Raw genomic sequence first — 72,089 nt, forward strand, 5'->3', positions numbered from 1 at the left:
GCAGCTGTTGGCCAGAATTTTCTACATTAATGGAAGCTGTAAAGTGTATGTGCTCACAGAAGACCTTCTCTCCTGTTTTGTTTTTTTTTCTTACCATCTCATATGACTGATGGGCAAATATTTAACAAGCAGTGTCTACTCCACAAATGTACAGATATTAATAATGCACGAAGGTATTTTAGAACAACTAATTTCCTGTAAGTATATGGGAGATTAAATGGCAAAATCTTGAAGTCCTTATGTAGGATTTCTTTAATGGTTCGCTCTATGGCTGACGTCTACATGGATAATATCTCATTTTAGATTTGACCAATATGCAAAGGTGCAGCCAGCCCCATCCAAGGGTAAAATACTTTCATATCAAAGCTCGTTTGTGATGGATCAGTGATTCAGGAAGCAAAGAATCCAGCTTCCTACCTCCCTGAAGCAGCCTGTGCTGTACCACTTGTCACATGCCATGAATCCATGTAGCACTGTGGCAGTCCAGCAGGCTCCATGCCTCAGGCGTCCTCTTCTTCACTGGCAACATGGATCTAATAAAGAGATGAAACAAACACTACCACACTCACTTGTCAGTAGCCAACAAATGCACAGGTTACACCCCTGATGGAGTGCCTGTACCACGAACAGGGACTGCTAAAGATAAGACGATTGGAGCTGGATTTTCTTCCTTGCCTGATGCCCATTTAAAAAGGTGATGTCAGCTCATCCTTTTTGCAAACATCCAGCACTTGAAACCAGCTCTCTGATGGACATGAAAAGTTGCTGCACAGGAAGCTGGGCCATTTCCACAAGTGGGCTGGAGCTTTACCCCATGTAAATTATTACTAGGAGAGGTTAGGGGCAGGAAAGTCTGTATTTTTTCCTGCCTCCCAGTCATCAGACTCAGCTCTCCAGGTGACAGACAACAAACACACCAGTAACAAACCAAAGAACTTTCCAAATGGGCAATTTTGGCATAGAAACTCCCCCAGAGTTTTTTGGTTGGTTTTGTTTATTTTATTCTTTTTTTTTGTTTTGTTTGTTTGGGGTTTTTTTGGGCGGTGATGTGATGGTGGGTTTTTTTTTGCATTGGGCGGTTCCAGCCCTACGTGGAGTTAGATGAAACTGCTTCAGGTGCTTCAGCTACCAAAGACCATTCTATGTGCAATTATACATGCCAAACTGATGCAAAGGAAATGAAGAGACCATAGTTAATTAGCAGATCAACAGCTCTCAGGCATTGCCCTGAATTGTGTGTTTACCTGCTGTCATTTACAGGACAAGTCCCTTACCTGCTGTTTCTGGCTTCTTCTAAAACACATGAGAAAAAGTGATTCTGTAAAGGCTTCTGGAAGCCCTAACAGTACTTGTCTGAAGCTGACTCACATTTTAGAGGTGACATTTATTTATCTGAGCCAGCATCTGCCTTTCTTTTCTATCACAGTGATGCTGATAAAAAGCTACATGGAGTTCACATCAGTTGTTCTGAGCCAGCTGTTCTAGCAAGAATGTTTTTGCATTAATTAGAAAATGTGTTTTTCCTTCATAAAACCATTGGTCACTCAGGCCAGCTAACTGAAGATAACCATGAATCTCAGTGTTAAAGGTGGATCCCTGCTCAGTTCGTAAATGGGAAAGGGTGACAAAGTTTATAGAACGTGTAAAAAAAGGCCAAAGGATGAAAATCTGTAGACTGAAAGAAAATATCCGTTCATTCACTGATGCTGCTAGTTATTTTCTAAAATTTATGAAATACTAAACCAGGTTTATGTATGAAGAGTATTTTGTTAAAAAATAAAAGAGAAATAGAGACCAAGCACTGTTAATTTAAATTTGTTTTAATACATTTTTAAGGAGAAAATAAACAGGTGTGGATCAAAAATCATCCGGAAAAAATCTGCATAAAGTGTAAGTATAGATTGCACATTTACTATGGAAATGCTTAATTTTCTTTCTTTTTATAAAGTGCATTATGCCAGAACTGTAAGACCATATATAGCCAAATTAAAAAATTACAAAATCTTCAAAATCCTATCCTGCATGTGTTAGGAAGTGTACACCTGACTAGAAGGCCATGTTGTAAGGGTAAGTGTGAGAAAATATGTCAAACACATTACTGTGCAGGTGTGAAACAGTAATTGCTACTTTTAAAAAACTATAACCTTTATCACAAATTATGGCATTTTGGTAAATGTTTACCCTTATTCTTCCATCCAGATACTGAACAGGACGATGCATCAACCAGTTTTAGCCATTATTATTGCATTTGGCTGGGGATAAAGAAGTAGTTAAATTCAACACAGTGACTGTTATTAAATGAAATTCCAAACAGTACAAAACAATATACATGGGAAACAGCCAAAATGAAGGGAAATCTACATTAAAATGTTCTTATTAAGCATTGTGTCACTCAGTAGATTAAAGAGCTTTTTGATAAAAGCCTGAACTTATTCACATTTAACTCAATGACAACACATATGAAATTTAATAGGAGTAGAACTTTCATTTAAAATATCCATGCTATGAAATGAAATGTGTATTACTTTTACAGTAACAGAGTCATGGGATAATTGGCTATTACATCATGCCCACTGACAACCTCACTGGGTTTTTGATGAATCCTTGGAAGCAAAGACAGGCCATGTGGATCTAACAGATACTTAATGGAAAATGGAAAATAAAAAGATTAGGTGAACAAGAGAAAGTAATCCTGTGAAAATTAAACTATAAAACCTATTATCTTCAATATGCCAAATACTCAGTTTAGAGTTGATCATTTAATCCAGTTATTCAGCACACAGAGTGGCTTCTTAGTCATTGTGGACTTTGCCTATAAATCAATCAAAGCTTAAATACAGCAGAAACCTCCCAGCACAAATGCACTGATGAAGATGGGGCCAAGAAAAGGAACGGCTCTAGATCATTCAGAAGGCAAATGTCACAAGGTTAAGCCATGTGAAAACAAAACTTAATTACTATACCTCCAAGCATCTTTATGCTTAAATTACCTCATATAAATGAGGAACACTTCACAGTGCTTGTAATAATTAGCACTTACCAAGCACCTTTCAGAAGTGCTTTGCAAACATTAAATAAGGTCAGAAATCTCGTTGCTCTTTCATTAGAATACCCATAAATATGATGAGGAGAGCTTCCTCATCTATTCAGAGGAAGAACTGCAGGGCTCAACCCAGGGACCTCCAAAAGGCAGTGAAGATGTTTTTCTAATTGCCATTTTTACAGATTGCAAAAACAGCAGCAGTGAGATCAAACAATTTGTCAAGGGTGACCAAGGAAGTTGACACTGAATTAAAGACTCACAGTTTTGGGCTCTGGTTTTGGTTTTTGTTCGTTTGTTTTTTGTTAGAGAAGAAGGGACAGAGTCCGTGATGAACTGGGGCGCGAAGAGACTGCACCGCAGCTGGAGGGTGTCAGAGTTCTGCCTTACAAGCAGCAATACAACCATACACAGCTACCTTTAGTGCTTTGTACTGGTACTTCTTAAAGTCCTGCTTGACACGAATGGCTTTGAACATTATCTGCTGTTCAACACTGAGTGAGAAAAGACACAGGGGATGAGTAGGACACAAGATTCTCCGGACAGGTTTTCCTTTTCCCCCATCTGGAATGCCAAGTGTATAATTGTTTGCACCCTTGGAGTGACCATCTCCGAAAAGGGATATTTTCACACACTGCATAATGGCATTACTGAGGTCGTGATGCCATTTCCACAGCCCTTGGAAATGATACAAAAATATTGTCATAGCTCTCTGACGCATATATAGAAAAGGAACGTTTACGTGGAAAATTTCACAGATAGGGAATAACCCCATCTCTAGTGTATTCTTTTTCCTCTACAAGAGGAGTTTTTTGAGAGCTCTTGATGCATAACCATTATAAATTAGAAGATCCACAAAGAAATCCAAGCGTATTCTTGAAGATTCTGGGATCTCTCCATGGTTTCTACATGTCCCAACCCTGGCTGTCACATGTCACCCCCTTCTATAAATAGTCATTACATTTTGCTGAGGAAGGTCAAAATGAGTGAGGGGTGTAAATACTGCAGCAGTCATCATTGAGTCATGCCTTGATTTATTCTTGGAAACCCAGGAGCTGTGGAAGTGAGTGCCTTACAGAACTGCAAGTCACAAGTTCCTCAACAGAGTACTACAGTAAAACTTTGGAAACTACAGTCACAGCACTAGCGGGAAGAAATGTCTCAGGTTCGTGGAGAAAATGCAGTGGTGCTGCCTCAGCTCCACTCTCCCTGTGTGTTTTGTAACTTGAGGACTCTCTTCCTTCCACCTTCACTCACTCCTTTTCCCTACTGCTTAAAATAAAGGCTGCACACCTGACAGTCTCCAGGCTGTTAGTACACAGGACAGTTCAAAGCATTATTAGACAGGTCAGCTTTCTCCAGTTTGGCCCCACTGCAGATGTTATCTCAGTTCCTACAATAGGCTTTGTAAGAAATATATTTTAGCTGCTTTCCATTCATTTCAATAGGCCATTAAAAGTAATTATATAAAAATTATAGATAATTGTGTTTGCTTTGCTTTGTGCAGTCAAAAATACCTACCTAACTTTGCTGTATTTTAGAAACTGAAAATATTTATAATTCAGCCAATTTCAGTGCATGGTACCTATCTTAGTACTGCCAACCCAGATATACAGACATTTTAACATTTGAAGTTGAAGAACAAATCCAAGTTTCACAATTCTAAAGTTACCCAGTAGCTACTGGAAAAGGCTTAATACTGGTTTCAGCAAGAAGTAACTCTATATAGGTGTAAAGTACTTCCAAATAGTAACATGGATCAAATTTAAAAAAAAAACTTTCCTTATTTTGTTAGGAATACTTTTTGGACTTTTTTAAAAGATGGCCAACAAGGAGATTTTACACTGAATTTACTGAGAACTTAAAGATAAATAAAATGTTACAATACAGAATATATGTTGTGTTTCTATTCAATTCCTAGAAGATTATGTTTGTTTTAAATAGCATTTCCATTTAAAGAGGGAAGCAGTAAGGGACTGATGAACGCCACGTTGTGCTTCTCATCACTGGAGTTCTTCATTTGTTTAGAACAGCTGGATCATCGACTCTCTTGATTTCCCAACTCCAACCCATTTAACTAGGGAGGAAAACACATCTGTTAGAACAATTACCGAGAGTAAATATTGCAATCAATGAACTGGAATAATTTTCACCTCTCATCATGCTTCACTACAAACTGGACAAATTTAGGAAGGAAGTTTCGTTGTCAAAAATCCCTTTACTTCAGCTGCACTACCAGACTAGAAAGTGCAGTATACTGAAGGTTGAAAGCATGAAATAATTATACCATAAACACAAAGCATTGCAGGTAGAGGGCCTAATGGAAGGTCAGGCACATTTGTTGCAGGTTTAACTGTCCTTGTCTTGAGTGACAGGATGTTTAGCTACACCCCTACAGAGAGGAAGCCAGAATTCTGCCAGACTCTGAAGTTTTTTGTGATGTGGAGCAGGAGATAGTGATACCCATGTGCCATAATATTGATAAATATGAGGCCGCAGTTATAAACGTTATCCAGTGTGAGCAGTAAATTCCATACTGTAACGGCTCCACTACAGTTTTATTGCCCATAGTTACTAAAGAATTGACTGTAGGTAAGTCTCTTTTATCAAACCCACCAAGGCAGCCTGCTTTCACACAGAGAACCAGAGAAATAAAGTAAGGGGAGCTTTATTTACATATCCCTTCACACACATCTGTGTCCTTGACCACACACTGAGTTTCAAGCTCTGCTATCAGATGCTTCCTCATCCATGAACAATACTGGAATCGCCGCAGTTGTAACCAGCCCGTACTGCTCTGAGGCAGACTTTTGAGGTGCTTTATGGAAAACAAAAGCACACCTACCACCTTTCCAAGCTTTCTATTGTGGAAATTCCCCTGCAAACTCCACCATTCATGCCACACCTAGCTCTTGGCACCTCTAGAGCTCTAGAAGAAAACTGGATGGCTTGACCTTTGGAGATTGATGTGTTAAGATTTTCAGTTTTTCCAAAGTGGCAGAACTGGGCTAAACAGTCTCATCTCTGTTATGCAATACCTCTCCTTATATGAGTAAGAATGGAAAAAAAAAGTTCTCTGTTCAGAGAGGGATGCAGTGCAGGACACAGAGAGAAAGGAAGAGATGAGGATGTTAGCCCAAGCACACACTGAAGCATGGTGCACAGACCCCAAAGTTTTCACTGACAGAAGGTGGCAGTTTGCCAAGAACAACACACATTTATCTTTCCCCGGTTAAATCCTTGCCAGCAGCAGCTTGGGGCTCTCTGCAGCACTGCAGACCTGCCTGCTGAACACCCTTTGCTGCTTCCTGGCAAGCTGTCTTTTACCACCATCAGCCCAACCACTGGTACTTCTGTTGCCTCCTGCCCAAACCGAGCGACTTCTGACTAACAGACTGAGAGCTTCCGTGGAGCTGTGCCTGCCTCCTGTGGCATCCTCATATGGACACCTGCAGAAAGGTTTACCTGGCACGCCAACATGGTTTTCCACACAACGGATGTAATTCTGGGCCTTGGGTGGGAGGTCCTCCCATTTTCGTGCTCCAGTTGTGTCCGTCTTCCACCCAGGCATTGTTTCATATTCTACTTCCACTTTCTGTAGTATCTCCTGATTAGCTGTGGGAGAGCAATTTTTGTCACAGTTGATTTTAGCTGCTCCACCTTAACAGAACATACCTATGGTTCTTGACCAAAAAAGTCTTTCGACAACATTTAAAATCTGATATATGAAGAAATAAGTATTTTTACTGTTTTTTTCATTAATTCACTCATTCTTAATTTAGATTTATTTACAACATTTAGGAAGATAAGTCTGAGTTAAGAAGATCCAGAAATCCAGCTTCCTCTTCTAAAAACTGTAGGATGCACTCTATTCTGTCAACATAGAGTCAACAGAAACACCACAGTTTTATTTTTGAGGAAATAGATTTTTTGAGGTTTACAGTAGTTCCTCTTTTTGGTTTAGACTAGCACATAATAAAACAGTAGACAAGGTTTTTATCTTTATGGAATAGGGTTAAATCAGGCTTGTGAAAAACTCAGATGTTTGCAAGCTTTTCCCCCCTGGAATTTTCACTGTGTCCACACCAAGGAAGTACAAGCAGTGGTGGAAAAGCTGGCTGCTGCCAGCCCACCCCATGCCTCCAGAATCCCCCATCTCAACAGAACCAGTCCCTCATCTCGGCACAGACTGTCACAGGGTTCTTGAAAACATAATTAATGTAAAAAAAATTACATATTATTACATCTTAAAAGTTTTAACATGAATCATTATTGAGGGGCAATATATACTTTTATTAAGAACAGTGTTGTTGCTGTTAATTCCAGAAGCAGCTTTATTCTGCTTGTATCCACCTCATATTTGCACAGCTTAAGCACTGCTTTTATTATAACTTTACTTCACTAAAGGCTATTGCCAATGATACGGAGTCACTGACTTGAGTCTTGCTGACTTTCAGATCCCTGGTGTTGCCAGTAAAAAATCTAATGGGACAAGACATAGAAGCCCTAACACAAGATTTTATTTCCTCTGAAGATCTTGCCATTGTACACAGACTCAAGGTAAATGAAAAAGTCAGTGTACTGGTACAGCTGCTTTTACACAGATACTGCAGCTCCACAAATTGCTACAGAAGGTCCAGCGAACAAGAAATCAAGCCTGATTTTGAAAAGCAAACAGTCTTTCCCAACAGGTGTGACTTAACTGGCAAAAAAGATAAAAATGAACACAGATGTTTAACAGCTTACCTGGAAAATATGGAATTCTTTTTCCACCCAATTTGTAGGCAACACCAATTTTAATTTCATCAAGGACATCGAGAATATCCAGTTTTGTTAACGCCAAACTGCACAGAAAAACATCAGTTAAAATTACACATACAATGATCTCCTCTTCAATACTTTCCACCTTTTCTTTTTTCCCTTTCCGAAGTCCAGCTCAGGCAGCCCAGCCAGCAGAAATACATAAATGCATTAAACTATGAACACTGTTAATTCAATTCACGCCTCTGGAATGAATACACGACTGAGTTACTGCAACACATTTCCCAATTCTTGGCTGCTCACACAGGTGCACAGTGTTCAGCTCAGTGCATGAAAATGCACACTAGGTGAAGTGGCACTTGAGGGGCCTGGTTTGGGGGGGGTACAACACTTGACATCATTGACAGTGACTTTTTAGTACTCCTACTGATTCACAACAACTCTATGACAGATTTATTTACTAAGTTACATTTTTATAACAGAGCAAGCACGGTCTGGTTACTAAAACCACGTCTGCAGTTCAGTAGGAAGGATCCCAGCCTGACTTTCAGTGCCTGGGATGTGCTGTCAGTTTAATGAACCTTTTTCATCTTGTGAATAAACCAACTGGTACACAAAAATGGAACCTCGAGAAGACACTGTAGTATTCACTGATCAGAATAAAACTGCATTTTAGCACTACTCAGATTCTCCAGAAACAATACCCTAGACCTTGCTTGGTAAAAATCTGTGTAGTTAAGGATTTAGACAGGTATGTGCATAACAGTCTGTGCTGTATGTGCTCAGTAAGTATGTGATGAATGCAAGGATTAAAGGCAAAGACCTTTTGGGAAAGAAGCACCTATAGACAGTTCTTCAACTTTTCAAATGTTTTTATCTGCTCATGTTTTTTCACTGTCACAGCTATCAGAGATGATGCAGTTTTATTGATAAGAGGACAGTAATTGTATAGAACTGAAATAAAAGGCAACTTAATGACTTCTTAAAGCTATTTCCACATAAACTAGAGATGTGTAAGTTAAAGCAAAATATAAATCCAAGTAAAAAAAAAAACCAAACCAAAACCTAAAAGTCCTTCTGATAAATTAATGAACAAGACCATTGTTCCTTTGTAATATCAGTAGTAGTATAAACAATATTAAATTAAGTCTCAGTTTATAATACACTAAAATTCCCAGAGTCACGTGTTTGCATATATGAACAAGTTTGCCTGAATGCATCAGTAAGTCTACACCTCATATGAACAAAACTGTTATGAAACTTTTGCAACTTTTTCTGAAGATACAGATTGGTAGTTAGTTACAAATTAATGGCTTGTGATAGCTACTAGTATTTTAGCACTAGACATAGGCTAGCTTGAGGGCATTATGGTCATGAACAGCTCCTTTAAACAGCCACTTTTCCTGTAAAATGCCAATCTTATATGTGTTTTGAATTATAAAATATTTTATCAACCAAGTAAGTCACTTCATCCCAAAGAAACAAAACGTCAGCCCATTAAAAGCAGAATTTATAATACAACATTTGACTGTGCCTTTGTAAATAAATGAACTTGGAATGAAAACTGTGCCAGCCACTATATACTTTGGGTCATCCCATTTATTTCACTTATAGAGGCAGTGGTTCCAAATGATGCAGAATTGGTCCTACAAGTAGGATCCACTAGAGGCAACCAAAGCTCAAACCCAGCACAAGACAGTATGAAAGCACTGGATCAAGAACACTAGAGCAAACTGTTAGAAAACTGATACACTGATCCAATCTACACTGGCCATCTGAGGTAAGCAAAGTGAAAACATATACCAAAAAAATCACTGCTATGATGTCGTAAAGTTGCTTAATTAAAAAAAAAAAAAGGAATTAGATTATTATTAGCATTAAGACAATTCTCAGTTGCCCACTGTGAATTAATGTATTGCTTAAAATGTAACACTTTACTGGACTTATATTAATGTTACCTACATATTTATTCTGCGAAGCACAAAATTATCACTTCCAAATGTAGCGCAAAATCTTTGATGCTTACGCAGTGAATCCGTTGATCATATGAGCATATTTCAAAATGACAAGATCTAACCAGCCACAGCGCCTCTTTCTGCCTGTAGTTACTCCCCACTCGTGGCCACGGGACTGTAAAAGATCTCCAATTTCCTAAAATAAGACAGAAAGAATGCTGATGGTATCTCACTGAAAAACTGCATGAACAGCAAGAAGAATATGTTCAATTTCAAGGCTTTTTTTTTTTTAAGCAAAAATGAAAAAAAGGTTAAGTTTTACTAGGATGGGACTAAGGCAGAGAACAAAGTCCCTCATGAACAGGATTTTTGTATTGCAATCATTAGCATTTCAAACCACTTATTTAATATGACTATTTCATGTTCCAAGGAGACACTTTTCTTCCTTCTTCATCTAAAAAGAAAGATTTCCTTGGCAATTCAGCCATCTTTAAAATTGTGTTTGCTTCATCTGGTCTTTTGGCATCTATTGTTTTTACAGACAAGACTGTAAATGCTTGGGACAAGACCAATGCTTGTACAATATCTAGGTCAGACTCCATGTCCATGTCAAGTGATCCCTGGTTCTACCACAGTATGAAACTGTTCCTTTTGGACTGGCAGTGTCTATAATGGGCTAAAAATGAAGAAGGAAGAAACTTCATGTTCATGCTCCATAAGCTTAAAGGATACCACTAACCCATTTGAGTTATTAGAGAAAAGATTTTAGTGACTAAATCCTTAAATTAGATTCGGAACACTGACTTAGAGATTGCCATGTGCATAGCTCATAAACAATACCTAAGCTTTCTAGTTTCTTGCTAATGAAAATACAGTAGACAGTTTAAAGAAATCAAAATCTCTCCCCTTCTTTTTATTGATCAATTTGTGCATGACTGGCTGATGCACATGCCACATTTATTCTATAAATCACACAGAACACAGGCTATTAAGCTCAGAAGTTTTATCCTGTAATTTATGCTCTCCTTTGACGTGCTGACAGTTCCAGTCTACAACAAACTCTCGCCATTGAAATACACCTAAAGATCTTATATAAGATGATGAAATCTGTTTTTACATAATTCACTACAACAGAAGCATGGTCCCTGCAATATAACATCATCACACTGATGAAAAATACCTTAAGTCTGTAATGTAATTCTCCTCTTCACGAGCGCCATTGCTCGGCATTATTATTACAGTGCTTATTTATTCCTGGTATACCCTTACCCCATTCCATCGACTGCTATTTGCTGGCAACTGTATACATCACATTTTGTAACGTTAAACCTACATTAATCTGCTCGGTGGGGAAGGCTCCAATTCCCACCCGAGTGGTGTAGGCCTTCACCACTCCATACACATCACCCACGTGCTGGGGAGGGACACCAAGCCCGGTGCACACACCGCCCACGGTGCAGTTCGACGAGGTCACGAAGGGATACGTGCCTGTCAAAACACAGCAGCACAACCCTGTTTCAGCAACGGTAAGAAACAAAGACTGTTTTTCCTTTATCACTTCAAAGGAGATTTTCACCTCTATGTTCGGCTTTAAAGCTAAACTGAAACAGCAGCCAAAGAGCGGGGAAATTCTTCTTGCTATATGTCATTCATTCTTTGTAACTTTCACGGAGAATGGCCCACAAGGGAGAAGCTGAAAAGCATCTTAATACTACATCCATTAGGCATGGGATCTATTATAAGATGCTGCTGCTGTGTAAAGCTTTTTTCAATGTGTTGTGTATCACAGAAAGTATTTCCACTACATCCATAGAGAGCCTGGTGTAAAGGTCACAGTCCGACATTCCAAATGCTCTACACAAGTGGCTCTGAGTATCTGTCACAAATTGTCTAAGTCTTAAGAGGTTACTCATAATCTCTACACCGTGACTCCTGATTGGAGAATCTCTCAATTCTTCATTTCATTTTCATTGAGAACTAGGTTGTTTAATTAGACTTTTGGTAAGAAAGCAGAGCAGAGGCAAACTGAAGCAGCAAGACTTACAGGTTACTTACTGCATGAGTTTAATCCTCCCTCCACTGCAGAGGAATTATCTCAGCAGCACTGCAATGAGTGCCTGGATTGTCTGGAAATGTGTACACTCATATTTAAAAGTAATAAAGACAATAATGTCTGGAGTGAAATTTCAACTCCACTGGAATAAACTTCTCTAAAAATCAATTTTTAAACCCTAAGCATTTAATCCTGTTAATGATACAATTCCTGTCTTATTTGTGCTTTACTTCTGGGAGATCTGTTCCTATTAAGGAAAGACTATTTTGTTTCCCTATTTTCCAGCTGTTTGCCAAGTCAATATAAACTGAAATCAAAATAAAACAAATCAAAATAAAACTGATCTCTTAGGAGTTAAACTGAGTTTAGAATATGACTTACCAAAGTCAATATCAAGTAATGCTGCATTGGCTCCTTCAACAAGGATCTTCTTTGGAGAGCCATGAAGAGCTTCATACATAAAATACACACCATCTCGAACCATGGGTCTTATTTTTTCAGCATATCCCTGCAAATTGAGTACAAATGTCAGCTTGCCCAGACAATGGCTGGAAGCAGGGAATACTCTGTTCACGTTTGAAGGACAAAACATACAGATGATTCTAAGCTTCCAGCCTCAATAACTGTGTTTTCCTGAAAAATACAACCACTAGTTTATAATTTGAAAACAAATCAATCTATTGAACCACATAAGAAAAAGATGACCTATTATGGCATTAGAATGCCATAATTTCTGTATAATTTCTGTTCACAGAGGTGTGGTATACTTAGCAAATTTTGTTGCCGTAGTCTCTAGACAGTGTGTTGATAGTCTAGACACACTGAGAATGGGACTTAGAAATAGTGCAAGCACCAGAAGAAAAAAAAGATCACTCCTTTTGAATATTAAAAAATATCTTTAGGGTGTCAGCTCTGAACAAATGTGAGATAAAACTTGGGAAAGGTAAGAGATATTTTTCTCATCCTCTTTTCTCACATATTCATGAAAGAAGCTGTTTTATCAGTGTCTCTTCTAAACCTATTTATAAAAAGACAATTTTCTTGTAATACCAGGATCCTGAAAAAGGTTTCCACAAACATTTCTTCAGTAATCACGGAAGTCCATCAGAAAGACTGGAGAATACTAACTGAAATTCTCACCCTGCACTCTCTTGACTACTTTAATACAACAGTCATTTTAAACAACGCAAAAAAGTAAAATATTACAGGAGAATTAAATCATCCACAAAGTTTAAATTAATGCCTACAATAAGAGAAAACATTCTATTACAAAGCATAGTTACTGCTTATTAAAGCTTTTATAACAATGAACGCATGCATTTTTCACATAAATTAGTTAATTAGTTTAATCAGTGGTAGTTCTAGTACACTTTGGTTTTACTTTTTAAATGAAAATAAACATTACAACTGTTAAATCCTTACTTTTAGCTTTTTCAGTTGTCCTTCTGTATCAATTTCCAACGTGGGAAACATTGACTTGTATTGCTGTGCCAGATTTTTAAATCTGAAAAATATTGAAATTGTATCTCTGAGGAACATAGTCACTGTTCACAGAACCTTTGGCAAGAAATCATTTTGTATTATTTGCAGCATATACTGAGAGCTACAGCGAGAAAATACCAGGACCTTGATACCTCAACCAGTGCACTTCCCAATGTACAAAATTACATTTTAAATTATGAGAAAATCTGTGAAGTACACAAAATACACACACACATTCTTTCCAGTTTTCTTGTCCTTCTAGACAATTTATATACAAAATTCAGACATATATTTAAAAACATCCCCTTAAAAGCAAATCTCTCAGCCAAAATACATCACTCTTTAACATAATATTTAGAAATGAAAATAGTTTTACCTTGAAGAAAATTCATCAAAGTCAGAAAGGAGGTCACAAATCCGAAGGCCTGTTCGTGCAGCTTTGGAAGAATATGTTGGTCCAATCCCCTTCTTCGTTGTGCCAATACTAAGTGAAAATAACACCCACCCCACCCCAACATGTATAAATATATGCAAAAATACACTTCATGCCAAGTAATTTTGTTAAAGCTCATCACTATATCACATATTGGGCAGGAGGTCTGAGACATAAAAAGATATTAAAGTTCTATAACAACAAATATATACCAACTTTCAGGCTTTGCATAAATATTGCTAATATTTGTGGTATACAGTAAAGCATGAAGCCTTGAGTCTGGCTGACAGTTTGTTAGTTTGTTCACTAACATAAGTAGAAGCAGAACTGAGTCACAGAATTAGTAATATCAACAAGACTCTTTAGAAATACACTGCACTTCTGTTTTCCAAAATTACACCATTTTTTTTTCAAATTTGCGTAACTATTAATGAAACTAGGGAGTTGAAAATATTTACTTTTTGCCTTCTTGTGCTTGACGCTGCACTTCCTGGAGCCCATCTACTGCCTGGTGAAAGTCAAACACTGCAATGGAAAATCAAATGGATTTAGTGGAAGACCAAAGGAGAAAAACATTCTTTACATCACGGACATCCATAATTTCAAGACAAAGTGCCTTTACTGTCACTGACAGTGCACAGGCCTCCCCAAGAGAAAACAGAGCGAGTATTCCTTAAAGGTTGTGAAAACATGTAAAACATCACTCTTCAGTGGCTACAAATTCCATTATTATCCTTCAGACACACAACACATAAAGAAGCTGTGTTAGATCAAATACATCACTGCTCTGTGGGATAATACTTTAGCATCGTGAGCTAAGCAACCATGTGCAAGGTTTTTTTCCCCCTTCAATCGTCACTTACCTATATGTGCTCTATCTGATATAATCAGTCTTTTCTCCCAATCTTTTAAACCTGTCAGAAGACATAAAGAAAGGTAGGATTTCAGCTGTGCTGATTGGTCAAACTTTGACATTGACTTTCAGTTTTTCTATGCTTTTCTTCAAGTTTATATAGCTTCTTGTTAAGAAGACTCCAGATAAAATCTATAAACCATAAGCAAACATCAAATATAGCAATGTTTCTGTTAACAAACTTTTCTCATTTTTAAATTATCAGCTTTCTCATTTTGGCATGGAAAAAGATACTCACTTCTTAATGCCATAATGCTGTGGCTTACACAGAATTCTTACTTCAAGGAAATCTTGTTTAACTCACTATACCATACATCACTTAAACTCCTTTTGTGCCTCAGAAAATAGAGGATTTCTATATAGAAATATAAAACAATCTAGGTAGTAAGGGACCTTGGAAGGTCATAGGGTCCAAAGCCTCACTCAAAGCAGAATCAACTGAGTTTATATTTGGGTACAGAAACTCTGGGTTAAATCATCTCAGTTTGAGGTCAAAGGGAGCTTACCACACACTTTAGGATTTATTTTCCATCTAGTGTGGTTTCAAATGCCATAGAACTCCCCAAAACACATGAAAAGATTGATTTTGAAAATATGTCTGAAGACTACAACACAATTAAACATTTTAAACACTGTTTTTAAAATCCAGACTGTTATTGCACCAAGTACTTACGGCCAGAAACAACAGCTTACAAAAACCCTCAACCTGGCTGCCAATATAAAGGTAGGTTAAAAATTACTTGATACAAACCTTTCTTTTCATTCTTTTCAGCTTCTTCAAACAGGCCTGGTAAATGTATAACCACTCCATTACCTTTGGGAACATAAATGATTTATTTTAAAGCGAGGAATAAAATACTCACTCTTAGGAAGTAAGGCATTGTAAACACTTGCTGTCTGAAGTTTTATTTAAAAAGCAAAACTAAATTTCTCACAAAGTGATCTTGAGAACTTTTTGGATAAATCCTGATTCTGGGTAAGCAGCTACTAGCCTGCTAAAATCAGGAAAACCAGAGCGGGCTTGTTTCAGGCGTGAACGCCAGGCTGCTGCACAGCCAGCTGAGGTAAGCAGATTCTTGTCTTTGTTTGTGGTGGACTTTGCCCCACGACTTCAGCCTCAATTGTTCACAGGGAGAAGCTCAGAGAAGTCCGTGGCCTTACCACACTGACAACCCCGCGTGAAAATACGTAAATTTTCTTCAATACTCAGGTATTTGTTTTAAACTGAGCTCGAACTTGTGCTGTAATGCATTAGCAATGCTTCACCCCTGCTTTTGAGCACAACATAGAATCCACAAGCAATACAGGGCAGTGCTGGCGAGACGTGGAGGATTAGTGATGCAGTGGGCTGGAAACAGCTGCTGCCTCCTTGGGAACGTCAGAAATACATGCAAGAGCCTGTCTCAGCCTAAATTTAGCAAAACTTAAGTAATAGTCATTACTAATTGACAAGGGAGTAAAACAGAAAGCAAGATAACACAGCATATTTAGCTGAGAGGAAAAATATGTTTAATATATTTCAATCTTTTATTTGGAAATTATCAAATGGAAAAAAACTGAAAGTCCATGACTCACTAAAATTAGACTCATTTCTTGCACAGACTGTACATAATTTCTGTCAGAAAGAATCATAAGTTTGGGCCTTAAATTTGCCTATCATTTAAATATGAGTTTAATGTCCAGTAGGCAATGCAAACCTTTTTATGATGCCATCTGCACCAAATATCTTTATAGCAAAATACAACATCACCCTAAACAGCTGGTGATGTGAACAAAAAGGAGACTGGATGACAACCTTCCAAGCAGAGTCTGGTATCTCGGGGCCTGCTTCTGAAAGAAGAGATGTCAGAGATAAATTATATTATTTATTTAGCCTAAGTCCTGGGGTTTGTGTCCTCAAAGAATAGCACGCAGATTTCTGAAAGTATAAAAGGAGCATACAAGTGGAATTCAAACTTGCACCATAAAGTATAAGAAGGAGTAAAATGATAGGAAGAGGGTGTTCTTGCTCTCAGCTTTCTACCAGCAGAAACTAAACTGACACTGAAAGTAGAAAAATTCTTCATGTTAAAGCAGCAGTGGAATAGAAGTCATACAGCTGAAGCAAATCTGACTGTCACGATTTTCTTTACTTGTTACTAAAACATACAGTTGCAGCTATCCACTATACAATGTTATTTTATATAATAAATTGCATAATTGTCTTACCAATAAAAGAAATTGCCTTTGGATTAATGATGCCACTAGGAAATAGGTGAAAATCATATTCTTTCCCATCAACGACGACAGTATGGCCTGCGTTGTTCCCACCCTGCAACAGAAAGAAACACCTGAAGATTAACTGTCTCGTATCATCACCTGAAACTCTCAATAGATGATTTGACGAGACCATCTTTTTTTATTTTAACATATCTTTGGTCACTGCTTTCTCCACCTTACAGTTTCTTGTGAAAAGGTCTCAGACAGGACAATGAGGAGGCTGAAGGATTTCAGCAAGACTGTGTAGAATTATGAAGCAGAACAATACCATGGAGTCAAGGCAGGGCTGGGGCAGAGCAGGAGTAAACCCAGGAGTGGTGACAGAAGCTAGAAGAGAACTGAAGCTTTCTGGGAACAAAATTGGAATTAATTACCACCCCTGGAGTCTTGTCTATGACATGCCTGCACAAGCCCATCCTTTTTAGGCATCTTCTGTACATGGTCATTTCCTTGGGTTTAAGCCTACAATGCCCAGTATTTCCTCGGGTTTAAGCCTACAATGCCCAGTATTTCCTCTTGAATGGAAGCTCTTCCTGCTGCCCACCTACAAACAGCTACTGCTTCTCTTCGTGTTCAAGACAGAAGGTCTTTGTAAAAGCAGGAGCATGTGTAGTCTTGGCAGCTTCACTGAACGTCCTTGTCAATCATAGAATATCCCGAGTTGGAAGGGACCCACGAGGACCATCAAAGTCCAACTCCTGCCTCTGCACAGGACCACCCCAAGAAATGGTCAAGGGATGATCTTCCCAGCTGTCGCCACCACCACTTTATAGAGTCTGCTACAATCCATGACTTACATGACTATCTACCAGGATTTAGAATAGGAGCTGGTATTTTCCTCAATAAACTGCTTTTTCCCAACAGTTTTAAAAGAGAGTGATGCAACACCACACAAACTTGAAAAGAGGTGAGTAAATCAAGGCCATGAGTTGATTTGACCAGCAGCTTAAAGAGTTTTAAAAATTAAAGGTCCAGTTTTCTCAGCAGGCTTAATGTTTGTTGCTGTTCTGTCTTGATATAACTTCGTCTCCTACTGATAAGGTTGGGAAATCTGACTACTCGTCTGCTCCAGTGCTACAGGCCTTCAGCTTTCCAAAACAATTACAAATCTTCGTGGACTTGAAGTGATGTCTGAATGATGTAAAACTGTCTAGAATGAGGGCATCTGCTGGGAGGAGAACTGAGACTGTCATTGGTGATTTGCAGACAATGAAGAGTGTTGGCTGAATGAATGCAGTTATATGAAAATTCTGAGAAAGGATAGTCATTTATAAAAATGAATACTGTAACACATGTTATTCCAGAGTTTCATTTACCCTTCATTTACTGATTTGCCCTTTTGTTTGTATGTAAAGCACAGGAAAGTGGCAACTGGCAATCCTTTCAAAATGTGGATAAATACTGAACACAAAAATAAGAAAAGAAAAGCTACGGCTTACAAAAAAATAATTTTTTTTTTTTAGCAGTGTGATGGAGGAAAACTAGGAAATATGCCTTCAAATACGACAAAACTAAATTTCATGCTCTGGAAGATGTGAGCTCAACAATGAATTTTAAAGTGATAATCTGCTAAGGGAGAGCTGAGTAGGAGTTATAACACAAATTTCATTTGATTAAAAAACTTCAGGGTAGCTCATCCTTGAGATGGGAAGGATTCCCAAGTATCTTGCTAACACAGAATTATAACTTGTCCAGAGAATCCTGAAGGAAGTTGAACCACCCTGGGTATTTTGTTTGCCTCCCTCCCAGATATAATAAAGCAGTTGTAGGATCCTGGATCTAGTTAAGAGTATTAAATTACCTAAAAGGTTAATAAATCAGGTAGGAGAGTCTTTTACATGGTATTTAAGAGGTCTGACACAGGATGGATTGAACTGGTTGAAACACTGGTTTATTTTATTATACTGGTATCAGGCTGAGAAAGAGGCTAGTAACTTCTGCTGGGACTGCCAGTGTTCCCTTTCTGCTCACCTATTGATGATGGCAAGATGGAAACTTTAAAAGAATTAACTCCCTCATTGAACACAGATTTAATTTCTACAACAAACAACAATTTTCATGTTTCCTTACAAAATGGGGAACCAGGCTGCTTCAAAAGTATTTGTTGTCACTAATGCTCTAGTTATATTTTACTTAATCAACATGAATATGAACAAATGAAGCCAGGCTTGTTATCTCACATTCTGAGATAACAGCACTCCTAAATTATAGTCAAAGGTGTTTTCTCGTATCCTGAAACTTCAGAAGTTGGGATACACCAGTATGAGAATATTTATGAAAGACAGTTTATGCTTTTGGAAAATTTCCTGAACAACTGATACCCAGACAAATGCTGCCTCTTTCTTTAGCAAAGGCTTAAAAGAGACTTTAATCAAGCAGCTGTGAAAGCTGGCATACATAAAAAAATTCTGAAGCACAGAAACACCAGCAGATCTGATATATCCTTCAATGCCCAAAATATCTGAACACACTTTCAGCCTCTCTGGATACATAACATGAATCAAAAATTCAGTGACACACCTTATAAACCAGCATTTTTCTGAATTAAAGCTAGTATTGACAGCTCTGGTACTGCTTTTTGCAGTGGTCATGCTGGTCTGTGTTTTCTGAACAAGTGCCTTCCAAGTATATTTTTACAGCTCAATTAATTACATTTTTGTAAATATAATTAAAAGTGGTAGCAGAGCATTGAATTGCCCAACAGACATGACCACACCTGCAAAACATAACACTGCTCTGATGAGGTACTTTTTATTATCTGGTCATTTGTTTCTCATGTTCAGTTACACAGCTATTCTAACAGCATATGGGCAGTCTAATAGCCCAGATATTGCAGACATTTACTAAAGTTTTTTTACTCAAGTTCTGAGAGTCAATGTAGGGTCTCTGTGAGCCATTGCTTGAAATTGCTCGAAATATAAGGGAACCTAAAAGGTTGTACAGGCTTAATTTGAAGATTACATGTTTAAAAGCGCAGAAAACCTCCTGGTACACTGCAACTGTGTAAGCTCCCTTCTTTCCCTCAAATGGTATTTCAATAAAGTGCTGTGAACACTAATGCAGCAAGTGACAGTGTTCTCTGGACCCTCAGGATGCTTCCTGTTGGACCAACAAACTTTTGGTGCCTCTGCTTGGCCCTCGCTTCAAACACATTTCTGCATAATGAACTTCCATTTAATATCCAGACTCTGGCATGCACCACTGAGCCCACCTGAAATTTATTTATGTTTTACTGTTTGCAATTTCCCAGGTCACTAGAGATGGTATCTGCCGCCTTCTGCAGTTCTTCAAACACATCTCTAACACAGGGAACGTTAAGGCAACAACTTCTGACAGGTTAATCACCAGTGTCACTCTGGCATTATCCGCATTGGGATATGATGGTATGACCAGAAATAACAATTAGCATTCACCTTCAAAGACTTGGAAGCCTGGGCACCCCATTAAACTACTCTGGTGTGGGAATTTCTGTTCCCAAGAAGGCACCAAAAGGCTCAGAGTGCAACTGGGATGACAGCAGTGACTTGAACATTAGTAACCCCTTCAACCCCAAACCTTCCTTACTGGTCCTGCAGTGATTCCAACATGATCAGCAGCACTTGTATATCTTCTGTTCAGCCAGTTTAATCTCTAGTGACTCAATTAAGACTGTGCCACATGCAGGAAACCCTCCAGGTGCACATGACGGGGGCTATCGATTACAGCAAACTGCAGCAGCGAAGCGGGACTTGAGAACTGGGAAGTATTACACACACCACAGGCAAGGGGATAGAGATTACTACTGTAGTAATAAAGAGACCTACATATCATTTCAGAAGCTTGTCTCAAGAGAGCACACAAAAGCACTTCCTTTGAGGCACTACCTAAATGCAGCAATGATTTTTGACTGTGCAGCCACAGCTGGTGTTCTTCGTACCAGCTACGTTCAAGTTTCAGAGCACACAAATGCTTGTTTCTGGCTGTATTTGGTAGGTGTTAAAGTTGTTCCCATTTAAATCAGGCATCTAAGTAAAAAATAATTACTTCACTGAAGTAATTCATAGCTTTATTGGCTTTGCATGGTGAGGTTTTACTAGGGGGGTGGGGGCAGGGGCTACAGGGGTGGCTTCTGTGAGAAGATGTTGGAAGCTTCCACCACGTCCAATAAAGCCAATGTCAGCCAGCTCCAAGAGGGACCCACCGCTGGCCAAGACCAAGCCCAGCAGCAACTGGGATGGCGCCTCTGGGATAATGTACTTAAGAAGGGGAAAAAAACAACCAAAAAACCCGAAACAAAACCCAGCAACTACAACCAGAGAGAGAAGCAAGAATGTGAAACAGCTCTGCAGACTCCAAGGTCAGTGCAGAAGGTGGAGAGAAGGTGCTCCAGGTGCCAGAGCAGAGATTCCCCCGCAGCCTGTGCTACAGATCCTGGTGAGGCAGCTGTGCCCCTGCAGCCCATGGAGCCTATGGAGGAGCAGAGATCCACCTGTAGACACTGCCTAGAGAAGCAGGATGCCCAAAGGAGTCTGCGACACCATGGGAAGTCCATGACAGGGCAGACTCCTGGCAGGGACCTGCAGACCCACGGAGAAAAAAGTCCACTCTGGAGCAGGTTTGCCAACAGGGGACCCCCACTGGAGCAGGCTGTTCCTGAAGGACTGCAACCCATGGAAGCAACTAATGCTGGAGCAGTTAATGAAGAACTGCAACCCTTGGGAAAGGCTCATGTCGGAAAAGTTCATGGAGGACCGTCTCCTGTGGGAGGGACCCCCCCACTGGAACAGGAGAAGAGTGTGGAGTCATTCCCTGGGGAGTAAGGAGCAGCAGAGACAATGTGTGATAAACTGAACACAGCCCCCAACCCCTGTCCCCCAGGCCACTTGGGAGAAAGATAATTTGGGAGAGAGGTTGAGTTTGAGAAGAAAGGAAGGGTCAGGGAAAGATGTTTTTAAGATGTGGTTTTAATTCTCACTATCCTACTCTGATTGGTAATAAGCTGAGTTTTCCCCTACCCCAGTCTGTTCTGTGCATGACTGTAAGTGGTGAGTGATCTCTCTCTGTCCTTGTCCCAACATGCCTTTTGTTATATTTTCTCTCCTCTGCCCACCTGGGGAGAGGAGTGACAGAGTGCCTTTGGTGGGCACCTGGCATCCAGCCAGAGTCAACCCACCACAACAGACTGCAGTGAAAAATTAGTACACAGCCTTTTCAAAGTACCTACATTGCTCAACAAATCAGTTTTTATTAACTTGGAAAGCAGGAGAAGTTGAAGACTCTATTAACAGCAATGAGGTCTGAGTGTTTTTCTTAGATTATTTTTTAAAAAAATTATGAAGTCGTACTTAGATAAAAATTTATATTTTCAAAAATATTATAATCCAAGTGTAAAGTTACATATTGTCCCAGTACCAGAAAGAGCTAGAGAAACTAATCTACCTCATAAAACATCATAAGCATTTTTTTTCAGAACAGCACTTTGTTTAAAAAGAAAATGCATTTCCAAGCTTTTTACGTGCTGATCTACTTGTGATATTGGACTCTTGTACTGATGTACTTTGATTAGTATTTCAGAGTGCTTGAACACCAAAACTGCAACAATACACTAAACTGAGAAGCTATATCTTACCAGTGTTATAAACTATATGCTGGTATAAACACTGTCTTTTAGGGAATTAATAATTATTATGAACAGGTTGGCAGAGTACACAGTCTGTCTCTGTAGTAGAAGTTAAAAAAAACACGAAGAAACAAATCCACTTCCCAAAGTGCTCAACCATTTAAAGGCTCCTGTTTTGTTCTGTATCGCAGCCAAAACATCCCAAGATAAAAAGGGAATTTCTTTTGAGAGCAGCAGTGAGGCTGTTCAGTACCTGCAGCAGGAACACTATTTTCCCAGCTAGCCTTAAGATACATGTTTGAATAGGAATGAAATGCATCCTTATGCTCAGAGGTGTTTCTGCCTGCTCTCGTCAGGTAGGTAGTGTGCAGGAGATGGCATTATGTGTATGTGGGAGATCATCATCCAGATGATCTGCTGTTTGGCACATCCTTCATTTGCTCTGTGCTTCCCACAATGCCCAAATGCAACTTGATTAAGTAGATTGATATGAAAAAAATCATCAGAGCACATATACCTTAGAACATGATGATAGTTTCAAATTATATTTGTGTGAACACAAAACAGGCTTATTACTGCTGGGTCCCACGAGGATCAGTTCTCACCCTCTCCCAGTTGGCAATGCAATGGGGAAACAACAAAAACTGGTTATTGAAGATCTGCAGCCAACACCACCGTGGTATGAGTGACACACCAGGAGTACACAGCAGCTCCTTAGCCCATTGGTACATGCACTGAATGTATAAAATGCCATGACCAGGTTTTGAATAAATGAATTCAAAACAAAAATGTAGGTCAAACTTTGGATGGGAGACATCTGTGCTAGGAAGCACGTGGAGGTATCTGAACACAGTTTCAGTACTGGCTGATACGCCCAAGGCAAACCTCACATGGATAAACGGGAATATTAAGTAGGAGTAGAAAGATTGTATTACCTCTCCTTTTGGCAGTGGTGCAACTGCTACTAGAATACTGTGTCCTTGGTACTAGGACAAGATTACATGATGATCCCCTCTGGCATTATTATAATATATGAATTTATAATCTATGAATTGGAATGCCAGCCACAACCCAGCAGTTTGGGAAGTCTGCATCTGAAAACAAATCCTATGACTCCTGTCTATCTCTCTTCATTATAAGTGTCCCTCCTCTACTAATTCCATCCATCAATGGAGCAAAACATGTTCTGAAATTCAGCTGTATCTGGAGGCCAAACACCTCTCTCATCATACTAACAAAGGGGCTATAAATTACTTCTGCTTTCTTACCTGAACTATTTTTCTTTCACTTTTAGCATTTTATATGTGAATAAACAAGTAGGAGCATTGTTACATAAATAATTTCTTAACAATTTTATTAAAATTGGCTGTCTAACTTACCTCAAAAACTACCTGGAACTAACTTGAGTAAATGTAACTAATTAGTGCTACCAGCACAAGAGACTCTGACATGAACTTTACGATAATATAGATCCATTGACTTTCATGATATTTCTCGCTATTTATACCATTGAAAATCAGGTTTGAACATCATTGGTATAAAAAAAAAAAAATCCAAACAAATGCAATGCATTAAGTGCTTTGAACACTCAGACCCTTCAACACAATGTCACTGAATCACCTGTGTGTGAAAGCTTTAGTCAGGGACTGGAAGTGCTGCACAGTCCAGTGGGGAAGTTGCTGCCACAAGTGCTTTTTATAGTTTCCCCTATTGGAAGTTTTTCTTGCTAATTTTTTTTTCCAGTTTAACTATCACCAAATAACACCCAACTCACCCCAACTCAAGTTTCAAGAAGTGGACCATAATTTATTTATTTATTTATTAAATCAAGCCATTGGGAAGAGCAGGGTTGGCAATAGTCACAGGTATCCTTAGACCAGAAGAACTAAGGGAGAGGTGATGTTTAAAGCTGTGGTGGTGTCAAAGAACTGGAGTGAGCTGCAGGTTTCTCTCCCAACACTAACCACCATCAGCCAAATCTAGTTTATCTGGCTCTTATTCCCAATAATGGTTCCTGCCTCTGTTCAAGTGTGCCCCTTCTCACTGTCTCAATGAACAAAATCCACAGGCTCCCACCTTCCCAATTAAAATAGAGATCTCTTCAAAAACTCCCAAATTCCCATAGAAGGAGATTTGCTAAAGCCTAACAAGATAATTAGCATGATTATAAACACAAATACTCCTACAAAGAACTGACCAAGATTTTTGAACTTTAAAGAAACATGTAAAATTACTTCTAGCACAAATATAAAACTCGAAGCTTATATCATATATTGCACCAATAATGTAGTATATTTCCTTTACTAGAAGAAATGACCCTAATTTATGTGGATACTTTGGTCTTCCTAACTATCTGAAAAATGCAACTGGAAAAGCCAGGTCTAATTCAACTCAGGTTTTAAACAGCAATCAGTGCAGGCAAACTAGACACTCAAATTTCAGTTATTTTCTCTCAAACTGAATTCAAAGTTTTATCAAACCACATAGAAACAATATACCACGACAGACCACTAGAACAAAACACACACTTACTCCAACAAGAGATGCAAAGAAAATAAATGCAAGGAGTATTGATAGAAAATGCTACAGTGGAAAAAACATTCTAGCCAAAGTTTGTAAAATACTAAAATAAAGGAAATCAAACATGAAAAAACTAGTCATGTCTGCTCCTCTTTAGTCCTCTCTTCTGAAGAAGTGTAGTCATAACCCTGTGGGAAGTAACACGATCCAAAGATATGAACATAAGTTTTCTTATATCTGTAAACAAGTTATCAACAGGAATGAAATAGAACAGATGTCATTTCAGCTTAATTTTCAGCTGTTTTCTTTTGATGCTTGTAGAGGATAATAAATTCATCAGGCTTTATAAAGGGGATTGAAAATTAAGCTTGCTTTCTTATGGAGATTTGGAAACTTTAAACCTGACCTTCTCACACAGTATTTATAATCCTGGTGGTCCTGAGATCATCTCGCTGATGCCCAAAGGAGAGACTAGTTTAAAATAGCAATGTCACCATGTTGTTCTAAAGTTTAAAATGATACAGCGTGGCATGTAAGTATGTATAAGGAAAATTAATTAGAAAATTGGATAAAATACCCTATAAGCGACAGGTTGCTACAAAAAAGAAATCAGTTTTGGAAAGGTGGACTTATTGTAGCTGAGGACAAAACTCACACTTTCCTCTGTTGAATAGCAAAATGATTTCTACTTGCTTTCTTTGCAGGGAATCTTGCAAAAAATGACTTAGAAATACAGCTGTATGAATGTACACACAAATGAGGTTATCAGCCCTCCCTAACATTCAAGAAATCAAAAACAACAGTCCTGCAGTCACTGCACACTCATGACTCCAAGGTCATCAATCTCTTCACTGAAGATCATCAAGCACTAAATCATTAGGAGATTAAAGCCCTTCCATGCTACTTTATCCTGTAGGGAGAAATACTAAATATCAGGGTTAAATCTCACTGAAAGGAGAGCAAACACGATACCTACACACAGAAAACCAGCAGCCAACAAGCCCCTGTAACTCCACATAATCATCACATAAAACTGCCCTAATTTAATCCCTGTTGTAAACAGTTCCAGCAGCCCATGATCAATAGGGAACAGTCACAACAACGTGCTGCTGACAGGGCAGGGTAAGCAGCCACAACAGAGGAACAAAGGAAACTGCCCCATTTCCCACCTAAATCACGGAGAGAAACTACTCGTCTGGCATTTCTGCCACGCTTGGTTTTTATTATTCAATCACTTGCCCACAGTATTTTCCTTTGCATTCCTAAAAGTACTGCTTCAAAAATATACAGCATTTACAATGCACTCATTAAAACATTAAACCAAGGAAATAAGGAAACCAGGAATAATATGAGTTACTTTTGTTGAAGCATTGGGCACGTCCCTTCACCCTTGCCTAGATCCTTCTCTAACGTTGCAATGGTATCCCAAACCATTGCCAGGCTTTTCCTACTGGCTAGACCTTCCTAATCTTATTTGTTAGCATCCACTACATCAAGAAAACTGGCCACTCAACACTCTTGGTGTATGACTTGGTTAAATCTCTCAGTCTAAATAACTGTGAACTACTCAACCACAAAAGACCTTAACAGTCAGATTTTCTGAACCTTTTTCAACCTCCTAAGCTTTTCTTCAGTATTAACATTAACTGTAATTTTTGTCCATTTGCCTCAAAAGATCAGAAGATGCTTTTTTTGAAACCAAAGCAATTCTTAACTTGAAAGGATACTGACTTGGATAGAGGAAATGTTTTAAAAATGACTGCATAATTAGTACAAAACAAAACCTTTAATATGAGAAACTTAAGAAATTTAATAACAGCTCTTCTTAATGCAATCACATTCTTACCATTTGGTGTTGCCTCTTAAATGTCATTTCTTGGGGGAATGCTGACAACATCAGGCAGATTGTTTCCAGACTTCCAGAAGGCAGAAGTGTCACAGGACTGACACATCCAGCATTGTCATGGGCACACTGGAACAGCACTGCCAAATGACATCTTGAAAAATCTTAAAAACTGTCTTGGCCTAGTCCCTATTGCTGAATCACTGCCACTGGTGTTGGTGTGAAGCAAAGGAAAGGTGCATTTGTGCCACCACTGTTTCACCCATCTATTCAGCAACTGGGATGTGACCCACTGCAGGTAATGGTGATTATCACAGGGGCTCTACTCACTTACTAGTGATAGTTTTTGTATCTTTCACATTAAGCTTTTGGAAAGTCTTCCCTTCTCTTCAAAATTTTTGTCAAATTGTTTATGAGGCATTTTCCTACAGTGCTTTGGGTTGCTTTGTTGAAAAACAATGTTATTGCCCAAGAAAATTTCATCAGGGAAGGCAGAACTGTTTACTCTCCATTACAACAGAAATTCCTAGGCATTCTTGGCACACACTTGAATTATGAAAGTGTCTCATGAGTAATTTGCCACTATTGGCAAAGATGCAAGGTACTTCTCCTGCCATATATGACAATGCACACTATTTCCTTTTCCAATCACAAACAGAATTGTCCAGTAAACACATTCATGAAGAGTTATTACAGTGTACCTTATGTAGTCTCAGCTTAAGGAAACAGCTAGAACTGTATGACCACCAGCTGGCCTCAGTTAACTGAGGACATACTACATATGACTTTTTAGGAACAGATCTAGTTTAAGCAGTGCTTCTGGAAGCCTTCCACCTTGGCCCTGGTGACAGGTGACTGTTTGATCACGCTCCAAACCAGATCTGAGAAATTATCTAATTAAAACCCTAGTACCTAATACCAGCCACAAGTTCCAGCGTTGAAGGTAGGCACAAGACAGCATATTAGGTGATGTGAGAAAGGTACAGCTGGAATGAGAGCAGCCACTGAAGACATCATGATCTGAAACCATGCTTTGAACAACACCAAACCTCTCTTCTTTAGTATGTTATATGTACCCAAATTACTTCATCTTATACAAGGACTTCTTGTTCTATGACAACATGCTAGAAGGCCAGGTAAAAAGTGAACTCCTCTCTATGTTCAACATTCTCCTAGTTAAAAGCTTTAAACAAATGCAAACCCTGTTTTTAAAAGAAGCATCAAAATTAACTATTTGTCACTGAGCTCCTTGGTTATACCCTTCTGTGAAAATATACCAGGGATTAGAAGTATTGCACAGCATAAGGCAGCTCCATGCCCCAGGAGGCCACAATAAGAAAGAAATATTGGACTCTGATGTTCTGCTTCTGAGTGCCTTCGCTTGCTGAAAGAGCAGTTTAGAGGAAAAATGTTCTTGATGTTCTCCATTAATAACCCGAACTTAAACCTACTCAGTTCCTTAACAGCCCTAAATGGCCTGCTGTTATTAGTTTATTCAGGAATACCTTTTCTGCTTGTTTATGTGGGTTTGTGTGCCCATGTATCTGGTATTTTAATGAAAGAAGCCTGTGAAAAATTTTGTACAGCACCATCTACAAGAATATCCAAGATCTTTTACCCTTTCTGAAACATCCTCTTTCACAAAGAATGTCTCAAGCATACAGAGGAAATGAAATCAATTACTTCAGGTGAACTAAGTTCTCATATTTAAATTATGTCACATATTTCACTGTTGCCAAATGGTGTGTACATAACTCTTTTGAACTCAGACTGTGTATAATCTAAGTACTGAGAAAAACCGAAACAAAATGACCAATAAACTGACTCATCAATTCATGTGAAATTAAATTCTGAACACTCAGGAAAATTAAAGAGGCTGGATTTTAATACAATTTTCTTTAACATATTTTGAAGCTTCTTCCCTTGTGCCTGTGATGGACTTCCTGTTCCCATTCACCTGCTTGCCTTTCTTTCTAGTATCTCAGAAAATACAGTTTAATTTCCTCTGCAGCAATCCATGTCTCTTATTTTTCTTATGTCATCAACACACTAAAATACTTGAGAAGCAGGTAATGAAAATTATTTCCTTTCACAGAAACATTAGGGAACCAGTATTTTGAAAAAACTCTTCAAACTCAAATTTGGCTTTGGATTTAAATTCCTATACAGGGAGGGGGGAAACCCCACCTTTTTTTGAAAGGTTAGCTCAAAGAGTATCCTACTACATCGCTGAGACACGGTTTCAAAAGACAAATATCCCCCTTTAGACATTCCTTTTAGAGCTTTCTCTACTTCCATTTCACTGAGAACTAAAACAAGCTGTTGAATGTAATTTCCTTCAATGTCTCAGAAAACAAAGTGGACAGGACATCAGGGAATAACCTTGTCAATCACCATATTATAAACCACAAAAAAGTCCTGGTGGGATTTTTTTTCTTACTTTTTTTTTTCCTCAAGTCTCTAATAAGTGCGACATTCAGTGTTTCTTGTTTAAGGAATTGCTTCTAATAGGTGCTATGGCACTAGAAGTTTTTCCTCAGTTTCCAGGAGGAACGTGAAGCAAGCAAGATTCCGGTTCAGATGGTGAGGTTTTTGATGGCACTGCACAGCATTAATTAAGTTCCTCTCAGGCTGATTACACCTGTAAGTTAATGACCTGCCATTATCACACTGGGAGAACTCATCAGTACAGCTCACATCCTTTGATATGTGCATATCTTTACTAAGCTTTAACAGTCTCATTTGACTTCTAACAGAGGCAAAAATCATACACCGTTATGTACTTGCATGATTGGCTTTGAAAGTATGAAATATTGAATTATTAAAATGGCACATTTTTTAAAGCATGCTCAAATTGCCAAATGTGCCAAACACCCACTTAAGTATTAAAAAAAATCCACTTCTCACTAAAGTTTTATAATACTTGCAACTCAAAAGTAAATCCTGACTCATATTTTATCTTTCAAATACTTCATAGTAGTCCCTAAACTCCAACCCTGAAGACATCTCCATCTGACCAGCATATCAGTAATCCTATCATAGTCACACACACGGTGTGTGTGCAAGTATGTCAGTGAACATTATTCTGAAAAGAGTCCAGAGCTGTTCTAGATCCACCTGCCTTCCATCCACCCCAGTCTCACCATCAGGCTACAGAAAGACAATCTGGATGTGCCCAGCAGCACATTAACCCATCTAAGCCACCAGCCTGTTGCCAACGCACTGACCCTCACGCACTGAGTCCTGTATCCTTCAGAGAGTTTTCTGAGGCTGCACCTGGGGGCCACGCTTGCAAATTAGTTCTCTGGAAGGACAGCAAATCCGCCTTGAAAGCAGCCTCAGGGCATCCCTCAAAATTGAATCTAAAAAGAACTAACATGACTTCTTGCAGCAGTAACAGTAACCTCATGAGAATACACTGTTTGACCGTGGCCTGTATGAAATGCTCCTCCTCAGCTAAAACTTTTAGATTTTGCTTTCTCACCAAAGCAATCCCGAGACCTGAGTTTAAATTCCTAGTAACACGTTATTGGGGGAGGGAAGAAATAAATATGGAAAAATAGCTATAGTCCTGATAATACATTTTCATTAGCTACCTTTTGCAGGGAAACTTCTCCCCAAGGTGATTGAAGATTTTGGGAGTTTAATGTCCCAAATGAAAATACTTCCTCCACCTTCTAAATATTTAACCTTCATGACAACATTTATTTACATAATATACTTAATTAGACAAATGTCCTTGGATTTATTATCTTGGATTCAAGGATGTCTGTAGCTTTTCAGTAGCTATCACGCATTTTAAAGCAGAATAAATTTCATGGTACATATCAGCTGAGCTGGACTAAGCTGACTACTTATTAATGCGCTCACACATAGTTTAAAGGTACAAGAGATAGATTATTAGCTGTATGGATCTAATATGTTCATAACTAATGTCTGAAAAAAGTTCTTTAGAAGTTATTACCATTACTGATACTCCATCCCTGGAAGTGTTCAAGGCCAGGCTGGATGGAAAGTGTCCCAGGCCATGACAGGGGAGCTGGAACTGGGTGATCTTTAAGGTCCTTCCAAACCATTTTAAGATTCTGTTTGGGATCACCTTTGTGTCTAATTAGGTTTGTACTAGGCAAATATATTGTTTTGAGAATACTCGCATCATATTCAACTCAAAAATAGATATAAGCAAAGCCACGCAAGATGTTCCCTGGTTTCATGCAACTCTAAATCTTGTATTTTTTACATAACTTGTGTTCTTTTTTTCCCCCCTATTTTACTCACGCTCCACTCTAAAATATTTTTTATAATACAATTCCAGGCGCTTTGCAGGGAACGCAACCCGCCCATCCAAAACATCCCCTGCAGTAAAACTTTGGCAGACTCCTGAGGTTCATTAGCGATTTTCCCCGGAAAAGCAGCACGCCCGGAGACACCCACCCATCCCTTCACAGGCAGAACATCCTTGCAAGCCCGGACCGCACCCGGGTCCCCGGGTCCGGCTTCCCAAGGCTCCTCCCCGGGCACCCCCGGGCAGGCGGCCCCGGCCCCCCTCCCTCCCCCGCCCCCTCGGGATCCAGTGTCGCTTATCGTGAAGGGTCAGCTATTTATATTTATAGCTCAGGGCTTTTTCTTTCCGAGTGGCATTTGGAGGCGCAGCCGGGGAGGGTCGGAGGGGGGGTGTGGGGGACACACGGCTGCCCACCGGGACACGCTCGCGCCCCGCCGCTGGCTGCGGGAGGGGGAGCGGGGAACCGGGAGCGGGGAGGGAGGAGACCAGCGGGAGCGAGGAGCAGCAGAAGAGCGAAGAGCGGCGGGCAGGCGGAGGGAAACAAGGCTGGAGGGAGGAAAGGGGGGAGCAGCAGAAGGCAGAGGGGACCCGCACGAGGAGGGCGAGGAGGGCGCCGGGCCCGGGGGGAGCTGGGGGAAAGCGGGAGCCGCGGGGAGCACGGAACGCAGGGCGGGGAAGCGCCCAGGGAGCGGTTGATAAGAGCCGGCCCGGCACCCACCTGGCACCGGCACACAATGTCCGACTCGGTGGCCAGCAGGTCGACCACCTTGCCCTTGCCTTCGTCCCCCCACTGCGCCCCCAGCACCACGGTCACTTTGTTACCGCCCGGCTCGCTGCGCGCCCGCTTCAGCCCGCCGCCGGCGGCGGGGTGGCTGCTGCGGTCGTTGGACGCCCGGGTGCCCGACATGCTGTGTGGGAGGGTGGCTGTGGCTGCAGCCGCCGCCTCACGCTGCTTTCGCTCCCCGCCGCCGCCGAGCCCTGCGCGCTGCCCGCGCCGCCGCCGCCCGCCTTTAAGGGCGCCGCCGCCGCCGCCCGCCCCGCTCCGCGCTGACGTGCGGGGCCGCTGCCCCCCGGGCTCGGCCTCGGCCGCCCGCCCGCGCTCGCACGCACGGTCCCTTCACACACACACGGTCCCCTCACACATGTGTATGGTCCATTCACACATGCACGGTCCCCTCATACAGACGTACAGTCTCCTCGTACGCACACACACGATCCCCTCGCACACGCGCGGTCTCCTCACGCTGCACACACAGCACCACTCGCGCATGGTCCCGTCACAGACACAGGCACAGCACGTCTCACATGCAAGGTCCCCTCACACACACGCGCGGTCCCCTCACAAACGCACAGCACTGCTCACACACAGTCTCCTCACACACACACAATCCCCTCACACACGCACACACAGTCCCCTCACACACATGCAGTCCCCTCACACACACACACACACACACACGCACACACAGTCCCCTCACACACATGCAGTCCCCTCACACACACACACACACACACAGAGTCCCCTCACACACGCAGACACACGAACCCCCAGATGTGGAGGCTGTGGCACCGTGGGGTGTGCACAGCCCTGGGGTTCGCATGTGACAGGGGCACCTCAGAGGGACATGAGCCCATGACACCCTCAGGCAGACATGTGAGTCTGAGGCAGGTGGGCCTCTGGCACAGACGGACAGACTGACAGACTGACAGACAGACAGACGTGGAGCTGGGTCATGCAGGGCTGCATCACTGCAAGGCACGCTTACCCACGGGTCTGAGGCGTGCGGCTGTGTCACTCTGTCAGGGGCTGGGGCACACGGCTGTGTGACAGAGCCATGGCACACGGGTCCAAGGCATGTGGCTGTCACATCAGTCTGAGGCCTGTGGGGCTGTGTCATGAGGATGTACAGACACATGCTGCACTGAGGTGCGTGACTGTCACTGTCACTGAGGTGTGACAGTGTGTCACTGTGAGGGCACATACAGTGTTCTCAGGCACATGAGCCAGTGTCACTGACAGACAGACAGACACTGGCCTGAGGAACATGGGCTACTATCACTGCAAGACAGAGGTTGCTCTGAGGCATTTGGGACTGTTGCTGTTAGACATACAGAGAATTTAGCTCCCAGAGAATCCTGGCACATACACTCAGAGTATCCTGTGATATGCAACAGTCAGAGGGAGAGGGACAAGCAGACAAGCTGCTCTGGCACACAGGGATCATGAGACACAAACATCCACCCGCTGGCCCGACAAACACAGGCAAGGCGGACTTGGAGTTTGACTGACGCACACCTTAGCCTAAAATACATATGACTGTTGTTACTGAACTGGCATTACCCTGTTGACAGGCACATACATAGTCTGTCCCATGGCCTATTTTGGCAAGGCACACATGCACACCCACACATGCACTCACACACTGACCTGAAAAAACACAGGACAACCAGTACGAGACAGATAAACAAATGAGGCATGTGGAGCTGTGTCACAGGGACCCACTTCTGTGGTGTGACAGGCGAACAGACCATGCCTGTCACCCATAACTCCTTCTCCATGCACGAGCCATAGGTTACACTTGGCTTTCTCTGCAACATGCATTCTGTAGCTCCAGGCATGTGGTACCATGCCCTTAAAAGAAGCAAGTTGAAATGTGTAAGGTTAACAGACTAGTGTGAGGCACATTCACCTGTGTTAGTGTGAGGTGCGTATGTGCACGTACATACCAGCGCACACACACACACACACGTGCACGGAAGCTAAACAGGAGAACATACCAGGTCACAGCTTCAGGCAGGGGGAACCGTACCAGCTGCTGCTTCCACGCTCCTCCTGGCAATTGCATGTGTGTGATCCCTACCAAGAGAGTAAGGGACAGAAATTCAGCATTTTCCGGTGACACACTCCTTCTCTTACACTCTGGCTCAGATGAGACGCTGTGATATATATGAGATCACACAGACACGTGGCTTGTGCAGTGTTCAAAATGCGGAAGGGTGGTTCCACAATTCATTACTCTAGTATAAGGAAGAAAAAGATAGTACTGGACTACCCTAATGAACTCCTGAGAAATAAAAAAACCCAGCCCATTTCAGTCATGCATATGTGTGCCCTGTATGTGCGCTTGAAAACATCTACCCGTGCCTGTACACATACATGTGTGAATTTATGTGTGTGCATGTATAGAAATAGCATAGGACATAATCCAGACTCCAGGACCTTGTAGGGGTTCATGGTGGCAAACAGCAAATACTTGCTTTACATAATTTCTAGCATTTGCAGTATTTCCTCTAAGAAAAGGAAGTAGAAAAGATTTAACACTCTGTATGCTCTGGCTGAGTATTTAGCATTGATTAGTGGAGGTGATAAATATGGAAGAGAAGACTGGAAGGGAACTTCTGATGTTTGAGCCTAGTTTCCTTGGCTTCTGCAGCCAACAAAATCATACAACACAATGCTGTTCTTAATGAATAAGTTTCAGAGCTGTTAGAAACCTCTGCTAATTTCCAGACTTCTGGCCAATTTATATCTATATGTTCTGTGCTGATGTTGTCATTTCGTTTAAGTATTTCTTGCTTTTCCTTTCCCGTGTGTTTATTTATAGAGGGAATTACATCCAGTCTCTGGCTTTGTTTTGCTCTGCAGAAAAAGACAAGATTTTTCACTCATCTCTAAAGACAGACTCTCAAATTGCTGATCATTCTCACCTGCCTGCCCTGCACCTGTTCTGAATTTGGTTCATTTTTCTTGCATATGGGCAGCTAAAATAGTACACGCCAAGTATCCTAGTACCTTCTACGTGGAGATCAATGTCTTCTCCTTTCAGATGGAGATATCTCACCTAAAACATTCCTGGACTTGCCAAGTTTCACATACATGATGAAAGTCAGCTCCTTTTCCACACTTCACTGCACTGCTGGTATCTCACACACTGAAATACCACTGCTGCTTTCTGCCATTGGCACTTCACATGCACAATTCAGCTACTTGGCATTTGATGTATATATTCACAGCCAGATGCCACGTGCAATCTAACATGGACTGAAAGACAAGCCTCCAGTTTGGGTTTCAGAATTTTCCATTATAGAATTTTAATCTTTATTTTTATTTTTGACCATTTCTTCAGTTGTAAGGACGTGTGGTGGGTTGACCTTGGCTGAAGCCAGTTGCTCACTGAGACACTCCTTCACTCCTCTCCTCAGCAGAACAGGGGCAGAGAAAATAAGATGGGGAAAAAACTCATGGATCAAGATAAGGGCAGTTTACTAAAGCAAAAGCAAAGGTTGTTTGCATGTAAGCAAAGGAAAGAACCCAAAAGATTTAATTCTCTACTTTCCATCAGCAAGCAATATTGGACTATTTTGTGGGAAGCAGGGCTTCAGTATGTGTAGTGGTTGCCCTGGAAGACAAATGTAATAAATAATGAATGCCTTCCTTCCTTCTCCTTTGTCTTAGCTTTGGCTGAGTGGAGCCTTTGATCAGTTTGGGTCGGGTATCCTGGTTATGACCCCTCCCAAGATCTTGCCCACTCCCAGGCCTACTGGTGGAAGGGGGAACGTTGGAGAGACAACCTTGATGCTGTGCAAGCACTGCTCAGCAATAGCCAAAACACTGGTGTGTTATCAACAACCTTCTAGCTACCAAAGCAAATTACAGCCCTAGGAGGGCGGGCATAGGGAAAATTAATTCCATCTCAGCCAGACCCAATACAGGATGGAACAATTCTGTGGATTATTTTAAGGTGTTTGATTCTTGTTGTCTATTATGCATAGAAATAGAGCAGCCACAGCTGCTCAGGCACAGGCTTTGCTCTTTGGGCTTCTTGCCCTGGTACCAGCCAGTCTAGAGCTGCCCAATGTCAGACCTCTAGAGCTTGAACTTGTTCTGTCTCACATAGGAACTCCCAGAGCTGTCCATGTTTCTCTTCCCAGCCATGCACTGACAGCTTTTGGACCTCATCTGAAAAATTTCTGCTCTGGTCTGTCATCTCCTCGAACATATGCAGCCAGGCTGGTCCTGCTGTGCAACAGAAATTATTGTTAATGACTTCTCTTTGCTTGATACCTTTAGCCTCTCTTGTAATTGTTCTCACCCCATACTCTGCACCACACTGTGTGCCTTAATGAAGTCCGTGTCTACTGCATTTGGTCTATCTTGATAGTTGTCAAAGGGCACCAGTGCCAGAGTGATCTGTTTTTACTTTTGCTTTTCCCTTCTGTACTCTATCCCAGTTTCATTCACTTCCAGGCTTTCATTTTATTTCAAATTTTCCTCTAAAGCTTCTCTCACTCTTCTGTCACGTTTCAGATTTTTTTGCTGCTTAGTAACAAAATAATTTTGTCCATAAAATAATAAAAGCTGCACCATCTCATTGTGGAATAAATATTTGTCAGGCATTATGTTTATGGTTGTTTTCACAATTTGAAAACAGTAGCCCCAAGGACAGCAAAATGTAGCAGTGGTGTCACTTAGTTCCCTTATTAGTTCTCCTCTAGTTCTCCTCAAAACTGATGACTTGTGAGTCAGCCCCACACAACTAGAATATAAAAACCTTCTTTGCTTCAAGAAATACATACTCCTGGTGCTGCCTCTCTGCAAAAGAAGCTGTTTACAGCTACATTTGAAGTCAGGACACCAGAGTTTTATTTATTATTATATTTATGGCATTTAGTATTACCATTCCCGCATATTTGTTTTTTTTTTCTGTCTTTATGATACTCTACACCTATTAGTATAGGAACTCAAATATTTTTCCAGAGTGATGTTATTGCTGTTCCTGCATTTGTTTGGGTTTTGGTTATGCTCTTGTTTTTTTAAAAGCAAATCATCCTGGCATGACCACTTATAAATTGTCCTGCTTAAGGACAGACTCCAGTCTTTTTGACTGGACATGACAGTTTTCAGCTATTTGGTCTTTCTGGCTCTCAGCCACAAGAATACATTCATAACTTTCATATATCTTCAAAGTGACTGGCTTGATGGAAATTTCTGCGTGTTTTTGTGCAAAGAAAGGTTCATCCATTGTCATTCCGAGATGGCCAGAAACTCCAGTTGTATTTTCTTTCCAGGGCCACCAATGTCAAATATTCTATTTCTGTAAACTATTTTACATGAAAAAAATACCAAATGCTTTGAAAGCAAACTAATCAACCAGGGGAACAATTCTTTTTATAAAAGTTCAAACCATTTAGCTCAGCATGAAAATAATATGAAACAGTTAACTACTCAAAGTGATTTATTATTCTTCTTATGCCAAGTCAAAAGCAAACTGAAATACATGGACATCAATGGATTTAAATACATTTTGATGTGTGAGATGAAAAAAAAATCAAATATTCAAGGTAGATTTTGCTCAGTTAAAAGAAAATATTTGACTTTAAAATTGAGTAAGACATTAACAGTGGGGTCATGCAGAATTCCATGAGACTTGTAAGGGTAGGCAGTGTCCCTGTCCCCTCTGAGTCACTTAGTGCTGGGTACTGATAGAGAAGGGAATGAGCTGTTAGCTCAGTGATCAGAATCGATGTCTCAGAGGAGCTCCATCTTCCCGAGAGCTCTTCCATTAAAACCAATTCATCTGCAACGCTTGACCTTTGCAATTCCACAGAAAAAAATTCAAGCATTTCCCTTCTCAGACAAAAAAATGCAGTGCTTTTTACTTTAGGGCAACTGATAGGAACAAAATATGTGCATGGATTAAAGCAGTGCACTTTAGATTTAATTCAGAATAAATTAACCCACACTATACTGTTTCTTTTCAGAACTGCATTTTTAACAAACCCTTGTTTGTTCACAGCCCCGATAAATATAGTAAAATGGTGCAAAAGCACATGAAGATCTATGATTGAAGAGTAGTAAGGAATGAATTATTTGGACAAAGTGTACATCAAATCATAAAGGCTGTGTTTGTGGTTAGGGTTTTTTTCTGTTTCCATGAAAGACTTGGAGCATGCAATGGAGTGCATTTATTTAGTGTGCAGATGGCATGAAGCTGGAAGCGACAGATATCATGCTGGAAACCAGGATGCCTCTCTGAAAAGGAGTCAAAATGTTAACATGGTTGCAGGAAAGTCAAACACCATGCTGAGATGGAAGAACAACCCGTAAAATGCAGGCAGGTGTCCTTTCACTCTGAACTGCCCAGCTGGAGGCCCAGCACTGCATTGTGGGGAACATGAGATCCAGTTGAAGAAAAAGAGGAAGAGAGCCACAGTTGCATGAACATAGGTCTGGAAAACCCTAGGATGAAAAAACTAGGAAAGTCTAAGGCTGAAAAACAGAAAGAGTTGTTAGTCTAGGAAAAATGAGATGAAGGGTGACATGATAACACCCACCAAATATGTAAATGCTGCTGCAAATTAAAAAGGAGTGGTAATGTGTTTTCTCTGTTGTGCATAGGATGAAATGAAAAGTGTTTGCATCTTTTATTAGACTAACAAACTAATCTGATAAACATGGACAGCTGTATAAAGCTTTAGCAAGCTTGAAACGGAAGCGGTGAATAAGACCAGCTTTGCTCCAACACAGCTCCTCAGGACAGCATTTGAGCACAGCAGCAGCTTGTCCAGACTTCAGAATTCTTGTGTCTTTGGGCATTTTTGAGAAGAGGTCAGGCAGAAATGATTCAACTGTCACCCTAGATTGCCCAAGAAGTTAAGGGTCTCAGGTGGGATGTGACAATCAGTGCTGCTTCAGATCTCTTTTTGCTGACTAGAGAGATGAACAGGAATTTATTTAGTCTGTGGAATCCTAGAGTAAGCCCTCTAGTAGTTGAATCATAGAATGGTTTGGGTTAGGAAGGACCTTAAAGACCATCTCATTCCGACCCCCTGCCATGGGGGGCAGGGACATGTTCCACTAGACCAGGTTGCTCAATGCCCCATCCAACCAGGCCTTGAATACTCCCAGGGATGGGCCAGGTACAACTTCTCTCTCTCTGCCCAACAAATAAGCTGATAGCAAAACTGGAGGCTTCTTCATATTATTTCAGCTATGTGAGCAAACAATGTGCACAGAAATAAGGTTGCATAAAGCCTGTGGAAAGACTTAAAGACATATTTTAATGAAATGAGCTCAATTTGAATCACCTCTCCAGCCAATATAAGATTTGGAGATTGTGTAGGGAGATGTATATTTAAAAAAGAGATTAAAGGAACACTGCAATATGGTTATACTCATTTATGCCCTGAGACCATGGCCTGAAATCTGCCAGGCTCCCAGTGAAAGAACTGTGACAAACTCATTGAGCTCTGGAGTGCAGGTCAAGTCTTTTTTTTTTGGTTTCTTTAAAAAAAAAGAATCTTTGCAGTTTTCCAGAGTTCATGTGCAATTAATTTAACTCCTTAACAGTTTTATATTGCCAGATGCAATTAAGAAGCTTTTTTCTCATTTACTCACCATCTTTAGGAGATTAAGGGCCAGATAGTTTATCCTTTCATTTGCACTTAAAAATAAATAAAATAAAAATACCAGGACAGTATTCATAATCAACACAGGAAAAACATTTGCTCAGGGCCTTATTTGCTAGTGTGTGATTTAAACCTGCAATTCACAGATTCAGGTACTTTTGTTTAGCTCTGTTTACTAAAATGAAGACATACAAAAGTGAAATACACCCTGGATTACAAAACGTATTATAGTATAATTGTTGTAAGAAAACTCCACACTGAAAGTTGCACTTATCCTCAATACACAGTTTTTAAACCATTATTAGGTGCTTTAAAAAAAACAAATCCAAGCAATACAACAGTAATCCAGTAAGCTTTTATCAGCAGAATATTAGCTGATTTCCCCAGCTCTTGAAGACTAGACGCTTTTACTATTGCAAGACCAATTTCTGTTGGTGACATTTTATCATATATCAGCTGGATACTTACAGCCAAATGAGTAAGTCCTGTGTAAGTACATATAATAAGAATTTTGCCAGAGAAAAGCTCTTGTATGTTACCCTGGATATGTCAATATATGAAATTGGAATGGAGATCTGCTTTTGCCGTTGGTTTCTATGTGTAACAATGGTAGTTATGCTCTGGAACTCCTGTATTGTTCACCAAAATTTACTTGCTCTTTATCTTTTAATACCATTTCATTTTCTGCTGCAGTTACAGTATTATAGTAACACACATAAATTCTCACCAGATACTTAACTGCACATTTGCATATTTTATTCTTAAGTGTTTTTGTTCTGTTGCTTACTCTGGTCATTAGCTGTGCTCCCAAATTTCCATTAGAAGCAGCTCATTTTTCCACTTGGTTAGCTAAAGAAACCTCTGGTTACTATTTCTCTTGAAATAACACATATATAACATATGATGTTTTTCTTGAAGTAACATATAGAATATAGTCCTTGCAAGGATCTGACAGAATTCTCCAGAAGAATTTAAATGCCCAGTAATGGAAGATGCTGCAACAGAAGCTGAAGAAAATAAAGCAGGAGAGTTGCTTAATCCACTAACAAACATGGGAAAAAAAATTTAATGTACATACATATGTAAACATGTTCAGAGAAGTTAAAAAAAAAACCAAAATCTAAATGTCTGAGTCCCAAAAATAATCAGGAGCCTGTCACCAAATTTTGGAAATCCTATCTTAAATATTATTCACAGAAAACCTGTTTTTAATATGTGGAATCCAGTAGAATATTGCTCATTTCTCTTAATTTTACCATACGTCTGAACCACAATCTCTGACTTGGCTTGGTTCTCAGCAGCTCTCAGTACCTCAAGCCCTCCCTTGTAATCTGTTAATGGCACATCAGCGATGGGTGCTTCTGCCTTCACCTCTCCTGTTTGAACTGAGGAGAGTGAGACTATTGCCTGCCCTACAGGATATTGCTGCTCTGTGCTGTCCCTGGCAGATCTGTCAGCTGCAGGGAAATGATCCTCAGGCAACTGGATAAACCAGATATTCACACTGACGGAGCATGTGACTGCGGTTAAGGTCAGAGATTCAAAGACTGCAGGACTGGGACCTTAAAGATCCACACGCAGGATTGCCCTGTGTGCTGCATATCACTGGTACCAAGGGAGATACCCGCAAAGTTAAAGGTGTGCTTCACTCTTTGTGGAACCAAACCAGGCCTTGATAATCCTGTAAGCACGTGCTGATAGGGGTTCGACTGATTTACTGTCTTTTCATTCCCTTCCTCAGAAAATAAAGACTTAACTTGCTGATTATATGATTAAAGAAAAAGAAAAAAAAAAGAAAGAAAAAAGGTTTTACATAGACTGAAGAATGTTAAGATGAGCTTCAACATCCTGTGATGCCAGGGCTGATACCCTCTGTATTTTACGTCAGCATATCCTGAGCAAGATCAAAATAGATTATAAAAATTCCTGATTCTCATTGTTACCACTGCTATGCACAGTTCTCTAAAACAAGTACTGAAAAATAATTCGGACTCTAAAACAAGTACTGAAAAATAATTCAGACTCTAAATGCTCTTTCATGTTTAAGTTTATACCCACCTAGAATTAAATCTGCCTTCTCACAAAGGACCAAAAATAACAACAGTTCCACCTAAACTTCCTGTTGTAAATACAGGAGGTTCTTCTGGTCTGATGCTCTTTTTCTTTATAGGCTTCAAGCAGCCCTTTAATTCTTAAGCTGGTGAAGTTTGCTTTTAATTTCACTTTATCATATACTAAATAACTTTTCTGTATTTATAGCATAAAGGTTTATTGTTTTAATCTGCAGCTTTACATTCAGTGTGTTATGATTATAAAGTATGCAAAACATTTGCAGTAGAACTTGTCAAGACAACACTAAAAACTTTGTTTTGGTCAGTTTTCAATGGATTTTATGTATTTTAAAATTGTATTTCTAAAGGTAACAGTGAAAGAGGAGCTAAAAGAAGGTCATCTATTTAGACACCAGCTACAAGAGAAAACACATTCTTCCAAGGGTTGATCATCCAGTGTAAAATGTGCATGAACTCCACTCAGATTTACTAATGCCTTTTTTGCAGCGGTTCTCTGAACAACCAAGAATCATAACCAAATGCTATTGGCAGAAGTCTTCAATAAAAGTGGATGCCAAGTATTTGCCAAAATAAAAATTTAAAATATACACATGCCAGCGTTAGCATTAGATGTGCTTCACACCCAGGGAGGCCCAGCACAGCAAGTGCTTTACTGCATCAATCAGCTGTGCTTCAGCAGAGCACAGAGACTCCTTCAAGCACAGACACAACTGCTTTAAGGAATCAGATCTCTGATCAGAAAAAAGCAAATGTTGTGGTAACAATAACACCAGACACATGCTGCATGAATTTCAAGTCTGTGCAGCTTTCCATACCCCTAAAAGTCTCCAAACAACTATGCAGAGCAATAGCAGGATACCCTTCACCTCTTAGCAAAGTGGTGGGTGACATTTTTTCCAGCATCCCTATCACGATTTCTTCCAAGCATTCACTTGCACTGGAAAATTGATAATTGATGTCTTAATACACTATCTGCTTGACAACATCATCCATGGCAAAATCACTCTCATTGTATTAGATCAGCCACAGTTTACAGATAAATTCCTTCTAATTAACAAAAGACTGGCTAATAAAAACAATCAATTTTTGTTAAATGTACTGCACTTTCCATACTCTCTCTTTAGCCTCTTTGCATCTTCTCCTTTAAGTTCTTTCTTCCTTTTCTCAGACTTTGCAACCTGCTCCTTCCTTTCTTGATTTTCCTGCATTCGAACAGAATAACAAATAAAAAAGTAAATAAGAGTTACTGAAGGAAAAGCTTGTTAAGAAACTCAGTTTGCAATGAATAGCTACTCTGACATGACCTATGCACACTTAAAAATCTCAGCTGCCGGGATTTGGGGGTAAACAGCAGAACGGAGCTTCCTGGTCAATCCCTTTGGCCTTCTCCATGTGATGATGTTACCAGCAAACTATTTAATCAGCTTTAACTGCAACTTTTCACTATGGACTGAAATGCATTCTTCTTAATTAGTCCCTTTGTCCACAAAACAGAACATTAGTTTAACTTAATTAGCATTCTAGAGATTTATCCCGTAGCAACCTTGTTTGTATTCAGGGATTTCTACCAGAATTTTCAGGAACTGTTCAACTGTGTTAAACAGCAATTCGCAGTTTCTCTTCAGGCTCCCGTTAAATTTGCCAGCAGTATTTCTGCATTAGTGTTCAGGGGCAGAGGCCAGGCTGGATGTTTGTTGGTACCACTCATATAACTGCCAGGATGGCATAAATCCTGTTGGGATTTATGCAGACAGGCAGGACTCTGGTTTCCACAGAGCCGCTGGTACCAGAATGATATGATTAGTGGAGGAAGAAAAAGAAGTTGAATGATTATCACTAGTAAAAGAACAGCATTACTCAGTGGAAGAGTATTTCTGGGTTTTGATAAGTAGCACAATTTTAGGAAAAAGTAGTTCTGAACAACTGAGATGCCTGTAGCAGAACATTAGGATGATAAAAGCCATTTTCTTAAATGCAGTCCTTGTTCCAGAGCTGTAGTCATCACCAGAACATTGCCATCCCATCTGGAAGCTTCCCTGCTTTTGATTGCAACCAGTGAGTAGCTAACCTATGCATTGCAGGTAGATCAGTAGTTATAAGGCCTGCTGTCACAGAGATTTGTGTCATATGAAAAGACTTCATAACATCCAGAAAGATATTGATGATTTGGTGCAGATAGGATTCTTGATGAGACATGTCTGGTCTCCTTTGCAGAGAGTTTGAAGCAGAAAATACATTTTCCCATTATAGTGACAAACCTGGTTGATTTCTATGGATCATCTGCCACTATTTCCATAAGATGGGCAGAATAAGTCCTAGGAAACATGCACAAGTTTCTTACAGCCTTTATAGAAATTAAAAGCCTAGGATCCTTTTGTCCTAAGAACTTTCCAAACAAATAAACTTGTGAACATCAACAGAGTTATTCTGTCTGAAATATGGGAGCGTTATAGGCTCAAGGCTATAGGGACCTTCACTGGATTCCTAGAAAAGGAAAGAAAAACAGTGTACTCTTGAAAAAGAAAGAAAAGGATCTATTGGCCCTGAATAGAGGGTGCTTCTGAAAGAATGAGGTACAGGTGGTGAAGTCTTTTGGAGGGCTAGAAGCCTTCTATCAGTATATGCCTCCTACATGCTTGCCTGATTAATTCTTGCTGTGCCTTACCACGAAGTCTTTGAAGTATTATGGTTGTTGAGAGACTTGCAGATTTGTGGGTCCTGGGAGAAGGTTTCTACATAATATGACACAAGAAATAAAGGAGATGAATTCATGGATACATTGTCCTGCTACTTGAGCAGCACACACAGTAGTTAGAACAAACTGAAACACACTAAGAATAAATTTATAGATTGAGCAAGCCTGAACTGAATCTTTCAGAAAAATTTTAAAAAGTAATAAAATCTCCACATAACAATTCAATGCAAATTAACAGAGTTTCTTCAACACAAGAGAGCCCAAGAAGGTAAAGTGGTTGCAAGGCAGAGGAATGAATATTCACAATCCCCTCTCCACCCTCCTGGATTACTGAAAGCAGCTGCAGGGATGAGATTCAGTGAAAAATGATGTTGCTTTGGATTTGCACTTTGTGGGATGATAGATACTTGCTTTATCTTTGAATTAAAAGATGCTCCATGACAACTCTTTATCCCCACACTGTCTAAAGCACATCCTGTTCCAACAGCACAGGCACCCTACTGAGTAGCTGCTCCAGCTCAGTTGTCCCAGGGGAGCACTGTGAGGAACTATCCCTGTGCAGAGCTGTCTGTATAACCTCTGGCACCAGCTGAGTACTTCCTAGAGTAGATTTTGGTTAATATTTTTTTCTCTTTATCCCAAGATTGGACCATCTCTGTGTTGGGAGCTCCCTTCTTTAAACAGCTGCAAATGCTAAGGGAAATCAAATGTTTCCCCCCAGTCCCCTATAATCACACAGTGATTCTTTTCCCCACAATTTTACCACTCAGTTCTCAGCATAACTCCAATTCTGGCTTTTTTTTTTTCTTGAGCTGAGAAGCTATTTTCTCCCTGTCTCCTTCCTCCTGCCATCTGCTCCTTTTATTTTTTGAGAACTGGTGAAACAGTCATCAGCCCTGGGTGATGAACCAGTTCCCTTTCACTGTGTCAGTTTTGGAGATCTTTTCTTTCTTTTTTTTTTTTTTTACTCTCTTCAAGGAGATGGAGAGAAATATGGCTAAACCTTATTATAGTAATTCCAATTGTGTGGCTCACTTTTTGTTACCTGGAGGACAAGAAGTCGGAAAGAACCCTCAGGGAAGGGAGAAAGATCTTGTTTATACAAAGTAACAAAACCAAAATCTCTGTAGGTAAGCTTAGGAGACATGAAGAACCACTATTTATCAAAACTATTTCCCTCCTTATTTGATGTGGGAATGGAAAGATAGCACTAACGATTTTGGTAGCACTAAGAGACCTGCTTTACACAGAAGACTGATCTAAAAATAAAAGTTACACCTTAGCATTAAAGCTTAAAATAAATGGCACTGGGAAGAGAAGATGGCTGTGGCTGATTGTAGTAAAAATCAAAATTACAGAACAAAAAGATGCTTTAAAAATTAAAACCTTCAACTTTTCACCTCAAACTGCAGCCATAAGGAGAAAGCAAGGCAAGAAGGAAGAGGAGATTATTTACAGGTCTGCAGTGAAGGTACGAGATGCACACAACATGGCTAACAGCTGTGGTACCTTCAAGGGGAGGTGCTGCTGAGAAATGGAACTGAAAATAGGATAAAAGGGAGTTTATGTGTTGGGTATATAAAAAGAAGCTTCCTTCTAGTTGCTCCAACCTGGCTGTGAACAAGCAGCACCCAGCAATGTAGTTTACATCTCCTGCAGCTATACTAGGACACTACACAGCCTTTATTACGACTGTTTCTTAAAAGAACTGCAGTACCCGGAATTACCCCTCACAGTAAATTTCCAGTATAGCTCTCCACAGATGCTGAGCCATTCTGTTCCTGACGCTCTTAATTCTTTCCTTCGTGTTCAGAGTTTTATAAACTTTGAGGATCAAGCATATTGCCAAAACATCTGTGGTTTGTAGGGTTTGTTCTCCAGACTGTCTGTGGCAGTATCACATTATTTCAGAACCTGGATATCTGCATTGCTTGGAACATTACAGCCCAGTGCCCCACAGGAGAAGCAGGTAGCGGGAACAGTACAGGATATATTTTTCATCTTCTACCACTTCCTCAGAAACTCCATCGTTTTCATCTGAAGCTATGGTCTGCCCTAAAGCACTCCTCCAGCCTCTCTTGACCAGCAGAGCTGTCTGTATTCTTGCAATTCTTTTTGTAAGGTGGATGGTTGCCTCTACGTAAGGCAAATCCAAGGCTGGGCCTCTCCTGGAGTCAGCACAGGAGCGGGAAATTATTGCTGTTAAAATACATAAATGTGAAGCCACTGTCCCCTGGCATTAAGAAAACCCTAGAGGAACACACATTAGTATGTAGCTGGGGTTGTGAAAAGGAAGGTTACGGGAGGCTTACTGCTTGGGAGGTTCTTTACACAACTTTTACAGGGAAGTTGCTGTTTTCTGACCTCTTATTGCAAGGAGCACAATCCTATAAGTTAATAAAGTGCCAAATATAATCCTTGGGAGAATCAGGGGTTTCTTGGGAATCCAAAACATACTGTTTGGAACTAACTAGAATAATGAAATACTGACAAACATATCTTCCAATTAGGCTTTGCCTGTTGGAAAATCTACCTCTGGCCTATCTGCAAAGCCTATAAAGCATGTCATGTTGCATTTCCTTCACATGCCATGAAGCTCCTGTTGCACTGAGGACTGGCTAATAATTTTACAGTGGAAAAAACAACTTGAAGGGTCCTTATCTCCCCATAGCAAAAAAAAAAATAAATAAAAAAAAATCCCATTTTAAATTTGTCCACATGCCCATTTGCCACTGCAGGTTGCAAGCACATAAAATTACTTTCATTTACTTCTGCAGCCAGGGTTAGGTAGCCCAGCTTGAAATAGAAGAAAAAAGCAAATTCTTGCTTGCTTAAGAAAAAAAGTTCTCAACCTATTTCTAAACATTCACAAATGCAAACCACCTGTAAGGCCTTGAGGAAGATCTCTCTGAAGGTTTTCATCGTGCTAAATACATCTTCCAAAGACAATTTTGTTCGGTCTTCACAAAGATAATCAGCGAGTTCTTCCTTCTTCTTTTCAATGGTGACAAACTCCTTCTGCAGGTCCCTTGAAGCATCGAGGCTGTCCTGAGACACATTTTGCAACACAGTTTATGCAAATTAAGAAGTAGCGTGTTCTGAGCTGCCCACAAGACTCGAGCCAGTTAACACAGAGCAGTCAGTTTTTAAAAAACTGACAAATAAGGCTGGTTCACAGTGTGTGATATCTACTTCTGAATCGAACCATCTGCATTTCCCCTCATTTCATTTGGCCCAAAGCAGCTCATTCCATGATGAAAGTTGCACTTTTCCATACAACCCCGTGGAAATTAGGCACTACCTGGGATTACTGGCCAAGGGAAATACAGCACCAGGATTTCTACCTTTTAGCTTTAGTTAAGTGACCTGTTTCGCAAATATGAAAAGCTAGGATGTTAGGAAATATGTGTGGAGAAAAAAAGCATATTGCAAATCTGTTCACTTTAACCCCCAAACAAAACATGTTTCTGTACTGTACCGTACACATTTATAGTTGCAGCCTAAATTTCATTTTTAGGGCCTTCCTTTCTTTTACCCACACAAACAGCTCTCTGGTCCTCAGCTGTTTCCATATCCCAATATCACATTAAAAAATGGAGGAAAATCCGGGATGCTCCTTCCATCAGGACACAGGAGGAGGGTAGTTATGACCCCTTTCCCATAGGGCTCTGCATCCAGTTGCAACCTGAATCACAGTGCCTTTGAGCAGAGGGGGTTTAGGAAGAAATATGGGAAATGTGCCACACTCACATGACCTACTTGAACAGATTGTCCATGCTGTACTTTTAAATCGTCTGTTGACGACAATAAACGTTTCTCTATTTCCAACAGTTTCTTCAAATTGGCACCTGCCTCAGCCCGCATGACATCAATGTGGATTCTGAAAGGTCCACAAAGATACATTGAAGGGGTAAGTCTTTTGTTTTCTATAAGGTTATTACAAACATTATAATCTCTGCAAATGAATGTAGAATTAATTGTCCAGCCCTGCTTTTGCAGGTGGTTCTCCTCTATATATAAATTCTTTCTTTTTGTGCTCAAATCTTCATCTAAGAAAGAATCTGTGCTTTTGCCCTCACTACCTCCCTGGACAGACTGTGGAAGAACCTCACAGAACCTCCCTGTCCTAGTATTCAAAAAACTCCAAAAAATTTCCAGCCTATTTTTATTCATAGGCAACACAAGCTCATCTTCCCCGTGCCAATACTGTCCTTATTTAGCTAGTTCTTTTCCCTCCTTGCCTTTTCTCCCTAGTCTATTTATAGTCCAAAATTGTATCTCTTCTCTGAGTTACTTTAGCTCACGTGGAGATCCGAACCCAAACGCTGCCAAACCAACATCCTCTGTACTTCTGAACTACTCTTCGTGCAAGACAAAATCTACTGAATCAGCAAAACTTGGCTTGGTCTTTCACGGTGCATCCACATGTAAGCAGCCCTAAAAGAGTCCCTTGCAGGATTTGCATTGTCCACAGTTCTCCACAGGTTGATTAGCAAATCAATTTTGTAAGTTTTAGAGTTTGACTGAACTAGAGGGCAATTACTTTGTAAAGAAGAGCACATTTGTATCATTGATGAGCAAGATCTGGTTTCGGATAAGAAAAGTATTTCTATTATGACACAATTCAAAGAGGAAATTCATGGTTCAGAGCAACATCCAATTTAAATTCTGCAAAGATAACTCACAAAGGCTGTAGTGTTTTCTGTTCAACTACCAAATTAAAATACTTTTAAAAAATTATTTAGCTGTTACATTATAAATGTCAGTACATCTCCAGATTTAGAAGTTACCCCTGCTTCGAGTTACAAATCTAAAACACTTCAAGGTTCCTATTAATCCCATGAATTCATAACAGGATTAAAGATGTTAATCCTGGTGCTTTAAATGTGGATTCTGATTAACGTAATTTAACATATCTCCATGTGATTCATCTGAGCTAAACAGAAAGAGCTGCTGATAGACTCATGAGCCTTTCAGGCACGTGGGATGAAAGTTGAAAGTCTGAGGAAACAGATTTTTTCTTTCTACCCACATATATTAGAAACGTGCTGATACTCAACTCAGGGAGTCCTGAGGTCCCCCAGTTGCCATAAATCATCCCAGTCATTCCTTCCTTACCCCTGCTCTGCACCTCCTGATGGGCTTGCAACTAAAAATGACTGAGAAATTTCAGGGAAGTTATGTCTCTACTGAAATATGTGGAAGAAGAATCTAGTCCTTGAAAATGAGGGAAGTTTCCTGTCTACACAGTTTTACTACTAAGGTAGTACTGCAACAATCAAAAGAAAAATCACACTGAGTCCCACATAAAAGTTAGCCAGGTTGATTCATAAATCTCAACATTGTTTGGTGTTGGAAGGCAACCACTCTCTCCCACAGCAGAGAAGTCCTGTGACCTTATTACACCACCATAAAATGACTCAGCTCCTCGTTAGATTTAAAGAGGTTGGCAATTCATACACGACAGAAACAAACAATAATGTCCTACCCTGCTGCCTTGGAAACAAAGTCAAGATCTCTGGGAAGCTGCAGCAGATCTCTGTGGTTTTTTTCGACCTCCTAAAAATTGAAGGGAAAAAAATTGTTAGCTTACACAGGCAGTCTAAGGGTATGAAAGTTTTTCAGCTGGACAACATCAGGACTGAAAAATTAACACCCCAGTTTCGTTCTTATAACCGTAGGGATAAATTCAGTCTTGTTCATTCTTTTCCTCATGTTGGCACCCACAGGGACTTAAAAAGAAAGCAAAAGGCTCTTTTAAGTGCTCAGGCTTACATCCCATGAGCTGCCACAGTGTGCAGGCTGATGTTGTCTTCATACCACCAAAATAAATTTCCTTTGACAGATACGTTTAGGATATACGTCAGTGCAAGAGAGCAGTTGGAGAAGAGGATAAAGAAAACCGCAAGCAGACATGTCAAGTGAACTTGAGAAAGGAAACCTAGTGCTAACTCTCTAAACATTATTGCAAATGAGTTTGATCCCATCTGCACAGAGAAATGTGGAAAAGATTTCATTGTATTTCATGCACGGAGGCTCACCATCCAGATACCAATGGAGGGATACTACTGAAGTGAAAGCCTGTTAGGTTCTGGGGAATTAATATTTGAGAATGATGCACACAGGAATAATTTCCCAGTTTTGTTGTACCTCCAAAATATGGTGAAGCAGAGTGATGTGGCTTTGGTTTGCTTTTGTTTCTTTTAGTCTGAGCAAGGCACTAATTTTAAAACCTCCAGCATCTCCAGTGTGATGCCCCTAGAAGATACAGAAAAAAAGTTCCTTCCTTCAGTTGCCAAGTAGTGCCTTGTATTTTCTGTTATCTTTAGAATATAGCAAGTAAAGAAATCAGTTTACTTACATAGTTCATAAAGTTTCCAACTTTAAGAATCAATTGGCAGAAAACTGGCAGTCGGTGACTGGTAAGAAGTGCTAAAGAATAAGAAGAGAGACAGTCTCAATAAATTAAATTAAATTATCTGAAATAGGATTTTCCTTAGGTTTGACAGTGATGGTAACAAAATTTTCATCCAAGATTATGTCAGGCCATTGTTATGGATTTGGAAAAATACCAGTACAGAAATAAATCAGCTGAATGGAAGTGGAATGAGTAAGTTTCTATTGTGATCTCTTCTTTACAAGTAGATAGAAAACTAGTTTTCACATTAAGTTTGGAGTACAGATGTGTCAACCCTGCAACCCTTATGATGGAGAACCACATATGAGAAAGTGTTTAAACTTGTGTCTATAGCCCCCATTCCCAGCACATATGCTAGGTTAAGAAGAGCAAAGGGTTTTTTGCCTTTTTATCATCATTAGTGAGAACAATAACCAGAAGTTGTGCATTTTAGCAGGGGAATCTGGGGTAAGAATAAAGTTTTTGGTAGAACTAGAACAGAAATGCTGACCCACACAATGGGATGGAGGAGGGATGGGCATGACAGGGGGGGACTGCAGAGGGCTGTTGATTGCACCCCAGTGAACAGTAACCACAGCACTGGCATCAGACAACCAGGTATAGCCAAGTTTGTGCAAACATAAAGGTTTTGCACTTTAAATGTTCAACAGGAGAACAATGATTCTCCAAAACCATTGAACTGAAGCTGGAATCCAAGAGCACCTTCAAGAAAGAGCCAACTTAAAACTAAGGCTAATTTTATGGGAAAGGGTCTCCTGAAACATTGGTGAACATCATCTGGGATGCCCTCTTTGGCAGCCAAACCTGATTCTGGTATGCCATGATGGCCTGCTCCACTGAAGAGCTGAGCTGGACTGCAACCTGTGCACACTACAGGAGAAACTGGAACTGATTCATTCCTATGGACAAAAATCTCCACTGCACACAAATATTTAACTTGTATTCAAACAGACTCTGGCATTGACATCTCCATCTCGGGGAGACCTTATCATGCTCTACAACTACCTGAAAGGAGGTTGTAGCAAAGTAGGGATCAGCCTCTTCTCCCATGCAACAAGTGACAGGATGAGAGAACATAGCCTCAAGCTTCTCCAGGGGAGGTTCAGGTTGGACATAGGGGGAATTTCTTCACAGAAGGGGTTGTTAAGCTTTGGAAGGGTTGGAATGGATGGCCCAGGGAGGTGGAGTCACCCTTCCTGGAGGTGTTAAAGAAATGACTGGATGTGGCACTTAGTGCTGAGATCTAATTGACAAGGTGCTGATGGGTCAAAAGTTGGACTCGATGATCTTAGAGGTCATTTCCAATCTAACTAATTCTGTGATTTCGTGATCCCTGGAAGTGTTCAAGGCCAGGATGGACCCTTCCAAGCCAAACCATTTTATGATTAAGGAAATTTCCTTCTTCTCTGCCGAACCACTGACACCAGAGAGATTTAGGTTATTCTTGCCAACAGAAGCTCCACTCCAGAGCAGAACAGCACAAACTACAGTTCTGCAGAATGAATTCCAGGAGCAGGAATCTACAGAATCATTTTGATGTTTGCTACACATTCAGCAATTAAAAGGTTAATTTTGATTAGATTATAGCATATGCTACCACTGCTGCTAATCAAGTAGAAGAGAGTGGCTGAGCCTGGGCTCTGGTGCAGCACTGATGTACTTACTTTCACAGGCTGTCCTGATGGCTTGTGCTTTTGGCCACAGACACTCCAGCAGAATTTTTGTTTCCTCACAAATCAGCATACATTCAATCCGCAACTGGTAACTAAAAGGGATCAGTGGAAAAAACCACAACAAATACCACAAGAAACAAAACTCCACAGGCTTGATTAACTGACTTGTGTTCAGCAAGAGCATCACCCATTTTAGGCAAAGCACAGTACCAGCATTCTTATGTTCTCTTTAGTGCTCTGACATGAGAACTGGATTATAAATAAATCAAACATAGATATTTCCTAAGATCTCCTAGAAACAATTATCATCTCCTCTTTCAGAAAGCAATGCTGGACTGACATCTGGCAGTGACTACCTTGCATAATGAAGCCATAATTTTTTACAATTTCTGGGCAGCACTAGCCAAGATTTTAGTTCCTCCTTTTAACTTCACAAACAGAAATTTGAAATGTTTTGGCAGTGATGTCCTTTAATGACATTCATGCCTTGCCATGAATTAGTATTGTTTAAGAGCCATGAAAACATTTTCTAAAGTACTTTTAAAGCTAACCAGAAGTTTGAGAAAATGAAAAGCCACAGTTTCACCACCACATTTTCAAAAAAGTGTCTCTGGTTGTGGCATGGCAACTGATCAGATTTATGAAAGGATATTGCTATTAATTATGACATATCACCATGTTTTTATGAACAGCAGAAGGTTTTCTCTGTGTGCACCTCATTTGACTTGGTAAAAACGAGGGAGGTGGTGAAAGCACAGGCACTGCTGTGATTCACTCAGGGGATTGTGGGCTCTCTTTGGCAAACTGGAATCTGTAGCCCAGGGGTGGAGTGAATCAGCAGCCTGGTGACAGGATTCAGTCTGCAACTTCACACCACACAGGAGTAGCTGTTCAACAGTCAAGAGTCTTTTTGTACCAAGGTTATTTTAACTGTAGTTTGCCGAAGGTGCCTGAAAGTCTCTTTGGCCTCTGTGAAGGAAAAATTTCTCAAACCAGCTCTACAAATAGCACAGATGATTTATCCTGAAGACCGAGAACCAGGAACATCCCTCTAGCCCAGGAAGCAGAGACCTTAATTCCTATGGATGAATTTTATAAGAACCACACCCAAGGGTTGAAGACAAGCGAAGTTTTGCTTACCTGGGAACTTCCAAAAGATGGAGATAAAACTGATCTGCATTTGCTAGTTGTGATTTTTCTTCTTTGCAAGTTTTCAGGCTATTTATCTAACAGGGAATAAAGGAGTAAAATAACCACACATATATTCATGGTGCCTGTTGCTTCTTAGAGCCATGAAACTGGCTTCTCTGAACTTGCTGTGTGCACAGGCAATGAGACTGAGGTAGATGGACAATAAATTCTACATGTGAACTGGTTTTCAAGGGCAAACATATAGGTTTTGGTTTTGACTGGAAGATCTTTTGCATTTGTACAGAATCTCCTAGGATGAATTCCTAATCTGTAGGCAGGGATTCAGCAAGTTATAGTGCACAGACACAGAGAAACCCCTTTAAGGGATGGATCCTTTTCCTTTCTCCTCGTTGAAACCTGCTCTGAAAGTTTCTCTATTCACCTAAGTCCACAAATCCTAATGTGCTTCATCCACCTAATTAATGGGACAGAGAACAGCACTTGATCTACACCTGTGTTCAGTCTCCCAATGTGCTCTTGCCCAACCTCTGTGTAAAGAGGCCAGACTGTTACTGGGCTGAACTTCCCACTGCTCTGCCTTGGAATGTCATTGACCAAGACAGAGCAGGAGGATGTGGGATCTAGTCATAGCTTCTTGCTTTAGCAGTGCAAATGTTTGAAGCTGAGCACACAACACACTGAACTCCATCAGAATGACACATTAATTGATACCTCCTGGTCTTCAGGCAGCAGTTTAAGTAGCTGCTTCAGTATCTCAGCATCCAGCTTGGATCTATCCCCTTTCTGAATCATGGCAACGATCTCTTCATTGGAGCTGCAGGAAAGAGAGAAGTGCTGTGAAGCAAGGGGGAGTAACATGAGACCCCAAGCTCTCAGCTAGCACTGCAGGTGTAGGTGAAGTAATTCATACTATACTTGCCTCCCATTACATTTTGGTTCATAGTTGTCAAAAGCATGGTGGAGATACGAAAATGCAAAGGATTTTTTTTAAGCCTAAAGCAATATTCCTTATAATTTAGGTAAGCATTCCAGGCTTTGTTCATCTTTACACAATGAACCCCCAAAGCTCTCCTTTTACTGTGGGTGTCCAGTGTCACCGAGAAGAGGTTTACATTTGAATTCCTCCACTGCTTGCAGCAAAGACAAGGATAAACCCAATGGCTCCCAGAAGGTTTTATCCCAAATCCTTGCCAGAAACTTTGGCAAGTAACATGTCTTTGAAATGATTCCAGACTGCTGTGGTTTGGGCTCTGGGGGTCTGGGCTCCCTGCACCCACCAGCACTAACAGAGGCAGCACCGGGCTGCAGAACATCCTCCTCCCTCATGATTGCAGGCAAGGCCCAGCTCTTTGATCCCACGGTCACCAGCTGCTCTCAGGAGAGCTCAACCACTGCCCAGGGAATCATGAAGAGAGAGGAAATAGCATCTGGATTAGGCTATGCACAGTTCTCCCCCACTGAGAAGCAGTTTGTAATGGAAAAAGAATAATAATAATTAAAAAAAAATCCCTCTCACTGATTCTGATTTATTCTTAACGCAAAGCAACTCCTAGGCTGAGCTTCTTCTTGAAGCCCTTTCAACAGGGCCATGACACAAAGGGCAGGGAGAGAGCAGAACATCCATCTTCATCTTGCAGTAGCTTCAGGGAATCTAAGAGTAAAGACATTTTCCCAAGAACTAGTAGAGATTCCTTTCCTTCCCCATCCCCCACCTCCCTGTGAGGACTGTGACTCGGTAAATTTCCATTTGTTTAATTATACAAACTGTTTCCTATTTATAGGAAAACTGCAAATAAAAACTATATACACCTTTGGATCTGAACCACTGGAGATGTCTCTTTAAAAGCAATTAACTAGCTTGAAACTTCCATTCAATGATCTTCACTAACAGCTCCTGCCAGAACTTGATATTTATGTCAATAATAGCAAAGAAAAATATGTTTCCACATGATTGTGCTGTTATTTTTCGATATTTGTCTCTTTAGGAATTAGTGGGTCCATTTTAGAATTAATACCAGTTTGAGACATGGTATTAATTGTCTGGAAAGAGACTGCCACATCTCATTATGTTAAAAAAAGGGGAAAAAATAGTTGAATCCTTGTTAGAGAAAGATAGTGGTTGTAAAGTATATCTGCCAAATAAATTTCATTTAAGGTCTGAATAAACACATAGACATACTCAAATCAGTAATTCAGATGTTACTCTCCAAATCTTACCACTTAAATTGCTTCAGAAATATACTCAGCAGGAGGTTTTTCCTTGGACCTATGAATGTGATCTGTGAAAAGAAAAAAAAAATCAGTCAGCTAGAAATACATTTATCTGGACTTTAACAGATTTTTTTAGAGCTTTTGTTTGTTTATTGAGTTGGATTCATTCTTCTCTGATAATAACATTATCACCAACCTTCATTGATCAAGCCCCAAGCAATTTAGAATACAGACAATTAGATCTATTTTAGAAAGAGGCAAAGGCATAGAGAAGGAAATTGATTTGTTTAGAATATTCCAATTTATAAGAATGAATACTGAAATTCCCATGTCCTCCCTCTCTCAGATGAAGATCTGTCTCAGCAGTTACTTTAACATGCTTAATGCTAAACCTCTCCTGTGCTTTTTTTTTTTTTTTTTTTAAGGCAACTTCAGGCAATGGACTTCAAAATATTTCAATCTTTCTTATTATAAATGACTGACAACAATAAGGAGTGAATAAGCTTTTCATTTCAAGAATTTTGCCAGGCTTTACAAAAAAATGAGCAGTCCAAGTACCTCTCTTGCTTTCTTTATTTTTGGCCCCCTTTTCTCCTGAGGTCTTGTTGTTGGGACAGAGAAAAGAAGCTCCAAGCTTGCATAGTCAGGCTCCAGAAGCTCCTTGCTGCTGCTTGGTGTCACAGCCCACATGGAGTGGCTTTCTGGAAGAGAATAACACCTCAAGATGGACCACAGAGTTTGAGGAGCACTTCCAAGGCATTGTGATTTGTGAAAGGGAAAACACTTTAGAGGATGAATGAAATATGATGCTCATTAGTCCTGGACAAATGTTAATTATTTAAGAATGACAGCTCCCACAGAGAGCATCCCGGAGGTTTGAAGGCTAATTAAACCTGGAAAACTGCTGCCACATTAGATTCACTGAACTGAAGGCAGCAGATGAACTTAATGGGCTGCTCCAAATTGGTTTTGCTAATGCTGACCGGCTACACGTCACAGAATTGTGGTACCCAAACAGGGGATGCTGCATCCTAGTAGGTAAACATCTCTTTTTGCAAGAGATGAGGAGTCCCAAGCCCAGCATTATTACCAGAATCATCAGGAGCCATCCAAATAACACATAGAACTTCAAAACATGAACTTGTGTACAACACCGGAACCTTTAACAAAGGATCTCACCTCCTTCTTCTTTAGGAGAGACTGCAGCAGTGACACCGAATACACTGGGCATGAATCTCAACTTGTATCTCTGCCCAAGAAAGCAGACTCTGGCTCAAACAGTTTTTTTTACATCTGTGTTTATGTATTTTATCACACCAGCAAGTTCTTACCCTTGATGTCCCCCTGTCTTGGTGATAAGCGAGGGAGAACAACTGAGATCTGTGTTGTGTGAACTGAGTATTAAAAGCCATAATAAAAATGGAAATATGTTCCCAGTTTCCCTGCTGGAAGTTGAACAGGACTCTCAAGCCCCTTTGGCAGAACACACGGTAAGCACAGACCTTAGTGTTATTGGGTGGGAAACCCCCCACAAATCACACAGCTGTGGTCAGTATGAAATGAAGTTGAGGGCTATGCTGAGGGTACATGTTCCCCAGGCCCTACTGACAAGACTTTTCAGCCCCAGATCTTGGCTGATGCATCTTCTGGCTGTGCAAGGAAAAAAAATAAATAAAAAAAGCAAAAGCTTCAGCTGAGAGTTTACTCACTGGAGTTCATCAGGAAGAACCCCAGAGCACAACTGTTCAAAGGATCTTTCCACTCAACAGCACTCAGAGCATTTTGCAAACCTTAATCAGTGCAGACTCACAACTGCCTTTTAATAAGCAACAAACAGAGATTGAGAGGTTAAGAGAATATAATTTTAGCAGCCACAGAACCTCAGTTCGGAGCTTTTCTCAAACTACTATTTCCTCCATTTATTGGCAAAGGCCCAGCCTTCTATATTTATTCATGATTACTAATTTTTTGCACAACTGAGAGTAAGCAATGGGACCACCTGTGTGACCTGACTTAACGAGTCAAGGCTTAGCCCCCCAACGTCAGTGTTTTCCTTTGGGTGCAAAGCACATGAACCGATCAGCCCAGCGTTACAAACAAGCACGTACGTCTCACCACGTCAGAGGGGAGCTTCTGCCAGTGGAACACCTTCATCCTCAGTCTTGGTGTCTTCTGAGGGGGGGGCTGCCCCCCACATCCACAAGTAAGATGATTGCACCCAGGGTTGCTGCATGGCTGGGGAGGTGGGAGCGATGGGGTGTTTGTGCCAGGCACAGAAACGGGTGGAAGAGGCACCCTGCGCCCAGGAGGTAGAGGTGGAGGGGCTGGCAGCTGTGGTAGCAGAGCTGGCATGACAGACTGTCCTTGGGAGGACGAGGAAACACTTTTCTGGGAAGGTGACACATTCCCTGGACACTGCTGTGATTTTCCAGAAAGGCCAGTTGTTGGAGAAAGGCTCAGGTCTGCACTGGGGTTCTCCTTTCCCAAGTCCGTATCAACTTCAGTGCACCTGTCCACCTTTTGAACAGATCTTCTAGACACTGTTTTGCAGTGATGTGGGCTCTGCATGCTTGATAGCAGGCTCTCCATGGCTTGCCCCGGTCCCATTTTCCTGCTCTACAAGACAAGGAGGTGCATGGATTAGCAAAACTGCTGGCTACTGCTAACTCCCACAGAGACACAGAAGTAACAGTGACCTTCCTATTAAGGTAAACAACAGGAATATTTCCAAGTGCTTTACAAGGGACATTTCCCCGTGGTTTCAGCTGTGCAAGTCCAGAGCAAAGCAGTACTGCTGGCCACAAGGCTCCTTTTTGACTTCTCTTGGTCCTTCTGCCTTCTTGTGACACATGAAAAAAAAAAAAAAGAGAAAATGCTATGAGCAAAGTAAATCCCTACCTGGTTGTTTTTTCCTTCTTGCTGCTCAGCCATTCAGTGGGATTTTTCTTTCAAGGGGATAAATGGATGCCTCTGCTACAGCTGGTCTATGGAGGGGACATCTCAAACAGCAGGGACAGAGTCACTTATTCCAGAGAAACTGTGTTGCCACAACTTACCTTGAGTGCAGAAGGGTGGGGATTCTAATAGAAACTTTCAAAACAGCCTAATGAATTAAACAAGCTACAGCTGAGGAGGAGGACAGGCTGAGCTGATTAGGTATCTGTGGGCTCACATGAGATGACTGGGAAGAATTAAAATGAGTAACGCAGTCTTGTTATGCCCCTCAAATTTTCTTCCAGAGCAAATCTTTATATTTGCCTTGAGTTTCTCAAGTATTTGCCTACACAGTTTCTCTCAGAGCCTTTTGCAGAAGACTTTGCAGAAGTCCCCATCTTGTGTGTATGCCCAGTTTTATACTTGGAGACAGAGCTACCAAAGTTAGTACAGCACTTGCTGGCTCAGGATTGGTTTTGTTTGCTTGACTGAAGTGAACCTTTATTTTGCAAACAACTGGATCTCTTGAGGATGAGCAGTGTCCTGGGACACTAAATCTCAGTAGCTGGAGGTGCTGTGTGATTTCTCTCTTGATAACCTCTGCAGCAGCAGAAACCCCATGTGGTAAAAGGGGAGCAATGAGCAACTCTCAATGCTCCAGAAACAATGACACAGTAGGTGCAGCTTTTTTAGGGACTGTATGTAAGCAGAAACAAAGCCCCTGCCATCCCAGTCTTTAACAAAACACACATTAGTGGCATCGGCAGCTTTAACAGAGTTGACTAGATGGGGACTTTCATTTTCAGTGCAGGATCAGAGATTTATTTGGTATACATACCATGTTTATGTTCTCGAAGGGCTAAATTAATACTTTTGAATGACCATTTTCCTCCTGACACAGCAATTTTAGGCGATGATTTACACAGACAAACCTCTTTAAGGGAGCTGCATTAAAACTGAGAATTCATCCACCTCTAATCAATAGCATACCTGTAAAGCATCTCCTCTAATTTGGAACAGTTTGCCTTTGAAACCTACTGGTTCATACTGATCATAGTCTCCAGCTCTTCCTACAGCCTCCGTAAAACTGTGAACCAATGGCTCTAACGCAAAAGAAAGAAATAAAACCTTTGATTTTTGTTTTCAGTCTTAATTTAGTAAGAATGGCTTACATTAAAAACATTAAATCAACTAGAAAATAGCACTTGATTTACTAAATAGTACCAGTTAAAATAACTAAGTGAAAGGCCTATAATAGAAAATTAATATTAACTGTGTTTGCAGTTTACTTGGATTAATTTGTTGTTGGTTTCCATAATGTTTTTTTTCACAAATAAGCACTAACACTTTCCCAAAGGTAAAACAGGCTTACATTTAATTTATGTAAACAACTTAATGTATCCCCTTTAGGACTTCACAATCTTTGTGGTAAACTTGTACAGATGTCTGTAATTACCCTAACAGGACAAGTGAGGGATTCAGCCCTATGAGAAAGCCTAATGAGAAATGAGAAAGCCTAATGAGAAATAAGCCACTTTCTGCTAGAAATATTAGGAGTAAAATTAGCTGATTAAAAAAAAATCTTATTAGAAATGCTCATGTTAAAATTCTGCTGCTTGATTATTTTAATTAAGCTATTGGGAGAATCAGTAAGACTATTAATTAGGAAGGTTTTTTTTTTAAATCAGAGTGCTCATCTAAATTGCTACAGGGTTTGTGTCAAGGAAAGTCTTATTTTTAAAAAGCCTACTAACAAGTAGTACTACACAAGAAACAGCAAATATGCTTTGAATGATAAATAGGCTTATAATAATGTATCTCCAAAGATTATACTTTGGAGACTGTGTAGAGAAATCCGTGCTCTTAGGAAGATTAAAGCTTTGGTATAACTTGAAGGCAGCTGTAACTTACATTGCTGATACTTTTCAAATGAGCTTGTGGGTATATTTTAAAATGAAATTTCTGCGTGGCATTTCTCCTCAGAAAGTGCAAACCCTCCCTTCTGGTGAATACATACATAAATACACACACATCTCCATGCAAGCAGACAAGGACTATCATGCTGGGGAAAGCTCCAAAGGCTCAGTAAGCGGCTGGAACGATTTGGGCAGGGCAGGGAACAGGGATTGACTGAATACACCAGCCCAATTCTGATGATCCAGTTGAATCAATTAACTTGCAATTAACTGTGAAGCTGTTTTCAGTGCTCTGCTACTCCACCTTTTGTTTTATTAGGAAAGCTGCTGATGTTTGGGGACCAGGACAATATAGGCTTTCATTTCCATCTGCTTACTGACATGCTAAAAATAGGCACGCTTCTCATTAGCCTAGAAAGAGAAGCTGTATTTTGATGGCACAGGGTTTAGAATTTTAAGTCAGATCCAAAAACTATCTTACCTCTGTGTCTTGGGTCACATAAGAATTCTCAGTTTTTCATTTCTTTTGTTGATCGCAGGCTGCTATGGAACTATGTTAGTTTTTTAAATCTTGATTTTCTTTGTAGTTGGAATTTCATTTATTGGTCATTATTATACTGGAAACAGGGATTTCAATGAATGTTCCAGAAGACCTGATATTTCCCCTTGTGTGCTCTTAATACTTAAAGGGTTTTTCTTTGAGGGGGAAGCTGTTGTTTAAAAACTGTGCCCCATACACTTTCAAGGTAACCATCAAAAGTGTAAGCACAGAGTCCATGTCTGCAATACAAGATATTTTTGAAGATATGAAGATGTACTGCTTACCACGTGACTGGAGGTGAGTGACAGGATGTATAACCCAACTGGGGAGAGGGTTAGTCACTTGTTTATGCAGACAGGTGTTCCCTGACTAGTACAAAGCTGTTGTTACCTCTCAGTGGGCTCCACTTTCTATGGTTTGTATTCAGAGACTTGCATTGAGATGTTCCCACTGTTGACTTTTCAGGTGTAATTTATTCTTGATGATTATGATTCTTACAAGGATAAAAATAAGAAGTAGAAGAAATTAGAGATCTTAATCATTTCTTGCACAAGCAATCTTCTTGGTATAAGGTTCACTCTCTTCCTTTGAAATACATTCCTAGGGGTTTCCAAGGTCTTTCTACAAGCTGAGTTCAGAGAGGCCTTAGGAGAACAGTAATTCCTTGAAAGTTCCCCTCTTCCTTTTGTTTTGACTCTAATGTGGCTACAAACATATGTTATGATGTCAAAAAAAAGAAGAAGAGCAGAATTATTTTTGTTTGTTTGTTTGTTTTGTTTTTGTTTATAGCTAACAATATTTCTTTCATGGTATTTTACATCAGTTGTTGTCAAAGTATTTCAAAGGAAGCCATTGTCCCCATTTTACAGATGTGGAAACCAAGGCACAGGAAAATGGCTTGCCTACAGCCTCTTAGGAAGCCAGTGGCAGAAAATGAGTGATCTCAGTAGCCCAAGTTCACAGCATTTCCTGCACTTCAAAGAGAGCTTTGGCTGTCAAAAATCTGTTTAGTCTTTACAATCCACCTCTCTCTTATTAAGATTCAGCTACTGCTGTACCTTCATTTTCTCATATCAAAAAACTGGAAGCAGTTGGAAAAGGTTGGAAACAAAGTGAAAGCACTCACTTCTCACTCTGTAACTGTTCCTGCTGCAGGCGGGAGTATGGCTGTGTGCTTAATGCCTGTGGGCTCGATCCTAGTGATGGAGTTACTGAAAAAGCCCTCTAAGGCAACTGGCTCCACTTTTTGGCAGCTGCTGGGATGGCAAGATCCTTGGTATCTGCTGCAGGTGGAGCCTGGGCCAGCAGCAGCAGCAGTGGGTGGCAGATGTGGGGGACAGTGCTGCTAAGACCCCTTTGCTGGTCTCTGTGCCCTGCAGCAAAACAGTGAGGCAGTTCCACCAAGGAACCATGTGAAGGTATATGTGAAGTATAGAGATGAACTGTGAAAGGTAGGAGGCTGGGAGAAGGTGTGTCGTAGGATCAGTTTATAGAGACTAGGGAAAAAGTCCTCAAAATGGAAAGGAATTTTAAGAGTTACTTCAATTTGGGCTTGTATAGCTGAAGGGCTTAGAGATAGTATATAATAGCTCTGGATATTTGCTAGGTTTGAGATAGGTCATGGTTGGGAAGAGATTACCATGGTGGCTGCCGTTTGATCTAAATGCAGTTGTGCTGTGGTTTGCACTCAGGCCTTTGCAGGCAGCTGTAAGTACCACAGAACATGCCTTGTGGAGGTCAGGGTCCAGGTTTCTAAAAGCAAAGTAAAGCAGTTGAAAATACTTGAAGGGAGAAAACCCCCTTCTGTTCTGTTCTCCCTGGGGTCTCTTCAGTTAAAGAGATATTTTTAGAAAAACAAACCATTTGTCTGTTGTGGTGGGTTGACCTTGGCTGGATGCCAAGTGCCCACCCAGCCGCTCTATTACTCCCCTTCCCAGCCGGACAGGAGAGAGAGTAAGGTGGGTAGGGATAAGGCAGTTTATTTAAAGCAAAAAGTAAAGTGGAGCTTGCGTGCACAAAAGCGAAAGATAGCAGGGTTTGTTCTTTACTTCCCATGAGCAGCGATGGTTGGCCACTCCTGAGCAGCAGGGCTTCAGCATGCGTGAGAGTTTCTCAGCAGGCAGCCATTGGAAACAATCAATGCCCGCCTTCCTGCTCCTTGCTTCAGCTTTTATATCTGAGCTGATGTCATATGGTATGGAATATCTCTTTGGTCAGTTTGGGTCAGCTGGCCTACTTGGGTCCCCTCCCAGGATCTTGCTCTCAACTGAAGGAGGAATGTTACAGTGCCGATGCTGTGCTCAGCAGTAGCCAAAAAAACGGTGTGTTATCAACACCCTTCTGGCTGCCAATGCAAAGCACAGCACTGTGAGGGCTACTGTGGGGAAACGAACTCCAGCTCAGCCAGACCCAACACAACCTCTCCCAGCTTCCACCCCTGCCTCTGTGAATCCCATATTTAAGAATTTTAAATTCCACATTCATCACACAAGCTTCCCTTACATAAACAAAGATAACAACCAACCAAAACAGAATATAACGAAAATTCCCCCCACAAAAAATCAAAATAACATCATCATAACACAGTGGACAATTTACAGAAAATTCACCCCTTCTACCTTTACCATAATTACAGCAAAAATTCCCCACGATAATTTAATTCTCTAATATTGTTCAGTACTTATTTTGCCCATTACCTCTCCCAGTCACTATCCTTATCTCAAAATCCTCATGACTTCCCCATATGGGCCACCAAAAAGACTGTAGTGGGTTGACCCTAGCTGGATACCAGGTACCCACTAAAGCCACTCTCTCACTCTCCCTCTGCAACTGGACAGAGAAGAGAGGAAAAAAAAACTAAACAGCTAAGGATTCATGAGTTAAGAGCTGGGAGAAGTCAGTAACTGATTACCTTCATGGGCAAAACAATCTCAAAGCGGGGATAATACTTAAATTTATTACTAACAGGATAAGAGCTAATGAGTGAGAAATAAAACAGTCTTAAAAAAAACACCTTCCCCCCACCCCTCCTTCCTTCCCTGTTCTCCCTCCTCCCCCCCAACGGTGCAGGGGGACGGGGAATGCCTGTAATTGGGGGTTAAGATCAGTTGTTGTTTCTGCCGCTGCTCAGGGAGAGGAGTCCTTCCCCTGTTCCTGTGGGGTCCCTCCCACGGGAGTCAGTCCTTGATGGACCTCTCCAATGTGAGTCCATCCCTCAGGCAGCAGTTCTTCCCAAACTGCTGTCCCATGGGTCACTCCTCCATGGGGCACAGTCCTTCACAAATGAGCTGTACCGACGTGGGTCCCCCACAGGGGCCACAAGTCCTACCCGGGAAAAACCTGCTCCAGCACGGGCTTCCCTCTCCATGGGCTGCAGGTCTCCAGCAGGACCCTGATCCATCCTGGGCCTCCCATGGGGTCACAATCTCCTTCCTGCATCCACCTGTTCCAGCATGGGCTCCCCCATGGGCTGCAGGGGCACAGCTGCTCCACCATGGTCTGCACCAGGGGCTGCAGGGCCACAGCTCCGGTGCTTGGAGCACCTCCTACCCCTCCTTCTGCACTGACCTTGGGGTCTACTTTGTTGTTCTCACTCTGCTTTTCCTTGGCTGGAATTCTTTCTGTGCAACAACCTTCTTTTCCTAAATATGTTATCACAGAGGCATTACTATCACTCCTAATTGCCTCGCCTTGGCCAGTGGCAGGAAGTCCATCCTGGAGCCGGCTGGCATTGGCTCCATGGGAGAGGGGAAGCTTCTAACAGAAGCCACTCTTGTAGCCCTCCCCCCCGCCCCCTCCCCCCCGCCCCCCGCTACCAAAACCCACCCACAGAAACCCACTACATTTGTGGGTTCAGGATGGATTTGTAGACTGCTGGTACGGTCTGCGAAAACCTTGAGCTGTGAAAACCTGAAAGAATGGAGATTAAAAAACGTGGTGAAATGTATGGAAAAACCTGTTGGTCTCAAAGGATCACTCCTTTGTGTGCTAGTGGGGGTTTCATTTGGGTTACAAAATTGAGTAGTGGGTTTCAAAGGTTTGAAAGAACCCAGACTTTGTAGAGCTATTACCCTTTTTGCATGTGCTGCCTCTGCTTCTCCTCTTTCTCCATCTGTTCTGACTGATGGATTTGGTAATTAATTGTCACCAATTCATGAGTAAACTCATAGCAGATTATGCTGTATGAAGCTGCATAAGTACTAAACAAACACATCAAGTTCTGCATGCCCAGAGCAGGGCAAATCAACCATAACTGTAATGTAGGTGTCATCAGTGAGGACTGATGATCCTAGAAAAAAAACCCTACTTTGACAGGCTGGGCATGTATCTAAACTGACTTGATAGGTGCTGACTGCCACAGAGTGATTCTTGTCTTCTGACTTTGAGTAATGCAAACTGAGCCTGCTTAAAGTCTCCATTAAGGAAGCGCAGGGCTCCTGCTAATTCCTACCGACATCTGGCTCTATGAATTGTCACACACAGTTCTTGCAGGAGCTGTTTATGCTGCACCAAAGTGAGCATTAGAGAGTCCCTAATGTGAATTAAGTGCCAGCACAGCACGGATGAAGGGGTGAGTTACTCACAGTGCTGAATATGTTGAATAACTTCCAGTGATCAAAATCTCCGCTGCTAATTTAAGGTCTGGTACCTGCTCTGAACTAAGGACTTGGAGACCTTTTGCTGTACTATGGACCTAATTTCCATTGCAAATCCTGCAAATCATGTGGTTATTTTGCAAGATTGTCACTATGCAGCAATCGTGAACATCTAGAGAGGTCCTGTCACTATCTCTGCCCCATTTTTAACCCTCTGTAGTTACGCTTCTAGACACGGGAAAGCTGTTTATCACATCCTGCCCACAGCTTGGTTGTGAGGTGACCAAACAAAACGTGGTTTGTGATGGAGCTGTTTCATGACTGTATTTGCTTTCAGATGCGTTATGTGGACTAACACGTTCACCCATATTTCGTGGCCATGACTGTTACCACACAGACAGAGCGAGCTAGGGTTTGTACAGTGCTAATGTTTAGCATTGGTAAATTTGTATGTTGCACTTGGTTGACCAGAAATATGAAGCCGTAGATCCAGGCTTGATGTTTATACAGAATGAAAACTGGTTACTTTTGATGAAACTTATGCATTTTTCTTTTATTTAAATTTATCTTCTCTCTTTCTAACTGGAACAGAGAGTGTTTCTCAGCCCCCTCTGCTCTACAGAACGTAGGAGAGGACTAAATGGTATGCTCAACCCAAAAGATACTGGCATAGCTTTGAAAATTCAGCCATGCTCTAAGTACAGTCCAATGCTGTGGTGGTGCTCCATTTATATGTCTCTGTTTCACAGAATCATTAAGGTTGGAGAAGACCTCCAAGATCATTGAGTCCACCCTTTGACCAAACACCGTGTCAGCTAAACCATAGCACTAAGTGTCACACTGAATCCTTTCTTAAACACTTCCAGAGATGGTGATGTCATGTAGAGAGAAAATTAGAAAGGTAAAAGCTCAGCTAGAACTCAATCTGGCTATACTGCTGTGAAAAATAATAAAAAAGTCTTTTTATAAATACATCAACAAGAGAGGGCCAAGGAAAAACTGCACCCTTTATAAGATGTGGAGGGGAACAATGTCACCATGGATGAGGAAAGTGCTGAAGTACTCAATGCCTTCTTTGCCTCAGTCTTTTAACAGTAAGACTGGTTATCTTCAGGGCAATCAGGTAGACAGGGACAGAGAGCAGAACACACCCCTGCAATCCAGGAGTAATTAGTTAGTGACCTGCTGCACCACTTAGACACTCACAAGTCTATGGGGCCGGATAGGATCCACCTGAGAGCGCTGAGCGAGCTGGCAGAAGAGCAAAACAACTAGTAATTATTACTAACTATATAGAAGAACTACATGCTTAGGTGTTCTGTATCCTGTGTAGAAAATATAGGACTTAGATGTACAAATTCTTGTGAATCACAGGTCTTCTCCATCCCCACCAGAGAAAGGAAACTCATCAAGTACTTATTTTATTCTAAACTTTGAAATATTTTCAGTATTGAAATAAAAAAAACAACAAATGAACCACCTAAAGTCCCCAAAAACTAACACTGAAAATCCATCTCATTAAACATATCTCATTTTTGATGTCAAATACTTGGAAAAGACTTTTGTTGATTCCTCTCATACTTTCATTTTATCTCATAGCCAATGCTTAATTAAGGAATATGCATTTATTTGGCAGCAAGAAGCTTGTGGTGGTCACAGCCTGGTTTATGTACTAGAGTCCATGTGCAGTTGTTGTAATATACCACAAGAATTCTTTTTTGAGGTCCAAACTCACTGTTGGCTTAAATGACCACAGTCCTGTTAAAGTAGCTATGAGTGATTTTTTCTTTTATGGGCAATTAATTTGGCCTTGCAACCACTGAAAAATCTTCAGGATTATGAGCTTTATTTCAAGCTCACAAATGGAGTAAAACTGCACATCTCAGTTGAGCATCAGTCTTTGGCCTGCTCTGATTCTGTTCCCCTGCTTTTCTTAAATAACCACTGTAATGGAAGCAGAGCTGCTCTGGAGTAATAAATTATAAATACTGTGCTTAAGTCTGCTTATTGGGATGTGACTGAATAGATAATTTAATATAGTTTTCACAGATGACTGTTGAACAAAGAGCCTCCAGTGGCTCAAAAGTACCCATTTCTCTGTAAACTTTTAAAAGCAGTGGGAAAATAATGCCAAACATTCTGTCTTTGAAGGCCAAGGTAAGAACACAGAGCAATAAAAACTGGCTGTGGAAATGAGTAGCTCTCTCTGAGTGGAAATGGGTGGGGGAAGCTGAAAGATCCAGGTGGAGAAATGGACACATGCTGCAGCATCTGAAGCAAGCAGCTTTTGAGTCCATCAGCAGGCAAGGTTCCCTAGGTAACACAGAAAACCTGTGTTGTTACATAGACTAAAAAACCTGTTTGTTACACAAAAATCTGTTTGTTCCCCAGTCCTGCATCTCCAAATGATGTTGTTCCTGTTGATAAACCAGTGGGGTGGTGAGGAGGAGGCTGGCTGTGCACTGCTAGCCTGGGCTGCAGGCTCTTGGTGGAAACCTGCAGGTTGCAAAGCTGCTGGGAAAATGCATTTCATACTCAGATTTTTGTAGCCTGGGGTCTAGTCTGAGAGCAGAGGAGCTAGATTGAAGAGCAAAAAGATGATGCTTGAGTGATGTGCTCTGAGACTGGGAAAGAGGGGAAAAAAGTGGAAATGTGTAAATGTGATGGAGACAATCCTGCAAGTCAAACCTGGAGTGAGTGCCATGGTTCTACAGGGAATAGTGGGAGTATGCCTGTTTCTGCCAGCAGGAGTGGGTTTTCTGCTGCAATGGGGCTGTGCCGCTCTGCAGGTTCTCCTGCACTGAATCTGCCCATGTGTCTGCTCCCAATTCATCTCTGCTTTTGTTGACCAATTCTCAGTATGCTCATAGCGATGCTTTGGTTAAAGCAAATCAGTCATTTAATTCTTGGTTTCATTTCTAAGTTTCCAGCGTTACAAGGACATTACAAGTCCTATTGAGCAAAGCCTGCACATTAGTCTAGCCACTGTGAGTTGCAATATAAAAGAATAGTTCTGAAATGTACCGAGCTCTTCCACTTGATTCATGTTTCAGCACAGAATCACACTATAGTTCAACAAACATAGATCATTTAAAATGGACAGATATGTACAAAACTATGATACAGTGTTATTACAAAACTTGAGAAATAAAGCTCTGTATTTTGAAAACACAATACTGCACAGTCCCAGTTTTAAAGCCAAAGTAACATGATTCAAAACGTTCTGCAGTTTGGACATAGACTCTTGAGTGCAAGCAGCTGACAACAGAAGTCAAACCCAGAGATTTACTAAGGGATAAGCTGAAAATGTGTCTGGCAGAGCACTCTGGAAAACATTTTCCTGTTGCTTTAATAAGAGAAACTAGGCCCCTGGTTCTCCAAAAGTTGATGGACACATCAGCGTGTGTGACAAGACTACTTAAGACTACTGACGTGCTTCAACTTAATTGCACATAAGTATCATGTAGGAACCAGACACTGTTTATATGGCCATATGCCTACTAAAACATATCTTTTTTCTTTTACATGTTTTTTTTTCTCCCTGTAACTGATTTCCCTTGCTTTAAATGACAGAGTAAAAATACATTTGTCTCATCTGGGTCTTGGACCTGATCCAATATAAATCGTCAGTGGGCGATGAGAGGAGGGAGTTATCACACTTCCACCTGTGGTGGTACAGCCACTGCTTAATTTATACCCTTAATTTAGTTGAGGCACTGCTATTTTTAACGTTTCTCTGAGGGCTAAACACTGCAGTCTGTTCTTAGGCCACACTCAGCTGTCATTTCAAGAAGAGTTTGGCCTAAGAGCAGGTTGAAAGACTCAGCTTCCAGGATGGTGGATGACAGGTCTGACCCTTTCACTGCTGCCATGTGCAGAACTGTCCCCCATTTCCCAGATGCCTGGTGTAAGGCATGGGCTGAGGGGTCCAAAGTCTCTGAGGAGGCTCTTTAGGTCCTCGGGAGGGGAGGGAAAGGCTGCAGGAGGAGAAGTGGTGCATCTAGGTGGGGCAGAAGGTGTCCATGGTGGCATTTCATCGATGCAGAACCTCATTTCTGACAAGCTGGCAGCACTCCAGGGGCATGAGAGTGGTTCACTTGGTCCCTCTTATACCTTCTGCCTTGCTGTGACACCTGCAGCAGGAGGGGGAAATGCAAATTATTTGGAACTATGAACAGAAGTGTGTTTTTGCATGCATGTGTATCTAACGGGGCACTACTAGGGAAACCAGTTTCATCTGTTCTTCAGATGACCTAAAAACAGGTAGAGTTTTATGTATTTAATAAAAACCTCATGTTTCCAGAACCAATCCTAATGCTCAAGAATTTGGGCAACTTTGCTTTTAAACTGGGTGCTAGTTCAGTCCAACAACATATATCTTTCTAGATATTAAATTGCTGAACTTACTAAATCCAGAGGATTTAGCAGGACTGTCAGAAGGCTAGGGCAGCACACTGACACTTTTAAGAGCCTGTCTTACTCCATAACCAAACCAAATACCATTTCTAATGGCAGACATGAAGGCAAAGGCCAAACAGGAGGATGAGCATTAGCTCGATGACATCCTCGTGGTCCATTTAAAAACTGCCCACAGACGATACTGGGTCTGCAGAATGGGAGGTTACTCTCAAATTAAAGAAAAACCTTGACTCTCAAACACTTCTGTCTCTTTGCAAGGGTTGATGTGCTGCTGTGCCATGTGCATGTCAAAGCTGCCCTTCTGCCCCTTCCCTCCCTCCTCACCAAGCTGTGGTCTCTGAGTGCTGGCCTGTGCTCCTGATTTGGTTTTTCTTTTATCTTCTAGGGAATAAATCAAGTAGATTTGTGAGCAGGGAAATTGCCAAAGCCCAGTTGCTTATGGACTTATGTTTTCAAGGCTTTTCTTTCTCCTAACTTTTCCGAGTAACATACAGATGGGAGGAGAGGAATAGGGAAGCTACACAAACAGACGAGCATTTGTCAGTAGGAATTCTCTAGAGTCTAAGCAAGGAAACTTAAACAGCAGCTCTCCTGAGTTCAGGCATTGTTACAGTCTCTGTTCTGTTTGACTATCACCTTTGTTAAATGGTCCTTCTTCCAGCTCTTTCTGAATTTGGTTGGAAATGAGTTCAGATGTTACCAGTGTGCACAAAAACACAGTATACCCACCTGTATGTTGATTTCAGAGGAAAACCAACTAAACCGTTTCTTTCAGGAATACGAAGATAATGTGGGATACTAATCTTTGGGTGAAAAAGCTGACATTTAAGGAACATCAACATTACCACAGAAATTTCTGCATAACAAGATATAGTCAAGGTGAGGCCAGAACTCAATATCTGCAATATCTTGTACCAAGATGGTGACTTGAACAGATCAGGTGTGCTTGTGCCAAAACATAGAATAAAATTAAAAAAGTCAGGTGGAACATCCTAGTCAAAAAGATTGAATGGGAGCACTCCAGGCTTGCTGAGTCTGTCATATGAAGAGGGATGGACCTGATCTGCATTTGGGAGAGGAAGCACTGTGGTGGGAGACAAAGAGAAGCAAATGTTTTTTTTTTTTCCTGCTGACCTTGCTGTGTGACATAGAGATAGGAGGAGTGGAAAAAGAGAATTGTAGATTTCAAGGTGCAGCTCATTTCTGCCCTCTTGGCATTGAAGCCCATGTAGATGCTCCTGGTGTGATGCCAGGTACTGCATTCCAAGGATGCATTGAAACTCCTGCCTCACTTGGCCACTTCATAAAGGCACTGTTTGTCCAAGCCTTCCTCTGTGTTGCATTCCTATGTCTTCTTAAGGACAAAGCAAAGCTGTCTGTGTTTTTTTCTTCTTTTTCTTTTTTTTTTTTTAATTTTTCAAAGACTATGTTTTTAAGCCTGCATGCTGGAACCCCAGAGCTTGAAAAGATACATAATTTGTATTATGTATTAAGACATATAATTATAATATGTATTAATAAGCTTAACTCACAGTTCCAGCTGCCCTCCCAGTGCAGCACGATCACTGGTCCTGATGTACTTCCCACCTATGCTTCACTGCTACTATTTTCTGCTCCTGCAGCAAATCTTCCTTAGGATTTTTAAACCCACAGAGCTACTTCCACTTAATGTGATCCTGTGGTACTGCACAGAAAGGGCCAAGAGGAGGGCAGGAGTAGTCAGGACTGTAACTACCCAACGCGTATCCCATTTTCTTCTGCTAGAAATGATAATCCAGGTGCAGGAACAAAAGCAGTCCTGTGGGGAAATCCTGCACAGATTCCTCTGTTCTGCCATCCCAGGGGCTGGGGCTGATGGGCTGTGTGGGAGCAAGGCTCCCAGCTGGGCTCCCAGCCCCAGGGAACTGGGCA

General features: G+C 40.9%; 2 protein-coding genes across 7 annotated transcripts in view; both read right to left on the reverse strand.

Annotated features, from left to right (window-relative positions):
• Positions 1 to 4,057: 4,057 nt before the first annotated feature.
• On the reverse strand, positions 4,058 to 32,128 carry ADSSL1 (adenylosuccinate synthase like 1). The gene is made up of 13 exons (XM_017807562.1): positions 31,862 to 32,128; positions 16,846 to 16,948; positions 15,389 to 15,451; positions 14,588 to 14,638; positions 14,183 to 14,249; positions 13,668 to 13,775; positions 13,232 to 13,313; positions 12,191 to 12,317; positions 11,090 to 11,244; positions 9,828 to 9,952; positions 7,787 to 7,884; positions 6,506 to 6,655; positions 4,058 to 5,117 (listed from the first exon to the last, which is right to left on the reverse strand). Exons 1-13 carry the CDS (start codon positions 32,048 to 32,050, stop codon positions 5,065 to 5,067), a joined length of 1,371 nt encoding a protein of 456 aa, XP_017663051.1. The 5' UTR covers positions 32,051 to 32,128; the 3' UTR covers positions 4,058 to 5,064.
• A 36,512-nt stretch (positions 32,129 to 68,640) lies between these two features.
• INF2 (inverted formin, FH2 and WH2 domain containing) overlaps positions 68,641 to 72,089 on the reverse strand; it is a 42,347-nt gene continuing 38,898 nt past the window's right edge. For all 6 annotated transcript variants that reach the window (XM_017807638.1, XM_017807640.1, XM_017807643.1 and 3 more), the window contains one exon: positions 68,641 to 69,892. Coding sequence is in view for 1 of the 6 variants with exons in the window: in XM_017807643.1 (XP_017663132.1) it covers positions 69,867 to 69,892 (26 nt within the window). In the remaining 5 variants the exon portion in view is untranslated. The remainder of the gene's footprint in view (positions 69,893 to 72,089) is intronic.

This window comes from Lepidothrix coronata, unplaced genomic scaffold (genome assembly GCF_001604755.1).
Source record: "Lepidothrix coronata isolate B3197 unplaced genomic scaffold, Lepidothrix_coronata-1.0 Scaffold19, whole genome shotgun sequence".
Taxonomy (NCBI): Eukaryota; Metazoa; Chordata; class Aves; order Passeriformes; family Pipridae; genus Lepidothrix; species Lepidothrix coronata.

Bases quoted from the DNA above. Each gene is read 5' to 3' on its own strand.
- ADSSL1 (XM_017807562.1), bottom strand. From the start codon at position 32,050: ATGTCGGGCACCCGGGCGTCCAACGACCGCAGCAGCCACCCCGCCGCC. The intron at 13,314-13,667 runs GTAAAACTATTT...AATATTTTTCAG, and splicing joins TTTGATGAATTTTCTTCAAG to ATTTAAAAATCTGGCACAGC. The intron at 7,885-9,827 runs GTAAGCATCAAA...TTTTCTGTGCAG, and splicing joins ATGATCAACGGATTCACTGC to TTTGGCGTTAACAAAACTGG.